General features: G+C 50.4%; 2 protein-coding genes across 3 annotated transcripts; both read left to right on the top strand.

Moving 5' to 3' along the window:
* The first annotated feature begins 5988 nt into the window (after positions 1 to 5988).
* FAM180A (family with sequence similarity 180 member A) lies at positions 5989 to 19464 on the top strand. The gene is made up of 3 exons (XM_043589635.1): positions 5989 to 6355; positions 16842 to 16942; positions 18410 to 19464. Exons 1-3 carry the CDS (start codon positions 6280 to 6282, stop codon positions 18752 to 18754), a joined length of 522 nt encoding a protein of 173 aa, XP_043445570.1. The 5' UTR covers positions 5989 to 6279; the 3' UTR covers positions 18755 to 19464.
* Positions 19465 to 22550: 3086 nt separating this feature from the next.
* SLC13A4 (solute carrier family 13 member 4) lies at positions 22551 to 68215 on the top strand. 2 transcript variants are annotated; one of them, XR_006298603.1, is made up of 16 exons: positions 22551 to 24272; positions 29493 to 29621; positions 42701 to 42837; positions 44813 to 44985; positions 45393 to 45447; positions 48143 to 48182; positions 48955 to 49032; positions 50956 to 51140; positions 55402 to 55521; positions 56749 to 56850; positions 58682 to 58783; positions 59517 to 59614; positions 59818 to 59942; positions 63382 to 63543; positions 64817 to 64887; positions 66589 to 66607. XR_006298603.1 is itself a non-coding variant. In XM_043589634.1 (16 exons), exons 1-16 carry the CDS (start codon positions 24174 to 24176, stop codon positions 66724 to 66726), a joined length of 1881 nt encoding a protein of 626 aa, XP_043445569.1. In that variant the 5' UTR covers positions 23533 to 24173; the 3' UTR covers positions 66727 to 68215. The 2 variants fall into 2 exon arrangements, 1 of the variants encoding a protein (XP_043445569.1); XM_043589634.1 differs by having other exon boundaries at positions 23533 to 24272; positions 64750 to 64887; positions 66589 to 68215.
* Positions 68216 to 70185: the final 1970 nt, after the last annotated feature.

Here is a 70185-nt window from a genome sequence, read left to right as displayed (position 1 = left end):
AAAAAAAAAAGAGGTTAGAATGGGAGAGAGCCAAAGCATAAGAGACTGTTAAAAACTGAGAACAAACTGAGGGTTGATGGGGGGTGGGAGGGAGGAGAGGGTGGGTGATGGGTATTGAGGAGGGCACCTTTTGGGATGAGCACTGGGTGTTGTATGGAAACCAATTTGTCAATAAATTTCATTAAAAAAAAAAAGAGTGCCACCTGTTTTCTGCCAGGACCTTGACAGAGACCCCTACTGCCCAGCTGCCTTGCTGGCAGGGCACCTACTAAGTGTCAGAAGGTACTGGGGATACAATGGTGAGCAAACATTGGCATAGCCCCTGCCTTCATAGGGCTTACAATCTATAGTTTAATAGGCTTCACCAAAATCTCACAAAGTAAAGGGGTGCCTGGGTGGCTCAGTCGGTTGAGCGTCCGACTCTTGATTTTGGCTCAGGTCATGGTCTCACAGTTCATGAGTTCGAGCCCTTGAATCAGGCTCTACGTTCTCAGGGCAGAGCCTGCTTTTGATCCTCTGTCTCCCTCTGTCTCTGCCCCTCCCTTGCTCACACTCTCACACTCTCTCCCTCAAAAATAAATAAAACATTTTTTTTTAATGTCACAAAGTAAAATTACAAATGGATTGAGATACAGAGGATAGGTTGACAGCGCTATAAATATGCTCCCTTGGGAAAATCGCTCTAGGCAGGGAGGCCAGGAGGGGCTTCCCAGGGAGAGGGACACCTGAGCCAGAATGCAAAGGATGAATGGAGTCAACCAGATAAAGAGGGGAGCTTAAGGCCCCCCTCTTGGTTAAGCAGGGAGACCCCAAAAGAGTTATGCCATGGTGTCCATATTTCCTTCCAATGGGGGATCTATTTTCATTCATATCCCAATCCATCTAAAAGAACCCTTCTCTCTGAGAAAAGTTTACACTGTCTCCCATCCTTACTGCTGCAGACCACAGCAGAGAACCCCCGTATGCGGAGGTTAGTGCTCAGAGAGCGAGAAGCCGTCCCCAAGGCTCACAAGTAAACAGTAGCTGCATGGCCCCGAGGGCACAGTAGGGAGCAAGTGCCTAGAAACCAAGCAACGCGGGCCCCGCACACAAACTCCACACCTCCACACTGAAGTCACAACATCCCCGAAACCAACATGTCCTCCTTCCGTGCCCACAGTCTCAGCTGGGGACACCCCAGAAGTTCTGGTCTGCCCCCTCTCTCCTCTCTCAGCTCTTTGTGAGATCACCGCGTGCCCCTGACTTTACCACTTCCAGCTTGCTCAAGTCATGCACTCCTCACATTCACCACTAGCCCTGGCCCTGCTTCAGGTCCTTATCATGTTTCCCTAGGGCTTCGTATCTGGCCTCTACTTGACTGGCCTCTACTCTGTCAAATCTACCCTCAGCAGCACAGCCACCATAAAGCTGGCCACCTCACTCCCCCGACGGTGGCCTCGATGACTCCCTATTCCCGATAGCGCACAGTCCGGGAATGGCACAAAAGGCTCTCCTTGACTGGGCCCTGCCTCCCTCCCAGCCTGCCTCCCACTGCCGCCTGGTTCATCCTTGATCTTCCAACAAGGCCACCACTTTCAGTTCCACATACACATCAACCTGTCTCTCCCCTCTGTGCCATTTTTCGGGTTATCCCACCCCCGCCGCACTGTTCCTTCTTCCACAACCTAATTAAATCCAACTCATCCCTAAAAACTTAATTCCGGTCTCAACTCCTCCAAGAAGCCTTCCCTGATAACTCTCCCCTCTCATTTCCTACCATAGGATCCTCCATCATTAAATCTAACATGGCATGTTCTAAATATCTATGGAGGTGCCAATTTCCCTGATTAGAATACAGATTCTTGATGCTGGGGACGACCCCTCATTCGGTTTGATATGCCTATTGCCTGATCAACTCAAAGAGTTGATGCCCAAAGACTAGATGCATGAATTAGTGAATGACAAACCAATGGGTATTGACTGTCCCGCTTCGGTGCTGAAGCCCTCAAAATGACCAGAAGCTTCCCCCACCTATTACTCTATATGGCAAGGGCCCAGCCCCGCAGTCCCTCTGCTGCATGATGCTTCCGGTGGGTAGAAGCTGTTTCACTGGCGTTTCGTTTTCATCTCAGCCCCTGCTAGGTAGCTTATAAGAGTATTTACCGTTGAAGAGTTGTGTGACCCTAGCTATTTATCCTTTCTAAGCTTCAATTTGCCATACATAAAATGAGCTCTGTTATAGTATCCACCAAACAGACTTGCCATGAAAACTGAATGAAATAAAATCAGGTGTGTGGTCAGAACTCAGTAAATGGTTAGGTATGACTAAGCTGTAAAGCAACCGCTGCTGATCAGAGGTACACGGGTAAGGGCAGCAGGAGTTCAGAGGTGAAAATGGACTCAAAGGCTGTTGCCTTAAGTAGAACATCCTTCCCACCCCCCAAAGTGTTCTTTACACAATCAGTAACTCTGGGAAGCTCCAGTGTTGGGGTTTACTGTGTCATCACAGAAGCCCAGGGTTTGTTGGTCTCAGCCCGTGTGCACAGAATTGCTGCGTAAGAAAAACAAGGAGAGCATGAAAAAGTCAGTGTATTAGGCCAGGCGTTTCCGAGCCTTCAGTGAGGCTCCTGGAGAACCTAGACATTTGCCTCCTGCTGCCATGTTGTAGTGGTGGGGTCCTCTCTCTTCATCCCTTTGTCCCTCTCCTCTGTGTGCACTCTCTCTCTCTCTCTCTCTCTCTCTCTCTCTCTCTGAACTAATAAATTAACTAATTAAACAAAAAGAAGTACACTGAATAGCAAAGGAAACCATCCACAAAATGAAAAGGCAACATACAAAATGGGAAGAAATATTTGTAAATCATATATCTGAAAAGGGACTAATATCCAACATACATAAAGAACTCATACAAATTCAGTAGCCAAAAAAAACAATCCGATTAAAAAACAGACAGAAGAACTGACCATTTGTCCAAAGAAGACATACAAATGACCAACAGGTATGTGAAAGGTGTGCAACATCACTCATCACCAGAGAAATGCAAATCAAAAGCACAATGAGATATCACCTTACACCTGTTAGCTTGGCCATCATCAAAAAGATAAGTGATTACGAATGTTGGTGAGGATGTGGAGGAAAGGGAACACTTGAGCACTGTTGGTGGGAACGCAAAATGGTGCAGCCAATGTGGAAAACAGCATGGGGGGGGACTCAAAAAATTAATAATAGAATTATCATTTGATCCAACCATGTCACCCCCATCCTCACTGGAGCATTATTCACAATAGCCAAGACATGAAATAACCTAGTGTCCACTGACAGATGAATGGATAAAGAAGAGGTGGTGTGTGTGCATACACACACACACACACACACACACACACACACACACTGGAATATCACTCAGCCATAGGAGAGAAGGAAATCATGCCACTTGCAACAACATGAATGGAACTCCCGGGCATTATGCTAAGTGAAATAAGCCAGACAGAGAAAGACAAAAACCATATGATCTCACTTCTATGTAAAACCTAAAAAAAAAAAGAAAAGAAAGAAAAGAAACAGAGAACATATCGGTGGTTGCCAAAGATAGAAGAAATGTGTGAAGGTGGTCAAAGGTACAAACTTCCAGTTATAAGATAAGTATGTCCTGGGGATGCCATGTATATCATGGACACTAGAACTGATAACACTGTTTTGTACATGTGACAGTTGCTAAGAAAGTAGAACTTCTGTGAGGCAATAACTAAACTTACTGTGGTGATCTGGTGACAGAACCTCTCCTAGCCCTGCTCTGCTCAGTGCAGTAGCCACTAGCCACATGTATGTAAGCATTCCCTTCAAATGTGGCTGTCCTGAGGGCACCTGGGTGGCTCAGTCGGTTAAGCTTCTAACTTCAGCTCAGGTCATGATCTCGTGGTCTGTGAGTTCAAGCCCTGCATCAGGCTCTGTGCTGACAGCTCAGAGCCTGATGCCTGTTTCAGATTCTGTGTCTCCCTCTCTCTCTGCCCCTCCCCTGCTCATGCTCTCTCTCTGTCCCTCAAAGAGGAATAAACATTAAAAATAAGGAAATAAATTAAAATGTGGCTGTTCTGAACTGAGATGTGCTGTGCGAAATACACATGAGAATAGGAAAGATTCTGTTGAGATGTATATTGATTACATGTAGAAATTATATTTTAGATATATTTGGTTAAATAAAATATATCACTATGATTGGTGTAATACTGTTTCTTTTCACTTTTTTTAATGGGGCTACCAGAAATTTTTAAATTACATTTGTGACTCACAGTATATGCCTACAAGACAGGAGAGCAGTCCTGTACAGACCTCAGAGCTCAATGCAAGCATTAAATCAGTCAAGACAAGGAGAGGGCCTAGCACAGTGCCTGAAACAAATTAAGCACCCAATAGCTACTGTCAATATTAGTAAGATCGGTGGGGTTTTTTTTAATTTTTTTAATGTTTATTTATTTTTGAGACAGAGAGAGACAGACATGAGCAGGGGAGGGGTAGAAAGAAAGGGAGAGACACTGAGAGAGAGAAACACAGAGAGAGAGGGAGACACAGAATCCGAAGCAGGCTCCAGGCTCTGAGCTGTTAGCATAGAGCCTGACGCAGGGCTCGAACTCACAAGCTGTGACATCATGACCTGAGCTGAAGTTGGACGCTGAACTGACTGAGCCACCCAGGCATCCCAGATCAGTGATTTTCAACTTTTATAGTCAAATTTGTTTTTCAAGCAACTTCTTGTAACGGATAAAAAAAAAATTCAGTTCTGATCAAGGCAGAGAGACCTTGAGGTCTCTCCAGGGGCCGTTGCACCCTGGGCACCACCTCTTTAGGTGGGAAACCGTGCACATAAGTCATCCTAAAATGTCCTTCAAGCTCCAGCATTACACATCTACCATTTCGGAGAAGGTCAAGAAGGTATGAGACAAAAACCAAGGTGTCCATGGCAGTACTTTAAAAATGATCACAGGGGCGCCTGGGTGGCGCAGTCGGTTAAGCGTCCGACTTCAGCCAGGTCACGATCTCGCGGTCCGTGAGTTCGAGCCCCGCGTCGGGCTCTGGGCTGATGGCTCGGAACCTGGAGCCTGTTTCCGATTCTGTGTCTCCCTCTCTCTCTGTCCCTCCCCCGTTCATGCTCTGTCTCTCTCTATCCCAAAAATAAATAAATGTTGAAAAAAAATCAAAAATAAATAAACGTTAAAAAAAATTTTTTTTTAAATGATCACGGACCTTAAATGTTCTCACCACGAAAAAGAAATGATAATTACGTGACACGATAGAGGTGTTAGCTAACGCTACAGTGGTGATCTTATTGCAATACAGAAGGCCATCGAATCGAATCGTCATGTTGTACACACCTTAAACCTACACGATGTTATATGTCAATTAGACCTCAATAAAAATAGTCACCCCCAAAAAGATCATGGAAAAACACTACCATTTTGCTCAGGAGAATCAAAGCGGTTTGGTCCCAGGTCTAGCTAGACATAGCCCAGAAATTGGGGTGTCATGAATGTGACCGGGAGGAGAGGGTCACCTGTGGGTCCCTGGATGGTTACCTGTATATACAATACCCCCGTGCCACAGCACTGCTCTGCTTCTGCCCCTCACAACCCGCTGACCCTGCCACCTGGGGAAGGCTCTCAGAGCCGGCCCCAGGCACCAACGTGGCGAGGTCCAGCTCAGGGGAAGGGCAGCAAGTGACACTCAGCCCGGACACCACAATGACTCTGCTGTCCTGAAGGCAAGGCTGGGCTGCCAGCCCCAGCGTCTGGTCTGCCAGCCAAGCCTCCTGGCTCTTCCTGCAGTCTACACCCCTGGCTCTGCTGTGTGTGTGTGTGTGTGTTGATGCGGACAGCAGCCAGCTCTCTGCCGGGCTCTCTAACAAGTTCCACGAGTCTGTTTGCTAAAGAAAAATTCCAGTGGGTCCATCCAACACATGGAACTCAAGTACAGAAATTATATTTATCCACCCCACTGCCAAGGAGATCACATGCCCCGTGAGTCACTCCAGATGTGCTCAAAAACAGAGTCTCTCTGTGGAAGCCCGGTCCCCCAATCCCAGAGAGAGTCGAATTAGCAGAGGTCCCAATTCCTGTGTCCCCACCCCCCTAAGAGGCAGTCTCTGCCTCCACCCTTCTGGGGCAGGAAAGGACGCCTTTTGCACTTCTGTAAAGGGAAGGGGGGTAAGAACTCTACCTTCACACTGGGAGGACCAGCCCGGGCATACCTGTAGCTCCTGAGGTCCCATTGGGTTCGAGGACAAGTGTCACCTTTTTGGAGCAAAAGATGTGTTGGAACACGCTGCTGCTTCTGCTGTTGTGTTATGATGCTCAGGCGGCGGTGTCCCACAGGTGGAGCAGGGGTAAGTTGCTCTGTATTTATTTGATGCTCATTATTCTTTCTCAAATGCAATTAGAAATCTGGGGGGCCAGGGGGGGGAGAATGAGGCAGTGGAAGGAAATTAGACGCCCGGCACCCACACACACACCCCTCTTTTATCTCGTCTCTGCCAATTACTTTATGCTTCTTGACAAGTCAGAAGGTGCTAGAAGGTGATGGGGGATGGGACGCTGAAACACATCAAAGCCGCTGAGGGATCTGGGTGGAGGTGCAGAATGCAGAAAACAGCCCCTTCTGACACGCCAGAGCCAAGTTATCTTTGCTCCGTGGATGTGGGTAGTCTCCCTCCAGCCCCTCTGCCCGCCCACCCCCTGCTGCAGCCAGACAGGGCACGTGAACAGCAGGTACCAGGACGAACACCAGTATCCCGGGGCTCTGGGTGCTGGCTTGCAAAAGGCCTGCCACCTGGGGGACCCGACTAGGGGCCCTGGCCACGGGCTGGCCACATGGAGGTCTCCACGCGGCTCCTGAGCTAGACTGGGCACATCTTTCCAGCTGGGGAGAGCCGGCCCAGTGGCAGGAGAGCAAGGGTGACCCTTAGCATTCACGTGTGTGCCAGACGGCTACTCCCACTGGCCCCGCAGTCCACGCCGGAGAGGAGGGAACTCGGCAAGGCTTTTCGCTCACAGCCGACTTCCTTCCCCTGGGGACCGCGTGGCACCTCTTCTCTGTGCCCAGGACCGGCTCCGGGTGGCAGATACTGGTCGCCCGTCCAGCCAATTACAGTTGATCACTGCTGGGGACCGAGGGAGCGGCAGGGAGGACCACTCCGTGCAGAGCTCAACCCGACAGTCTCCACTGCTTGAAATTGACTGAGGTCTCTCTCCCCAAGAGAGCTGGAAAGAGAAGTCAGGCTCATAGGTGTTTCTAGAGATCCAAAATAGAATGAGGACGGGCATGGCAGCGGGGGCACGGTGGGGGTGACGATGAGCCTCCGGGTTCTCAGGGAGAGTGTCGGGAAAGGAGCAGCCAGTGTGGAACAGAGAAGCACAGGGCAAACGGATGTGACACGGGCGGGGAGCAAAGCCACCGCACTTATCTGAGGTTCTTATTCCCTCATTTTTAAGCTTGAGACCAGGGACTTGCCAGCTCTCTGAGCCGAGCTGTGAAGCGATTGTTGCCCAGAGACGAATAATTCATGTAGCGTTTTCCTTTTATTTTTTTTTTTTCCGTCTGGTAACATCACCCACACCCCCACACACCTCTGCTCATGATACGCACAAACGTTGGAGGCGACACTTAGAAGGAGAGCAAAGAGATCTTGGCATTACATTCGGCCCCTTGCCCCTGCGCGACACTGGGGGCCTTCCTTAATTTGTCTCTTAGAGAAAGATGACAACATCCACCCTCCTAATGCACAGGCTGTTAGAAAGGCAAATGAGATAATCTGACTTGTAACAAGGCTTGGAAACTTCAGAGGCACATCATGAGCTTTCCCCGCAAGCAACCCAGAGATTTCAGTTCTGCCTCTAATTGGTCGTGTGACGTCTGGCAAGCTTCTTAACCTCTCCGAGCTCTGGTTCACTAACAAGTCGCCTCTTAACAGTAACAAAATTTATCTTCCCCGCTTCGTGGTGAAGGTCACATTCCAAGTGTAAACAAGACGCTTTGTACGCCATGAAGAACCTTCTAAATGTGAGCTGTCACCTCCCACTTAAACCTCTGAAAAAAACTTCATGGAGGAAGTTTGGGGTGCTCAACCGAGGGTTCTGCAGCAGCAGCAGCCTGGGACCAAGTGGCTGCCCCGGGCCTCCCTGGGGAAGGTCTGCCCCCTGCATAATAATAACAAATCCATCTGGAGACGGGAAGTCAGCACTGGTGAAACAGAGGACACGATGAGGCCTCCGTGTTAAGCGCTAGATTAGTGGTTCCCGTCAGGGTTCGGACTCCACAAATGACAGAGTCCCGCAACCATCATCAAAAGTCTTCCACGTAGTTGATTTTTTTTTTCATTTTTAACATTTTTTCCTAATTATAAAAGGAGGACCCAACTGTCCTTTTCTTTTAAAGACCGAATGAGAGTCACGCCCAAGTACACAGCAATTCTTCCAAATGTACTTAACTGTTCCTTTGGCCTTCATCCTTACCCCAACCCCCACCCCCACGCCAGCACCCCGGCCTCCACCCTCCCCCACCCTCTGCCCGCAAGCGGAAATGTAGAAATAAACCCAGAAGGAACACACCCTCTGTCCCAAGGCTCTCCCAGCCTCTCCCAACGAGTGCTCTCTAGGATTCCGCCCTGGGAGGCAGCTTTCCGGGCCAGCCAGGCTCTTCCGGCCCCACCAACTTGACCGACCTGATGACTCACCTGTGGTTCGGGAGGCCAGCCTAGAAGCCGGACACGCCTGGCCCAACTCCCTGTGCCCCCAGGGCCTGCCAGAGCTCCACTTGGGGGGCTGAGGGGAGCTAACCAGTCTTTAAAAACAAAAAAAAAGAGGGAAGTATATATTAGAATGTACACGTTAAATATCTGTTTTTATTAAACACACGTAAATTATTCTTTTTAAAGCAGGCTAATAGAGAAGGATGGCCCTTTAGTTACCTGGTGGGATTTATGTCATCTTTACGTGTCCCTTTTAGCGTGTGTGCTTTCAATCACGAATGTTCCATGAAGGGAAGGGCCGGCGATCAGTGTTTGTTAAGTCCTGACTGACTGACGGGACTAGGATAACTGAGCGCACCTGCGTGGCCGCAGTAACCCCCCCCCCCCCACCGGCAGGTGCTATTCTGACCATCCACGGGTGAGGGAACCAGAGGATGAGGCAGTTGATGAGCCCCAGGTCCCTCCGCCGGAAGGACACAGCTGGATTTTGTCCCCCAGCCCAGCATCAGCATCTATGGCATCAGAGTCTGCCCGGCGCTCCCACGTCCCCTCCGGGTGCTCCCGGCAGCCCTAAGCTCCCCCAAGGGGGTGGGGCAGTCTGGCCCTTTCAGAAACACTCCCACAGAGGACCCCAACACGCGGGGCCAAGGTCCTGGCTCCCTCAGCACGCCACTGGGTTTCCAAAGGGTTGGCCCGGGAGCAGAAAAGTGACATCGATAAGATCTCCCAAAAGATCTTTTGTAAATGAGAGGTTTTTTTTCCCCTCCACACCCACGATCATTTGCACTGAGTTGCTTTCACGGATTCATTAAAAATGTGGTTGTACTTTGGCTTGATATGGTGTGCAGTTGGAATCCTTCCCAACAAGCTCTCTGCGACAAGTGCTGTGTGGTTATGTGGAAACCGTGGTTGGCCTTAATGCCATCCGGTTCTACTGAGCACATTTGGAAGACGGGGAGGGGGGTGGGGTGGGTTGGAGATTTTGCCCCAGATCACAAGAAGTCAGAGAGAAGGTCAGGTCACAAAGCAAAGACAGGCTCTTCCATGTAAGGGGGCTTCTGTCCCCGGGTCTGGGTGAGAAAGCTTGGACAGCTCAAGGTAGGTGGGGGCAGGGGGGAGGAGGGGGAGGGACAGGTGCCAGCCTTGACCGAGATCATTCAAAGTAGCTTCTCCCAGGGGTGCCTGGATGGCTCAGTCGGTTAAGTGTCTGGCTCTTGGTTTTGGCTCAGGTCATGATCTCACGGTTCCTGGGTTCGAGCCCAGCATCAGGCTCAGTGCTCAGAGCTTGCGTGGGATTCTCTCTCTCCCTCTCTCTCTGCCCCTCCCCCCTCTTGCACGCACACTATCTCCATCTCTCTCTCTCTCCCCCTCAAAAGAAATAAACTTAAAAAAAAAAAAAAAGGAACTTCTCCCAAGCAGGGATAAGGACTCCTCAGAGATAAAGGGAGGGTGTGGTAGAGACAGGAGACCACACCAGCCTTTTGATATTCAGCCGGCACCTGGAATTGCAAATAAGTTCTAGAACCATCCTGTTAGAAAAGAAGGCTTTAGTAAAGCGCTCTGTTTGAAAAGAATGGAGGGGCGTGACAAGGGTAGTTCATGTGTTTCTGTGGACCATCGGTTCATTCAACAGGTGTGGGCAGGATGCTTCCCACTGGGAACACAGCAGCAAACAAAACAGACATGATCCCATGCTCTCAGGGAGCTGACATTCTAGTGAGGGAAACAGACAATAGACACCTATACAAATAAGACATCTGGTTCGTTTGAGGACAATAAATTAGGGACGGAGTAGAGAGGATTATATTCTTAAATAGAGACGTGAGGGAGGGTCTCCCTAAAGAGGTGCCTAAAGGCCTGAAGGAAGCAAGGGCATGAGCCACTCAGTTGCCGGAGAAAGAGTATTCGAGGCAGAGGAAATGGAAGTGCAAAGGCCCTGTGGTAGAAGCAGGTGCGGCATGCTCAAGGAACGGTGAGGCCCACAGCTGGGGTGGTGTGAGCCCAGGGAGAATGACGAGCGAGTTCAGAGAGGTAGGAAGAGGTCAAGTCTTGTAGCGCCTGCTCGCCCTCTGGAGATCTTGGGTTTTTACTCTGAGCGAGATTGAAGCCACCGAGGGTTCTGGCCAGAGGAGTGACAGCATCTGACCTACGTTTTCCCTTTAGTGGTTGTATTAAGAATAGAATGACGGGGGGAGCCAAGGATGGAAGCGGAGACACCACACTAGGAGAGGTGCTCACGGCCGGAGCCAGGGGTCGAGCAGAGATGTTGCAAGAAGCAGCCAGACTCCGGGTATATTTTGAAGGTAGAGCCCACAAGATTTGCTGATTGGTTGGCTGTAAGATGTGAAATAGAAAAGTCCAGGTGTCTGGCCTGAACAACTGAGAGAGATGGGGACTAGACAAAGAAGGAAGGGTATGGGGGGGAGATGGGTTTGTATGTGTGTGATGTGTGTGCATTTGTGTGTGTGTGTGTGTGTGTGTGTGTGTGTGTGTTGGGGTTGGGCCTGGGTGTGGGGTCAGGAGAGACGAATGGGCAAGGCGATGCCTGCAGGTGGTCGGGGGCATGGATGTCTGGTCTGGAATATGAAGTTGAAAGTCAGCACGGAAGTGAGTGTGGCCGGAAGACAGCAGAGAGCCGAAGACGAGGCCAGGACTCCACAATGTGAAGAGGTGGGTGAGAACGAAGGGCAGCCAGTGAAGAGGGGTTTCTTTTTCTAAGATAGAAAGAGACCGGTTGTCGTGCTGATGCCAATGATCCAGTAAGGAGGGGAACGTCAATTAACGATGCAGGCGAGAAAAGGTGGAAAGGCTGAAGGCCATCTTCCGTGGAGACTTCCGCACACCCACGTGGAGACGGGAGCATGGACACAATAACAGAGAAGTCAGTGTGTGCGGACAAGAGACAGGCAACTGGTTTAAGGAAAGGGCGGAAGGTGTGAAACCAAGTGAGAGGAACCGGGAAGTATGGGTAATGGTCGGGCAGCATTTAAAGGCCCAGATGAGGGGGCCCCTGGGTGGCTCAGTTGGTGAAGCGTCCGACTTCAGCTCCGGTCATGATCTCACGGTCCGTGGGTTCGAGCCCCGCATCAGGCTCTGGGCTGACGGCTCGGAGCCTGGAGCCTGCTTCGGATCCTGTGTCTCCCTCTCTCTCTGCCCCTCCCCCGCTCACACTCTCCGTCTCAAAACTAAATAAACTTAAAAAAAAAATTTCACATAAAGGCCCATGTGAGGATAACGATCATGAACTCAAAAAGAGACCGTCTAACATGAGTGTGTTTTCCTCTGGCCGCATTTCAGGTGAACAGGTGCAGCAGTTGAATAGGCGAAGAGATGGGGTGTCATTTTGCCAAGTGGTCACAAAGGAACAAAGAGAGAGCAAAGGAGTGGGCGGTCTATGTAAGAGAGCAATCACAGGCCTGTAGTAATTTGACCTTGCGTCTCACATTATTTTAAGTCGGAGATTTTTAAAGATTGTGCGTGATTCATTTCAGAATCTGTTTTATACCAAATGCATTCATCATTAACTACATTATCCTTCCCCGAGCCCAGTCTTTGGGCCGATACGCCTACAAAAAAGGCAGCACTCTTCTCCCTACTGGCAAGATTGGGTTTTGGAGCCCGCAAAGCCTGGCTTTCATCTCAGTCCCATGGCAAACAAATTGGGTGGCCCGGGGCAAGTTTCTTAACCTCCCCGTTTCTTCATCTATGACATGGCAAGTTAGTGCTTACCTCACAAGTTACGTGTGGAAAGCCCAAAGCACACCGATGAGCACACAGTGGGCTCGTGCACAGTTAGGATATCTGAGCTCCACATTTTAACAACTTTGGTCCACAGCCCAGATGTGTCCCTCAGCAGAAGATGTGGACAGAACATGCCCCGACACATGACGCTCGAGTCTCTGGACTCTGTTCCCGGGCTTCTTGGTGCACGGGCATAACCTTTAGCAAGTGAGTCATTTGCTCTGTGCTGGTCTGTCCAATGTATCACAGAGCCTCAATTTCCCCCCAAAGGCTCGTTTGTCCAGGGAGTCAGGGAACTGGGGAGAAGCCCATGGTCTTCCTGCCCTGCGACCAGCCATACAGGCGACCTTTGCGTGAGGAGACGTGGAAGTCTCCGACGTCCCCTGGTGGCGCGGAGTGGTCCTCGCGGGCACATTCGCATCCTGGAAGAGTGGGCTGGGTGTGTCGGGTGGAGAAGAAAGCATAGTGGCCCAGTTTTACATCAAGCAAAAGGCACGTAAAGTCAGTGATTTTGACACGCCTGTCCCTGTAGCCTTCCCGCCTGAGGCTCAACATTCAGGTGGTGCCTAGGAGGGAGTGGGACCCTTCTGCCAGTCTCTAGCTTCCCCGCTGTCCCCTCTTTCAGAGAAGGTGCTGTTGCTCACGGCCATCCAGTGGGGGCACTCTGGTCTCCCTCCCCTCCGCCTTGGGAAGACTGTGCTGCCCCCAACCGTTGACTAATCACTCCCCGTGAGGACACAGCCTTACAACGACCCCCATAAATGTAGGGGTGAGGTGGAGGAAGAGAGGAAAAACCCCAGCAAAGCCTGAGGAGTCTCCATGGCGGTTCTGTTTTTGTTGGATTTTGATTTTTCTTTTTTAATGTTTATTTATTCTTGAGAGAGAGAGAGAGAGAGAGAGAGAGAGAAGGAGAGCGTGAATGGGGGAGGGGCAGAGTGAGAGAGAGACGGAATCCAAAGCAGGCTCCAGGCTCCGAGCTGTCAGCACAGAGCCCGACGCGGGGCTAGAACTCACGAACCGCAAGATAACGCCCTGAGTGGAAGCCGGACGCTTAACCGACGGAGCCACCCAGAGGCCCCTTGTTGGGCTTTAAAAAAAAAAAAAAAAATACGTGGTTTGTTTTTAAAATCATCCCCAAATATACATTGAGGCTTCCCTTAAAGCCCAATGTTATGCAGACATCAAGGTCAAACAGGGGAAGCAGAAACTTCTCCCCTCCCTCGCTCCCAGGAGCTGGCAACCAGAACGAACACTTTCAGGGTGACGGACGGCAAGATGTGAAATGTGTAGAAAGGATGCCGAGGGCCTACGGAGATGAAGAAGACGGTGGACAGCGGGGTCGCGGGGAAGGGCTTCCTGGGGGAATGAGGCTGTCGGTCTACCCACGAGGGAGCAAGTCTGGTTCAAAGCCTCACCCACAGACACCTCTGAGAGCGGGTCTGCTCTTGCTTTGGCCATTTTCACTTCCGGCAGAGTCCGGCCTTCACTGTCGGAGACGAGAACATCTGGAGTGACTGGATATTTCACTTCACGCCCAAATGTTTTGACACGGGCCAGACATAGCTTATTTCTCATGCGCTGCCTCCAGCATCTCCGCGAAGGCACATTCCTCCTCTCCAGGCCTCGCCTGGCTTACGGGAAGTCAGACCTGGGCAACCGCCGAGCCTCTGAGATGTCTGGCCGGGGGCCGGCTACACTTCCACACCCATGGCGGTAGAAAACACCTGCCCAACACACCGCCAGTGGGAGGAGAACCAGCAGAATGTAGTGGAAGTGGGTAGAACAGGACAGCAAGGAGGGAGGGGGCCACCTTTCAGAATTCCATGTTCCTCCCACACTGTCTGGGGCAATCATCAGTCCCTGGGTCTAGAGGCTGAAGCTATTTCTAACAACCTTCGCTCTTTTAAGAAGACTACGCGTAAGAGCTATTGGAAACAACAGTGTTTTCATTATTAAGCTGAGCTCTGGGTCTAGAAGTGTTTTCTTCCCCATTCTTTGAGAGCTCAGGGTCCACCTGGGGCGTGTGAGTCAAAGAAGGGTCGGTATTCACGGGGAGACGATTTCGCTGCGAAGAACTTCCCAGAAGGCAGCCGTCCCAAGTCTGAGATGACAGGACACAGAAAGGACTCCACGCCCAGGACATTTATTTCCTCTCATCCCCTTTACCTGCTGGGGTGTGAATTTGGGGTGGGGTGGGGGACAGTGTGAATTATTTTAAGGGAACAATACTTGTAATTTTACTATAAGAGAGGAATCCCGCTAGGGAGAAGAATGAAAGTAAAGTTGTTCTCAGATCCCGAGAACGGAATTTCATCCACCCCTTCAGGGTAAGAAGAAAAGAAGGGCACACAGAAGCAAGAACCCCTGGGCTAACCTGAGAGCGGTCATATAGCCTGGGCAGCTCCTTCTATACATCAGGTCAAACAGCCTCTGATTCTCAACCTTGGCTACCATTAGACGCTGCCATTCGAAGCCTAGGAAGCTTTGAAAAAAAATCTTCCTGTCCCCTTTGTACCTTAGTTCAATTGAACCAGGACCCAGGCACCAGTATTTTTTAAAGCCCCTTGGGTGATTCTCCCATCCAAGTACTAACCAGGCCTGACCCTGCTTAGCTTCCGAGATCAGACGAGATCGGGCGCGTTCAGGGTGGTATGGCCGTAGACCGCCCCCCACCTCCCCTGGGTGATTCTAAGGTGCAGTCAAGGTTGCAAACCGGTAGAGCTGGAGATGCCTCACTCTCCCGAGCCCCACCTGAAACAATAGTTAACAGGGACAAAGGCCTTCTCAAGCCCCCAAATCCATGATTCCGTGGGAAGCTGGCACTTCACTGGCAAAGAAAACAAATTTTGCTAAAATGCCGGGCCAGGAAATATTGCTCTGCAACTCCCAGGCTCCTCTTCCCCAAATCCTCTGGGGAGGCAGAGCTGGCCAGTCAGCCCCTCAAGGCCTCATTCCACGCAGGGACTTGGTCAGCCAACAGCTGCACCTTGCACACACCCTGGAAGCCTGCCAGGCCCTGCTGGAGGTGCAGAAACACAAAACCATATGGGTCGTAGCCTGTGAGAAACACGTGGTCAAGATAAGAAATGAGTTACGGAGGAAATGATATCATAGCAATACTACAACCAGCCAGTTTTTTCCAGGAAGTGGGCGATTCCTACCAATGCGCTTTTCAGGAAATGTCCCCTATGCCGAAGATGTTTCATTTTTATCCCTTCCAAAAGAAAGTCTTCTAAAATGCTTACGCAGTGCCCTACTTCTTTAGCCACAGTACCCTGGGCGTCCCTGGACCCTTTCTTGATGGCCCCGGGGGCCCCGTGATCAAGAAGGAGAGCGGTCACGTATGGTCATGCAATTCGCGCACTGCGCAACTTCAGGGGGCGCCACTTACCTGGACACGGCTTGGATGTTTACAGTTGGTTCCCCAGTTTTCTGGCAGGGCACAAGCAAGTGTCTTGAAGAAGAGGGTCCCTTCTTTTATTGGCAGGCAGCAGGGTTACCAATCATTTCTGCGTGGCGCCCTGGTACAAGGTGGGGCTGTGGGGTGAACGGGGCTGTCTGCTCCTACCCAAGACCATCCTGGAGAACTGGGATTCATAACGATTACACCCATACCCTTCCTGAGTCTGTCTTCTTCACCTGCCCTCGGTCAGTTCCTAATTCTGCCACCCCCTCCACCCTTCAGCTCATCCGTCTTCCTCCAGGTACCACCTCCAAATGCAGTATCTCCAAAAACATTGGCGAACCGATGACTGCACGCCACGTGCCCCTCTCAGCCCGCCCCCAGGGGAAGCCCTGAGCTCTGCTTCACACACCCCTAGGGCCAAGTGTCAGGGGCTTGTGGCGGCTCTCTGCCTTTCCTTTGTCACCTGTGTCCAGCGTCTTGGCAGCTCGATTTCAGATGGCTGGGGAACAGCCAGAAGTCTGATCCTCTGATTAAAAGGGTTGCCAATAAATATAAACCAGCATTTCGTATTAACAAAGGGAACGGTGTCATTAGAGAACTCATTTGTTGAACAGGGGGCGGGGCGGGGGGCAGCAGGGAGGGCTGTCTGCTCATTTCTGTTTGGTTTTATTTTGCTTTACATAAATTCCCTAAGGTATCCAGATCCCTAGACATCTAGTTTCTCATAACTTTCTGGGATGATTCTGATGAGCAGCGGGTTTGAAATCACTGGTCTGAAATAGTAACATGGGACATGCCTGGGAGCCCCCTGGGGCGCACCAGAGTCGTCTGTCACCTCTTCCTGCTTCACGTCCACCAGTCCACCACCACGTGGAGTCAGCCACTTGCAAGATGGGCCGGCCCCCCTCCAGGTCAGTGGGGGTGGGGAGAAGGCCATGTGCACAAGCAGCCTCTCGAACTAACTCCCGTCTCTTGCAGCCACGCTCTTCCCTGCTGCGCATCGGCCAAAGAGATCCTCATCCATGCCCCTGAATCCCGTCCTGCAGAGCTCCCTGGAGGAAGTAGAACTGCTCTACGAGGTAGGAGGACGAGAAGGTGGTCAATTCAAGTCACGCAAAAGGCGTCACACCTTCGCTGTGATTTTTGGCAAAGGGACCTAAGTCCCTGAAAATGAGTGGCCTCTGCTGTCATAGGGCCTGGTCTAGACCAGTTTGTGGATTCATCGAATCCTTCCCCATCCCACAGTAAGGTATCCCTCATATCTCCTCCCTTTCCCACACGCCGTGACAGGGAACGATGGCATTGCAGGGGTTCAGTCCAGGCAAAATTCGAGATTTCCGAGTACCAGCAGCCGAGCTGCAGAGCAGAGCCACGTTCCCCAGCAAAGGCTCAGGGGTGCTCGGGCAACGCCACCCCGATTGTCTCAGTAGAGCCGTGTCTCCAGTAACTATATGCTTCTGACAGTCTGGGGCCACCCCGAAGGCTCTCTTCCTCTGCCTCGCTCACCTTTGCCGCCAATACCCCCACTCCTTCTCCAAACCACAGGCAAATCCCCCAAGGCTGCCTGGATTGGCTCAGTGGGGAAAGTCCAGGATGACCATCGGCTGTGCGACCTTGCATATGCCCCCATTGCTCTCTGGGGCTGAATCTCCTCAACTGTTAAACGAGGAACCACAATGATCTCCCAAATCCCCCTCCTGCCTTGACATCCTCCCACATCCTCCACGTACCAGAACTTTCGGGTTAAGAAAGAGATGGCCTGCTGCAGCCAAGCAGTTGAGCTGGGGGGAGGAGGGAGAAATTTCAGATCCTGCCACGGGGAACAAACCTGGCCACATCTGGAACTTGGGAGTCACGTGAACAGATCTGTTCTAGAAAGATAGCAGAGAACAGCATGCAAGATGGATTAGAGCCAGGGGGAGTCAGAGACAAAGAAGAGAGTTAGAACTCTGAGTCCAAGAGGTATTTACTACGTTCCTCATATGAGCCTGGTCCTGAGCAGGGGTTGCGTGTGGCTTACCCCACCCTACACTTAAAGAACAGGTGAGAAATGAGAACAAATCCCTGTGTCCCACTTAATTCCTCGTACAATTCTCTGCATCCTTCAGATTCAGCTTCTGATTTTAAATTACCCCAAGCCGTCAGCGCATGCTTTAGAAGATCTTCGGTGGGTGGGGGGGAGAAAGGGAATCGGGGGTTGGTCCGGGGCACTCATAACAGTAAGTCAGTCGCTTAAATAGGGGCATTGTACCAGCCACAGTGTTAGACGTTGTCCGTATTTGCCTTACTTATTTCTCCCAACCTCCCAGTGAAGTACTGTTACTAACCATTTCACACAGGAGGAAAATGAGGCTCAGAGAAGTTAAGTAGCTCGTCCAGGGTTACACAGCTAGTGGGAAGGTCGGAACTGGAACCCAGGTCTCTTGGATTCCAAAGCTCTTTCCTCGTCTGTCTCCCTCAATGAACACACGTGGTAACGAATACACTGGTGTCCTCGGTGAAGCCTGAATGCTTCATGTCTTTCCACGCCCCGTGTCTCTCTCCAGTTCCTGCTAGCTGAACTTGACATCAGCCCTGACCTGAAGATCTCCATCAAGGACGAGGAGCTCTCCTCGTTGAGGAAAGCCTCCGACTTCCGCACCATCTGCAATGACGTGATCCCCAAGCGCATCCCGGACATCCGCCGGCTGAGCGCCAGCCTCTCCAGCCACCCTGGCATCCTCAAGAAAGAGGACTTTGAAAGGACAGCGCTGACCCTGGCCTACACGGCCTACCGCGCCGCCCTGTCCCAAGGGCATCAGAAGGACATCTGGGCCCAATCCCTCCTTAGCCTCTTCCAGGCCCTGAGGCATGATTTGATGCGGTCCTCAGGCCCCAGAGTGTCTCCCTGAGAGCCCGGCCCACGGCCACGGAGCAGGGACCAGCACACGCGGTAATCCAAACACTCTTCATTCTCTACTCCATTTACAGAGCCCTGCAACAAAGCACATGCCACCAACTCAGAGTAGCAGAGATAAAATAAGTAACCCCATGTCCTCTGCCCCTCATAGTTCCCTGACAAGCACATCTAATTCGTGTCACGGTGTGACCGGGGCTGCAAGAAAGGGCTAGCGTGGTCATTCAAGATGCCTCCAAAGGCCACCTGATTTGCCTGGTGACGCGCTGTATCACCGAGTGACCGCCATAAACACCCGAGGGCGAAGACAGAGCTAGAGGAGACGGCGCAGAGGTTTGGGCATTGCGGGAAGATGGGGGGACAGAGATCAGGGCGTGAGGCCGAATGAACATCATTCCAAAGGTTCCACATAGTTAAGATACTTAAAACGAAAAGCTGGAGCTATAGCAAATAAACACTTTGTTAGCCAAAGATCCACGTGTCAACTTTTCCAAAAGTCACCAAGAAGCATCAGCCAGAAAATCAGTAATGTTATGGCCTCTCTGTCTTGTCTCTGCTTCTCCGAAAGCGGATCTAATACAGAGGAGAAACACGACGGGGGCCCACAGAGAGGCTGCAAACTGTCTGACCTCGTCTTCTGAACAGAGAAAGCACGCTGATGCAGAGAGGATCATCCTAGGAAGAGCTCCAAAACTGAGAGCTCCAAATACAAATGATTTTTTTTTTAATTTTTTTTTCAATGTTTATTTATTTTTGGGACAGAGAGAGACAGAGCATGAATGGGGGAGGGGCAGAGAGAGAGGGAGACACAGAATCGGAAGCAGGCTCCAGGCTCCGAGCCATCAGCCCAGAGCCTGACGCGGGGCTCGAACTCACGCACCGCGAGATCGTGACCTGGCTGAAGTCGGACGCCCAACCGACTGCGCCACCCAGGCGCTCCACAAATGATTTTTTAGACAACAGAACTTACCCTTTCAAATGCCAGAACCTTCATTTTAGCAATACTGACTTGCTGTCTTTGTTAACTGTATGTACGTGACATCTTGAGCTTCTACTTAGGATCTTTGAAACGTTCTGATGAAGGAATTGGATAAAATAACCTCTAAGATTGCTCGACTTCGAAAGTTCCACCATCACTGAACCAGCCGTGAGATAATCACAGGGGGGACACCGGGACCTAAGGGGTCTGCTGGACTGTTTGCGCCAAGCCCAGAAGGCCCCGGGGCTTTGCTGATTCTGTCGGGTGTGTGTCCTGCCTTCTGCACCGTGAGGCTGTAAGAGGGCGCTCCTCTCTCTTTCCAACACAACTTGCCCGTGGCAATTTGTTCTATTTTGGCTGCTCCCACCTAAGGGACAAAGCAGGGAGGCTTGTCATAATTCCGTGTTAAATCGGAGCTAGTAGGCGAAGGTCTCTGCTAGAGGGAGGCACCAGGCTCTAATACGGATTCCTCACTGGCTCTCCTGGCTTGACAGCTGGGTTTTGGAGGCTTACATTGCAAGAGGTCTAATCTTTGAATGAGTGACATCTTATCCAGCAAAATTTGATTCTGAACTGGGTATTTAACAATTGTCATTGGATGATGGCCTAAAGTGGATCTGGACTTCTTAAAAACTTTGAATAACTCATTGCTTCGCAGCTGCATGATCCTTTTGGAGAAACAGTAGGATGTAGGACGAAGGTATTCATCATCAGAGAAAAATACAACATGGAAAAATCCTGATGTTCTTGGGCTCGGAAGATTAATGACTGCTGGTTTCTCTGGTCCTCATTCCCTGATTACACCACCCTTTTACGGCCCTCAAATGCAGTCTCTGATATACGCTTTTGGTTCCATTTTTCCCTTTCTAATATTCCATGTTCTCTTCGACCTGGTTTGTGTCTCTTCTGCTTTATGTTTGGGCCCAATTCTGATTATCTTTGTATCCACTTCTCCCAGTCTCTTTTGGTGCACGTATGCTCACTCTAGCTCTGTCTGCTTGCACTCTGACGCTGTCTTTCAGCCCCCTGTGGGTATCACTGTCTGACCAAAACAAAGGTCAACATACAGGGCCAGGAGTTCCCAAAAGGCCGATTAGCCTCATGGCTGCCTTCACTGTTTGTACTTTCTCTGGATGTGGGGTAGAGGAGGTTAGCAGAGGGCTCAATCCTTTGACATTGTGCAATACCCTGACATCAGTCTTGCATGCCACCCCGGGCCTCCACCCCCATCAGGATGGATCTGAGAGCCTTTGTTCAGTCACTGGTTAGACAGACCACCCTTGTAGTCCCTCCCTGTCATGTTCTGATATTCAAGGTCACTCCCAGTGGTAGGAGATTTGTGAATGGGAGGATGGTTCCCAGGACCAGTGATAACCTGGAAGTTCATTCACCCTGCAGCAAAAATTAAAGGCACTTTTGTACTCATGAATTGGGGTACATGTCTATGTGGCAATCAAGGACCGAGGGAAAAAGAAAAAAAAAAGAAAAGAAACAAGAAGGGCATGACTTTTTTAAATACAAATGAAAATTTCATTTTCAGTAATTCTATGACACTATTAAATACTCTTTGGGGCTGAATACAAATTAATTGTTTCCCACAAGGAGCTTTATCACAATAACTTCATTTATGCGGAAGATCAAATATGACACTCACCAATGCCACCAAAGACCTGACTCTTTGCTCAACGAACAGTGAAATAGGAGACTGGACAGAAAAAGACCGTCCCACTTTGCCTCACTGATCCCACACGGTAGCACCACATCACAACTGGATCACCTTTTGTCATAATTACGCATAGACAGAATAATTTGGGGCATGGTATCTGTAGAGGAAATGTGCCTGTAACTTCTGGGACTAATTCTGCCATTTCTATACTGCTGGGAACTTGTAGGATCTAAAAATTCCGGAAGCTTCTTCTATCGTTGCTATCCTGGTGGCTACCTCTGGCGTCACTCAAGAGACGCTGAAAAACATCTGTACGGCTGAAACTTCCACTGCCCTCTCATCTCGCCTTGAATCTAAAAGAGAATCGCCTCAGTGGTAAATCAGTCAGAAGGTATTTCCCCCGGTGGACCGGTCTAAAATTAAACACTTGTTAAATGTCTTTATATGGCACCCCTTAGTTTCCTAACCCATTTTAACGTCTCCTAATTTTTTGTGCGGTTCAAAAAAAAAAAAAAAAAAAAGTAACGTGAAATTTACCATCTGAGTTGCCTATAGGTGCCGCACAGTGTTAGCTATAGGCACAGGGTAGTGTGACAGATCTCTAGGAATTTTCATTTTGCAAAGACGACCCCTCTGGAACAGTAACTCCCCTCTCTCCTCTCCCCCTCAGTGCCTGGCAACTGCCTTTCTACTTTCTAAGAGATTGACTACTTTAGATACCTCAGAGAAGTGAAACCTAACTTATATTTCTTAAGCATAGTATCCTGGAAAATGTTTTCTTCATCTGAGAAATGGATAGAGCCCTGAAGGAGAACTACTGGTCTTACCGTGTTGCTCACCTTCCCTAATTTTATTTAACAGTTATTCCTTTATGGTATAATAAAAATGTCATGATCGAGTTTACCAGGCTCAATGGAATCTTTGTTATGTCAGATTATCTCGCCAAGGAATGTGATGTGGTCGGTCCAGGGGTTTAACAGCGGATATTGATCTCCACAGAGGTTAATTATTACCCAGCCTCTTTAATATTTGCCACCCAAACATCACGCACGTGATATTGTCATTCTGAGTTACAAAATCGTCACAAGAGTGAGGCCCAAATGCAGTATATACGGTAGCCAGTCTCTAACGTGCATTGAAAGAGATGGGTCATCATAGCCCATCCTACGATGGCAAGATAACCTCAGAGGGAGCCTGGACTGTCCACAATTACACCTGCCTTGGAAGTCAAGAAGAACTGGTTTTCTGGGGCCACTTCTCCAATCACTTTACATTTAGCCTGGGGATCATTTCCAACAGGTACAGCTGTTGACCATAGAATGCCATTCTTGAATTCTGTGAATTCAGGAAAACATGGGTGACCTGAGCCACGTGTCCATTCTGAGAAAAGAGGCTGACAGCTTCTCCTGATCTCTAAGCAGCAGAAATTCCAGAGGGCAACAGCTGCTAGGGCCCTGACCCTGAACTTGTCAACTTCTTCCCTGCCCTCCCACCTCCTTCCTCCTTGCATACCAGCCAAAGGTAGCTTTCTGCTTCAGTTTTTTTGGTAAAGAGCCTCAAAGAGGAGCATTTGAGCACCTACTCCGGCCAGAAAGACCACTGACATCTGGGCACCGAGGGCCTCGGAAATGAGACCGTCATCTAGACTTATCCAGAGAGGTTGCTACCCTTCCCATTCTCCCTAAAAAGATCTGCGGTCTTTCTTAGAGGCTAACACCCTCTGCTGGTCCAGATGATTCGTACTCACTCAGATGCTGAAGCAAATGATCTTTGTCACCAGGGATATCTGAAAGGCGTAATATTGTACACTCTGGGGGCCAACTTCCCCCTGAAAGATTATATTTCATTTTCTCCCTGCCACCGAACACATCTTCCTAAGGACCAGGTTAGTAAGTGGCTCTCCCAGGGACAGCTCTGCATAAGTGGGATGGTGTTTACCACGATGATGATGATCGTCACTCCAGCCCCTAGGACGTTTGAGAAACAAAAATAAGCTTTGCAAGTTGCCTATAGCTTCTGCGGACTCAGCAGGCCCCTGCTGGGACCAATCAAGAGCTGCCTTTGGAAGAGATCCGGCCTCATTCTTTCCAAAGTACCGATTGGCTTTGAGGAATGGGCGGGGCTGCTGCCTCCTGTCCGGCTTCCCATAGGTGAAGGAAAGTTAAGGTGGGCCCCCAGCGAGATTTTTGTCCCGGGACGACGAGGACAGTCCTGGGGATTTTTTTTTTCCCCCTGCTTTGGAGGCCCCGGGCTCAAGGCAAATTATAAGTGGGAAACCAATTGGAAGGAAAGAAATTTGAACCGAGTTAAGGTGCCAGAAAGAGAAGCAGCCCTATCTGAAGTCTGCATCTGCCGCTGACAAACTTGGGGGGGGGGGGGGTGCTGTGTTAAGGGAAGGGGGTTCGGCAAGCACAGGTAGAGGAGAGGCCGGTACTGCCCCAACAGGCCATCAGAGAGCGGCAAAATGATGGAGGGCCCTAGAAAGAAGTCACTCTAGAGGTAACCGCACGAAGGGGGACCCGCTATGCCTCGGCTCACGATCCTTTCCCGCTCCCTTTCTGCTGGGCGCAAAACCATGCTCACCAATCCCACCTAAACAAGGAGGCAAGGAGCCCAGCCTTTTGTGCAAACGGGAGCTGTAACTGCCCTCCTTTTCTGCCCCCAAGACAAGAGAGGACTCTTGGAAGCCGAGAAGGCTTTGAGAAGTCCTTTCCGGACTGAGCCGTCGCCGGAGGCCCCTGGCGGCCCGCCCGCGCACAGAGGTCCACGATGGGCCTGCTCCAGGGCCTTCTCCGGGCGAGAAAGCTGCTGCTCGTTATCTTCGTGCCGCTGCTGCTGCTGCCTCTGCCCATGCTCCACCCCAGCAGCGTGAGTACCGCCTGTCCCCGCCTGTCCCCTCCGGTCCCTGCCGGGCCGGGCGTCGGGTGCCAGGGCGGGGACGGCGAGGGATGGGGTGCGACGCGTCTCTCGACAGGGTTTTCTCCGGGGCTCAAGGCCTGCACGTGCCTTTCTGGGGTAGGCTCAAACGCTTTCTTCCCCCAAACTGCCACTTCTGTCCCTCTACCCCGTTCCCAGGGCCCCAGCCGCGTGGCCCCCTGCCAGGGGGGGAGTCTGGAAGGGCGGCTGGACCGGCTGGTGGGTGCTACACCATCCCTGGGTCGCCCGAACTGGCCACGGGACGCGCGCGGTGTCCATACGGAGAAGGACACGCTGCTGGGCCAGCGTTTGTCCGGGGTCACATGGGACCATCTTCCTGTGAGGGAGCTGGAGAGAGGGAGACCTCCCAGGAAGGACCCTGAGGGGGTGGGGGTGGGGGCAATGGGCAGGCAGGGGACTGCCCTTCGGGACTGGGACTGGGGTGTCTCTGTGGAGACCCTCTGCCCCACCCACCATCTGTGGACCGGCCATGCCAGCTTCTGATAACCATGCTTTGAAATGCAATCGCTCAAGTTCCCTCTGAACTTCACATTCAAAGCAGAGCTTGGCATATTGCCCCAGTCCCCAGCGCATGGCCCTTTGATTATCTGTATCCGCTGTGTTTTCTCTGTGCCCTTGAAGGGGGGGGCATTCAATGACGCCATAAAAAAGAAATAAGGAAGCTCCCAACTCTAGCCCATGACCTGATTTTTGACAGGGTCTGCACGAACAGAGATACCGAAAGCTCGGGCTCTGCCTTTGGCTTGCTTTTCAGACCACTGTTGGCCTCCCTTTCCCTTTCTGTCTCCCTCCTCCTCCTCCCCCTCCTCTCAGGGTCTCTACCCCGCCTCCGGCTGCCACTACCCTTAAAACTTCAGGAAAAATAAGCTAAGAGAGGTTAATCATGTTTGTGGGAGGGGGAGAGATTTTCCAGGCAGCTCCCTGAGTAACTTGGTAACCGACATTGAGTTATAAAGTTAAATAGAGGGGATTAGAGTGGCTCGTCTTAAAAACAAACTGGCTTAAATCTTTACTAGAATAAATACCCCAGAGTGCCAAGGAGACGCTGATTAACAGCAGGCTGGGATTAGCAGACAGTGATTGCTGCTGACAGTTTTCCTGGGCTTACACCAGTCAATTCTCTGATCTGTCCAAATGGGTTGGTTTTTTCTTCCTTCCTTCCTTCCTTCCTTCCTTCCCTCCCTTTCTTTCTTTCCTTCTTTGTTTTTCTTCTTGGTTTGTTGTTGTTGTTTTTTTACTCAATGTCAGATTGCATTTAAGGGAGTGTTAACCAAAGACATGTCGCCCTCTTCTCCATGGAAGTATCAGGCACCTCTGTGGCCCCGAGTCAGCCCTGTGTTTGGAGACCACGAGTCTAGGGTGTGGTGTTGCCTCCATTTCATTCTGAGGCCCTGGCTTTGAGCTTCTGAGTCACCAATGACAGTAAGAAGCATCCACAAGAAGAAAAAAGAAACCCGTTATTGAAGCAAGCAAAATAATCAATAAACTCGAAGGAAGACAGGTGTTATCTTAAAGAGGAAAGAAAAGGAAGGGCAGCTGGGCCTCTGCTCTGTTTGGATCTGTAAAGATTCTTCGAAGAGATTTTTAAAGCTGGACTTACTGAGACCAAGAGACGTTGCCCTTTCTTGACCTAGCCCCTTCTGTCACCTTAGAACAGGGTTTCTTGACAGCCACACTAGTGACATTTGGGGGCCAGATAATTCTCTGTTGTGGGGAGGGCTGTCCTGCGACTGTAGGGAGTTCAGCAGCACCCCTGGTCTTTACCCATTAGAGGCTAGCAGCACACACTGCCAACCCCATGATGGCCAAAAATGCTTCCAGATATTACCAATACCCCTGGGGCGGGATACAGAATCACCCCCTGCTGAGAACAAGTGCCTTTTAAGAAAGTTGACATAACACTACCTCAGGCACCTGGGTTAGCGGAGGGTGGATATTTTGACTCCCTCCCTCGGGACAGCCAGATGGAGCCTGGGGTGGTCCATGTCTTTCAGGCGTAGCTTTCTTGCCATCTACCCAGTTTGCCCTGCAGAGACGATTTCTCCGTGTGTCACAGTGTCAACAAGGGCTCTGCTCCTCTTCTACGATGACATAAAAGCACCTTGAGGTCACCGGGACAAGCCAACACATAGAACGTCTCTGACCCATTCTTACTCCTGTGCATTAAACTTTTAGACTCTGATATTTAATCCTCAGGATTCCTAAATGGACCTGTTTGCCCTGGGCGGGAGCTGAGAGGAGGGACCTGGCCAGGAGCTCCTGGCCTGCTGTTCTGATGATTCTTCAAAGTGCCAAGCCACAGCTATGTTTTAGGAAGGATTAGAAGGACCTTCCCCTTTTCCTGACCAGCTCTCTAAAACCAGGGGCCCAGACTCAGTTTACCATATTACAGAAGAGGAGGGGACAAGGCGGGGGTGGGGGTCGTCCATAAATTAGCCCCGCTTCAGTGTCCCTGGTGGGATAAAAGTTACACCCAAGCCCCAGCTTAATTGCAGAAAGGCGTCACAGCCATCTATGACAGCAAAGAAGACCTCAAGCCCCTTCCAGTGAGGTCTGAATGGCACATCACTGAGGTGACCAGGCAGCATGGAAAAGGAACAAATGCACACATCAGTTGGTAGCAGAGTCAGGAAACTTCCAATGTGGGTAAAGCCACTTTTGAGCTTTTGAGCTTCCTCCTTTATTTATAAAAGGCAGCAAAACAGAGCTGGCAACACTCTCCTTTAAAGGCACCGCCTGCATACTCATCCACCCCTACATACCTGCTGACTAGTGGCAGTGATAAGGGACCTAGGGTTTCCAGAATATTCTCTCCGATAGATAAGAGAAACCTGATAGCCAACAGAGGAACCCAGTTCAGTTCAACCAATATTAATTGAGCCACCTGCCAGACCTTGGCCAGATGTGGGATCCCAGGAGTCCTGTAATCAAACCTCACAAGATTTTGGGGGTTATCTAAATATAAGCTTACCCACTGAACTTTGAGAAGGTTCAGAAGGAGCAAAAGGAAGTTTATGTAAATTCCATGGGTGAGGTGGGCAAGAAATATGGAAAGGCCAATCGGAGGCCCTCTCTTGGCCATTCTTCTGCTCTAAGGAAAGTTCAGGGGAAAAAAGGATGATGGTAGGTTATCCTGTTCTTTATAATGCTGGATGAAGGGGCTCCTGGATGGCTCAGTCGGTTAAGCATCTGACTCTTGATTTCAGCTCAGGTCTTGATCTCAGGGCGGTGGGTTTGGGCTCTGTGCTGGGCGTGGAGCCTACTTAAAAAAAAAATCCTGGATGAAAGTGGTTTGCTGACTTCCTCCAAGCCAACCCATCCTAATTCCTAAATTTACCTTGGCTTACCCAAATCTTCCTAATTCAAACTAAAATGATGCCTGGTAGAGAGTTTTTTCTCTATCATTCTTTCTCTTGGTCTGTCACCCCTTCCCACTGCAGCCCCTTCCCTCCCTAACTTAATTTGTGGCTCTGTTATGGCAAGAAAAACCAAAAGTTCTCAGTGAGGGACAGATATTCTGTCCCATCGTTAGGGCCCCCTTTATCTTCAGCTGAGTTACGGCAGACCTGCCATTCTGTTTCTCAGAAAAGAGATGGAAATAAGTGGGCCCAAGTAGGGTAAAGGGCTTCTTTGGGTAGTTTTGTTTCTGCAACAAAGTTGGTATTTCTCTAAATTGCATTATTTTCCAATGGCGCCTTCCCCCCACCCCCACCCCCCTTACTGGTTCTGTTGTCTTATCAGTGACTTCCAAAAGTTTTAACTTCTCTCTGATCTTTTGGCCCCAGAGGAAATCTCAGTGGGAGCTACAGTCAACAATTATTGGGCCCAGTTCCCATTTCTCAAACCCCAAGGCAGTAATCCATGCATATCAGGAGGGAACAAGGTCCCATTCTTCCAAGCTGGGTTAATCACTCCTGACGCCCCTCACTGATCATGGCGACCTTTTGTAACTTTTGTGCAAGAGTTTGAGGAGGCTTGTTCTGAACCCAAGGGAGAGATAAACAGAACAAGATTTGTCAGGTTTCTTGATCACCAGCCAGCCTCAGGGTAGGTCAGACCTGAGCCCAGATGGTTTAGAACTACGTATAAATTGAGGAACCCACAGCCAGCTTGCACCTTCTATACAGTGGCCCTCCAGGTCTGTTGTTAGGGCCCTTGGATAGTGACGTCTCCCAAGAGTAAGCCAGCGGCCTTTCTCAGCACCATTAATCAGAATCATCCCGAGCAACTAGAATTACTAAAGGCTGAGGTTAAGGAGGGATGATTGTTGATAACAATGTTGTGCCTTTTTATTCCGTGCACACCAGTGTGGTATAGCCAGCAAAGAGAGGAGGCTGGGGAAAACTCTCGTAAATTTCCAGCCCTTCCCTTCCAGGTAGACAGCACTTTTTATCCCCTATGTCCCATGGATGTCTCCCTGGGCATCAGGCAGGTGGAATGAAGTCCCAGGGCAATGAGAACCAGATAATGGTAAGGGTGATGGTTCTCACCCCGGGACAAATTTCCCCACTCCCACCCGGAGGGATATTTAGTAATGTCTAAAGACATTGGTTGTCACGACGGGGAGGTGCTACTGACATCTAGTGGGTATAGGCTAGGGATGCTAAACATCTTAATGCACAGGACAGCCCCCCACAGCAAGGAATTATCCAGCCCAAAGAGGGCCAGTCTCAGAGCTCACATCTGAATTGGTTACACAAATTGATCCCTACTTTCAACTATCCCGAGAACATCTGTGCCCCGTCAACTCGACACCAAAATATCATGCTCCGTGTTAAAGCTATGAACTCCAACTTGAGAGCGGATGATGTCGGGTCTGAGCACTGCAGTTAATTGGGGTCCCCACCCTGCACAGTTTCAAGAACGAGCAGAGCTGGGACATGGTCAGTCTGGTGGCCATCCTGCTGCAAACCACATGCCAGGCACTGGTCCCCCCCAAGGAGCAGCCATTACTTCACATGCCAAAGCGTGGACCCCGCCACGTGTCCACCAGAGGCCAGCTTTGCACACACACACACCCCCACCCAGGGCTGTGTCCTCGTGCCCATCTTTGACTCTGGGTACCGGCTGCCTCTGCCCCCAGGTCTCGTTTGGATTCTCAGGGGCCATGGCTGTCCCTGTGGCTAACCGCCCACTCCCCTTCCCTTCCAGGAGGCCGCGTGTGCTTATGTGTTGATCGTGACTGCTGTGTACTGGGTGTCTGAGGCGGTGCCCCTCGGAGCTGCAGCCCTGGTGCCTGCCTTCCTTTACCCGTTCTTCGGAGTCCTCCGATCCAGTGAGGTGAGACCGCTTGTGGCCCAGCCCCCTGCTCGGGTCCCCGCCGGGCCAGTGAAAGTGGGCTCAGGGTGAAAGGAGAGCCACAAAGGACTTGAGGAGGGGGCTTTTTTTCACCCTCTGGCACACTCTCTTAGCACTAAGCCTTTGCACCTGCTACTCCAGGTTCCTCGCCCATGACCTTCGTCTCCTTCAAACTGTCTCTTTCAGGAAGCCTTACTTGATCAGTCACATCCAATTGCTCCTACAGTCTGAAACCCTCTAGGAACTGTGGGATTGGTACATGCAAGTAACCTGGGGTTGACCTTTGTCAGTCTTTGGTATGCCCACTTAAAGCATAAGCACTCAAAGGCAGGAATCAGTGTCCCAGGTCTTTGGAACCTTATTATAAACCTGAGCCCATATACAGTAGGTGCTCAATAAATGTTTGTTGACAGAGAAACTTACCATGTTTTCCTGAGTCCTGACAATGTTTTCATCTACTTCCCTTCGAAAGAAAGAAAGAAAGAAAGAAAGAAAGAAAGAAAGAAAGAAAATTCGATTCCTTCTTCCCCAACTCAAGATTACTGCGTATTCTTTCCTTGACTGCTGTCTACCTAGAACCTGCCTTCTCTGTCCACTCTCTCTCTCTATGGCCTCCTTAAAAGCTCAAACAGAAATTGTCAATATCAAGCCCAGGTTGTGGTCAGCTTTCAGGGCAAACACTCACACCTACCACAAGTGGGAAAGAAGAAACACACAACCAGAAGCCAGAAGCAACAGGAAAGATGGTCCTCATTCAGTAACACCTGGTCTATCTAGACTCTTGTCATAGCACCTGGTCTCTGATTCGAGTTCCCAGTAAAGGTTGAAAGGCAGAGACTAAGGACAGAGGCACAGAAGAAAGATGAAAAGGCATTCATGTCTGCTGGTCTACTAGGAACCAGGAACTATACTGGAAGGAATATATCGGTTATGCAGTACCCCTGAGATCTCTCTCTACAAGTGGGTGTTAATATTCCCACTCTACCGATGAGGAAAGAGGCTCGGTGAGTTAAGACACTCACTCAAGATCACAAAGTAGGAAGCAGCAGAACTGGATTTCCACTCTTATCTATTAGGTTAAAAGTCTATATTCTTGCTCGCTATGCCAGAAGGAAGACGTTCCATAAAGTAGCTTCGTGGTGAGTTATTACTAAGAACGCTGCATCTCCTTTCCTGTGTGATGTGAGGAAGAAATAATGAAGCTGGGCCTATGGGATGCCTTAACCATGAAAAACAGAACTTTTTTGAAAGTCCCAGGCTAGAATTAGGCGACCCTCTAACTGTGGTACTTGACTTCATCCGAATAGGTTGTCTTTCTACCAGATGGACTCAACTGGCCAGTTGTTTGTTTGTTTGTTTGTTCGTTTGTGTTTGGGGTGTTTTGGGTTTTGGTTTTGGTTGTTTCTTTGTTTTATTCTGTATCGTTTCAGTTTTGAGGTGAGAGGGTTAGTGGCAATGAGTAGCCGTAGTAGCTTTACGTGTTCCAAAGAGGATAGGATCCCCTAATCATCAGCAGTGCTTTTATCCCTGGAGATGGGAAGAACAGCAACATCCTGGGACCCATATAAAAGCTAGCCTGTGACCCAAATCATCAGGGGATTGCTCCAATGTGTCCCCTTCCTTTGTGGAAAAGAGAATAGGTAGTTTGGTCTGTGTGCACGCCTAAAAGAACAACCAACCTTAATGTTTATGTATTTTTGAGAGAGAGACACAGAGTGTGAGTAGGGGAGGGGCAGACACACACACACACACACACACACACACATTCTGAATCAGGCTCCAGGTTCCGAGCTGTCAGCACAGGGCCCAACCCGGGGCTCGAACTCGCAAACTGCAAGATGGTGACCTGAGCTAAAGTCGGACGCTCAACCGACTGAGCCACCCGGGTTCCCCAAGAACAACCAACCTTAAATACGACTTTTCTGAAGAAAAGAGCCTAAGCTTATTCTGCACGTTTCTCTTTAAAAGGGAGAAGCCAAAAGCCAATGAGTCAGGGAATGAAAACAGAAGGCAGAGAAAAGAGTGACGTTGTAGAAAAAATTGAACTTTAACATTCAGAGTGAGCTAACTATTAATTAAAAGATTTCTATCTTTGTATTTCAGGGCGAGCAGCCTCAAAGCCAACAGCTTGCTTTAGCCTTGAAGTAGATGGTGTCCCTATTTCTCCAAGGGCTGCCCGAAGCAGGAAGCCTCAAAGATGTTGCTAGGCAACCGGTCATCCAAGGGCCCGCCCCTTGGCACAGCCAGGCAGGCCAGACTTATGAGGCTGTTGAGTCAGTGGTTTGAAGGATAACTCGACTTTGTGAGGAGAAAAGCAAGACTGTCTGGTGAAGGATTAGGCATTGTCATTGCTGGGGCTGGAGATGGAAAACCCTGGGGGAGCCACAGGGCAAGTCTTAGCATTTGAGGTGAAAGACCCTACCCCATCTGTCTGATAAAGTGGCAATGGCTGGCGATGATATTTAACAGTTGGGTTACAGGAAGCGGCTTAAGCCAGACAGAGTCTGTTGGGCTGGCTTTTTCAACTCAGATCAGAGGAAAATGCCGCTAAGCGGGGGACATGGCTTATGACCCTTTGTGAGTCACCTAACTTTGCAGATAGAGACCTATTCCAAACACCTAATCCACAACCAGCAGCCACACCCCTCCGCCAGCATGCGCCCTGGCTCCCCGGGAAGAGGCAGGCTGGGGATCTTCAGGAGTCCCCTCTGCAGACAAATCACCTACTTGTCCCTCCCCAAGCCCACTTGCGCTTGCCTAGCCCCTTGCCTTGACTCAGTCCTCTCCAATTCCCTCCACCTTTAAAATCCTGCCCAATCACCCTCTATAGTGAAGCCTTTCCAAAGACCTCAGCTGCAAGTGTTGCTTTTGCCCTTGGAGCCTGTGGGATGTCTTTATCCTTTAAATGGTACATCAGATACACCTGATATGAACTTACCATTGACATGTCCTCTCTCCACGAAGATTCGCAGCCCCTAGGATTGGTGGTGTCTGTGGCCTGGATGCAGTGTGGTCTATACTTGCTCTGACCCTCAGTTAATGGTTCTTAGTTGCAAGGTCTCTTGCTGGTGTGGCAACAGTGTCCCCTTCACCTGAAGGAAGGCATGTGGATAGGATCAGTATGACTCTGGGACCATGGCTTTTGTCCCTCATGTCATTCACTCAACATTCAGAAAAATAATTTCTGAGTTCTCGGTCTACCATGTGCGATGTGGGATGTTACGGGTACCCTGAAGGTGACAAAAATGAAACACATAATTTCTGCCCTCTTGAATGTCGCGCCTGATGCTTCTGAGTTTCCTACTGTCCTCTTGGATGTAGGCATACAAATGGTTAATTTGCATGATGATGATTTATTGGTCAGCAGGTGTTAAGAGTTTGTGGGGTGCAAAACTCAGACTTCCGTCTCTCAGTCTTGCTGAAAAGAGATAGAAAATGATAGAAATGGCTCCTGACCTTGAGAAGTTTCTATTCGAACAGAGAGAAGGCACAAACCAGATTGGAAAACACTGAAGACCCGTGCGATAATGCCTCGTTTGCTGGCCTTGCAGAGGCTTCACACAATCCCCCGAGAGGGAATGTTCTAGATAAATGAAATTTACTCCACCAAGTGCCCAACCTTTCTATTGACCACTTTTTGACTGAGGCTTTTTCTAGAAGGCTTTATCATTTCCGTAGCCTTTTAAACAGAAGCTGTTGAATACAAATTAACTTTTTCTTTGGAACCTTCAAATTTTCTAAGGGAAAAAAAATTTTCTCAATCAAAGGAGCCAGTGTGGGCTGGATGATAACACAGTTGGGTAACTTGAGTGCTGGCTGAACAGCTGAACCTAAAGAATCTTGAGTAACATAATGGCAGCGGACCGGAGAGAGAGCTCAAATGGAAATATAAAAGGCGCGTTATCAGATCTGCCAATGACTCCAAGCTGTATGGGCCAACTCATGTACGATGACAAAATCAATGTTGACAGGATGAGACAATGGCCTGGAACTGACAGAATGAAGTTTAATAGGGATGAACGTTAACAGTTTGTGTGAAAAGGACCCTTGGCTTTTAGTTGAGTACAGATTCAGTACGAATCATCTGTCCACTGGGGTTGCCAACATTTTGAGCGCTATGGGAGGTCCTCTACATGCACCGCATCACTTAATCCTCTGTAAAGTGGCTATTATTTTTATCTTCACAGAGGAGTTCAGAAATTGAAGTTCAGAGAGGTTGAATAACTTGCTAAGGAGCAGAGCCAGGACTCGAACCCAGGAGTGTTTATGATCCCAGAACTTGCTCTCTTAACCACTGGCCAACACATACTGAAACCTGCTGAATGAATACACATATGGGTCCAGAGCATCAGATTCTAGATAAGGAGCTCATGCGGTGGTGGGTAGCCCAGATGTCAAAAATCTAGAATGTGAGTCACATGAGGAAAGACAAGGCTCCAGAGAGATGTGATTTCTGGCTTCTGCAGCTCAACGCACTAGGCTCAAAGGGTCAAACCAGTCCAAAGAGTCCGAGCACCATAAGAAAGACCCACCCTGTCTGAGGGAAGGTGCTGAAATGGGCTGCCACGTGGTATCTGGGCGTTCCCGTCCCTGGGAATGCAAGCCAGGTGACCACGTCGGCGACATTAGAGGTAGACTGGGAGAGGGGTTGGGCTCACAGCGCCCTTTGACTCTGAGACTCTATGATCTTCTTGTTAGCATCCTGCCACTACTTTAGAGCTCAGTCCTGGATTTGAGGTTTGTTCTTTATTTTACCTCCATCGTGACTCTCACTTCTATCATTATATCTGCCATGGAAATCCTCTAAGCCCTTCTAATGTGTTGCCACAGCCCAGGAAAGTACCGGGGTCGATCAACCTAGCTAGGATTTACTGTTTCTAGGAGGATGGGAGCGAGAGGGCCCTCTGGGGCACTAAAAGGCAGGGTTTGAATGATCAGGCTTGGTACAGCCTCCGGGGTGCCCAGGGCCAGGAACTACTTCCAGTAGAGATGACACCTGCTTTCTATCTCTCCCCTTCCCAACACACACACTCACAGTCACCCTCTGCTGTCTCCATGGCCCTGCACCGCGGGGCCACATTTCACATTCTGGCTCCTGCCAGGGCGGGAGAGACAGCAAGGCAGCTCCAGCTGGGAAAACAAAAGGGCCTCTGCAGCCACCTGACACTTGAGTTCAATGTCATGAATCTGCTTCCCTGTTTGTTCCTGATCTTTCTGACCTGCCAGATTCCTGACCGTCACCTAGACCCTGGCTCTCTTTGTTTGTTTAAACCGGGGGTGGGGGTGCATTTCATATACCATTCTCCTCTCTGCCTTTCTGGCCTCTGCTCGCGAGGGAAGCTGACCCCGCCTCCACGCAGGCCTGTGGGGATGTAAGCTGAGCATCGGGGCCCGGCCACCTGCCTGAACCCAAGCTACCCATCACCCACAGCCATCCAGACACAGGCCAGTGCTGAGTCTCTACACCCACACCTTTGGTGGAGCCTGGAACCATGAACCTACAGATGCTGCAGCCTTTCGAGGCCAAGTTAATGTTTCTGTGGGAAGAGCTACTCCCTACATGTGAGCCAGCCCCTTTGCCTCTGGAGTCAGAACCCAGTCCCCTGCCTTGGTTTCCTCCACTGGGGGCAGTTCAGAAGGTCCCAGAGAAGAAACTGGGGGTGCTTTATGAGTTGGCATTGCCAGGAGCTAAGCCAACCTCTGGGCCAGGTCAATACTGCTCGGAATCTCTCCGCTTTAGACTTCTCTAGGGTAGGGTTTGCAAAGAATGTTTTTCTAGCAACAAGACCTTTTCTTTAAACCACATCTTAGGAGACTCAGTACATAAAACAGATGGAAGAGGAAATCCTACTCAAATTGGGCACGGAGGCCCAGAGCCCTGGTTGCTTGGGTCCTTCTTCCCACAAGCCTCCTGAAATTTCAGAGGCAGTGAGTGTGGTTTGAAAACCTCCGTCCTTGGGGAGTGCAATTAGGTGATTAGGAGGGTGTTGGAGCCCACACAGACTTACCCAGCAGAAACAGCATTCCTTTCCCCAGGGAAAGGCCGGGAGTCGGCCACGCTGGATTTGGCTGCATCGCTGGGGCAGTGGCTGGAATAAAGAAGCGAGGGCTCCGGCTCTGGCTGGGGGCTCAGTTCAGTGCGGAGGGGGCGCAGACCCAAACGTGCCCTCCGGGGAGGCTAAAAGATTTCACTGCAAAATCGTTCAGATGTCCAAAAGAGCCTCAAAAGAAGTCCATTGCCAGAGAGGCCACCACTAGTCTCCCGAAAGGTGGCCACCTTCCTGGACCACTTGTAGAGCTACCCCCAGCTGACCCCCAGAGCGCTGATTGTCCGCATTTCTGGGGCACCCTGCCTGTGCCACGGGGGGGTGGGGGGGGCTCATCAGACGCAGTCACACCCACCACACCTCCTGCCGTCTCTGCTGCCCCCGTGAGCAAGGAGAGGAAAGGGTCAGGATCCAAGCTGGGAGTAGGGGAGAACGGAGTTTGTGAATCCAGTTTTGTCACTAACCAGTCTCGAGCAACTCTCCTAACCTCCGCAAACTGCCATTTACTCACCTGAAAACGAGGGGAATAGAAATAGCGACCTCACAGGGAGCTCTGAGGATTTTCGACGCTCTCGGGCGGGCAAGTGCCCCCACAGCGCCCCCCGGCGGCAAGGCAGGAAGGATGGGCCGCTCTGGGGCCTCCCCTCCAGGGGATGGCCCCAGGGAGGCAGGCTCACCTTCCTCGGGAGAAGGGCACCCAGCTGAGGCTGCTGAACCGAGTTCCCTCCTTCAAAGTCTAGGAATAGAGCCACGCACACCCTTCCCCTTTATAAAAACTGTTTGAAACATTTTTTAAAGCTTATTTATTTATTTTGGGAAAGAGAGAGAGAGAGAGCACATGAGTGGGGGGAGGGGCAGAGAGCGAGGATCCCCAAGCACACACTCAGCGTGGAGCCCACAGCAGGGCTCGATCTCACGAACCGTGAGGTCATGACCTGAGCCGAAATCCAGAGCCGGACGCTTAACCGACTGAGCCACCCAGGCGCCCCTACGAAAACTATTTCAACCATTTAAAACCTAACATATCTAGAGATCAGTAAGGAATTCCGTGCTCCAAGAAAGCGATATTTCAAGAGCTCATCCCTAAGGGATCTCACCTGCAACTCGCTAACAATTAACTAGTTAGTTAAAGACCAACACCCGGCAGATCCCCGAGCCTCTCCATCCAGCCCGGGTCAGGACACTCTTTCCATGTGCTTCCACTTCACTTAGAAAATTTGGAGGAACCTTTGGTTTCGTATTCAGGCACGCCCTTGCTCCTTATTTCATTTCTTTCTCTTATTCCCTCATTTGGACGTGCTGATACATCTGGCATAACCCTCAATCTTATTTGAAGCTTTTTATCTTTTTTTACCTCTTTAATAATAATAATAATAATAATAATAATAGACATTTATTGAGCACTTCCTATATGCCAGGCACCCAGGCACTGTTCTAAGACCCCGCCTGCATGAGCTTCCTTAAGGCCACGTCATGACGGCTTCAGTGAGCTGGGTGTCGTTACTGTCGCCACTGAAAATGCTGGGGTGCCAGGGTCACAGGGGTTCGGTAGCTTGCCCAGGAGTCTACAGCTCATCTGCAGGGAAAGCAACCATTTAAACCCACCTAGTCTGACCTCCGTTTCCAAGCAGCCTCCTTGAGCTCCCCTCTTCTGAAACACAGGCCAGGAGCACCTCTGCCCTCTGAGCTCAGGGATCCGGCTGCGGAAAAACCGCAGAGCAGAAAAGGCAATAAAACCCCCACCGCAAACATCGCAGAAAGCGCGAGCACTCGACCCAGGGGAGTTGTGCTCGGTTTAGGATCCTGTTTCTCTTTGCAAATAATCCCGACAAGCTTCACAAGCTTCGTTATCTAGTTTCCCAACTCGGAGAATATTAGTCCCAGAGATTAGGTGGTGGGGAGAGGAATGCCCACAGCAAGCATAAGTAAGCAACGCAGCAGCTTAGCAAACAATGAAAATAACCCTCAGGAATCTTGGAACCCTGGTGTTCCTTGAGGGTTCTGAATAGCTAAGATTTTATTATTGAAAAAAAAAATCAGTGGGCTAGACAGCTAACAAACACCGCCATCGGATGGAATTTTAATTTGTAAAAGTGGGAAGGCAGCCTTGTGCCTGGGCCCGTTCCTGTGCTCATGGCCTCAGAGCAGGTCAGTCTTTGTGTGGATTACTTAGTGACAGGAAGAGCTGCTAAAAATCCTGGTTGTCAATGTGGGGGGCCCTCCTGGCTGATTTGCATCTGTCATTTACTCTACAACAGCTTTACAAAAGCTAGGGAATCCCGTAATCTTTTTGTTTGGTTTTGGGTTTTTTTTAGATGAGTAAATGAAGCCCAGAGAGGTTGAATAACTTGCCTGGGGTCACACAGCTGAGTCCTGGCTGACCCTGGAGCCCTCAGATCCCTCGAACGCTGGGCCCGGGGCTTACATTGGCCCAGGCCCTACATTGGCCCAGGCCCGGCTATTCAGGGCCAGCGTCAGGACCGTGACTATGAATGGAGATGGAAATGTGTGCCTGCCCACGCCGTCAGGGAGACCAAGAAAACTCCCCTAGAGTTGAATTAGATGCCCGGTGTCCAACGGGCCCACCCCGAGTGTAGTAGCTTTGGATTCAGACGGATATGGACTGATATCCAGACGCTGCCCCTCATGCTGTGACCTGGGAAGACTTCCCGAACCTCTCTGCATCCGCCTCCTCACCTGCAAAGGGAGGTCGGAAGGGTACCTGCCTACTAGGACCCCTGTAGAGCTAACCAGGGAAAGTGAGTGCAAAGTGCCAAACTCCCTGCTCGTAGAGGGCACTCTGTGTGTTGGTTCCTTTCGTCTTCCCTTCGAGAGGAACCCAGAGAAAGGGGCCCCGCCTGTCCTGTAGGCTCTGTGCTCCTAAAAGGCCATCGCACACTGAGATGCTATTATGACACATGGCAAAGAGGCAGAAAATGAAAATGTTGCCAGCCAGTCCCCTGCGAGAGTAAACCTGGTGGCCCTGACTTTGTATTTATTTTTTAATGTTTATTTATTTACTTTGAGCGAGAGTGCGAGTGGGGAGGGGCAGAGAGAGAATCCCAAGCAGGCTTCGTACTGTCTGCACAGAGCCCAACTCAGGGCTTGATCTCAGGAACCATGAGATCATGACCTGGGCCGAAACCCAGGGTATGACACTTAACTGACACAGCCACCCAGGCGCCCCAGCGCTGAATTTTTAAAGGCTTTTCAGGGGGGCCTCGAGTGAGGACCATGGAGGGGGCCAGTGGAGGGACCGTGACCCAGGACTACTATGTCTCCTGTCTTCTGTGGGTTTCCCTCCTCGGCAGACAGAGTTAAAGAAAAGACGGGTTCTGCCCCAGAACTGCCTCCTAGACTCCTGGGAAGGTTAGGGTGCCATGAGAAATGTCCTAGGTAACATTCCCCCCCCCAACTCGCCCCCACTTCCAGCCATGCCCTCAGGCATCCTCACAGTTCCTCCACCTCCCGCTAGGGGGCAGCATCTTGGACTATGCTCACACAGCCCAGAGGCCGACCTGCCAGTCCCAGAGGGGACTGTGCCCTAGAGCCACCAGCCAAGCAGAGCAGGGAGCCTTCTCTGCCCTCAGGAAGCTTTACTAACAGTGCCAGCTGAGGATTGGGTTTGGGAACAAGAACCAGATTAAGCAGGGGCGCCTGGGTGGCTCAGTCGGTTAAGCATCCAACTTCGGCTCAGGCCATGATCTCACGGTTTGTGGGTTCGAGACCCACATCGGGGTCTGTGCTGACAGCTCAGAGCCTGGAGCCTGCCTCAGACTGTGTCTTCCTCTCTCTCTGCTCCTCCCCCATTCACGTTCTGCCTCTCTCTCTCTCAAAAATAAATAAAAATTAAAAAAAAAAAAGAACTCGATTAAGCAGAAGTGGAGGGCTCCTCCAGGAAACGGTCACGTAGAGGGCCAATGGCCCCCCTCCTCCCACACAAACCTCATCAGTGACACACAGGGACATCTCCGTGGGGGAAAAGGTGGGGGGTGGGGACAGAAATGGAACCTACTGCTTTATTTTGGCTTTTATGTTGTCAAAGTGTTAACAGAGTTTAAAATCAAATAATAATGGGGTGCCTGAGTGGCTGAGTCGGTTGAGCATGGGACTTTGGCTCAGGTCACGATCTCCCGGTTTGTGAGTTCGAGCCCTGCCTCTGTGCCGACAGCTCAGAGCCTGGAGACTGCTTTGGATTCTGTGTCTCCCTCTCTCTCTGCCACTCCCCCCCACACACTCTGTCTCTCTCTCTCTCTCAAAATTAAATAAATGTTAAAAAAGAAAAGGAAAAGAAAAATAATACTGAAAAACTCTTAATGCAAAACCAGCAGCTGCCTTCCCCACCCCTCCCTCACTCTACCCTCCCCCCCAAGTCCCACCTCCCCCTCATCCAGGGTTTCATCTTTGATAACTGCTTCTTCTGGGGCACTGTATTCTTTTTTTTTTTTTTTTTTTGTAATGTTTATTTATTTTTGAGACAGAGAGCATGAGCAGGGGAGGGGCCGAGAGAGAGGGAGACACAGAACCTGAAGCAGGCTCCAGGCTCTGAGCTGTCAGAGCCCAACGCGGGGCTCGAACTCGTCAACCGCGAGATCATGACCTGAGCCGAAGTCGGACGATCAACCGACTGCACCACCCAGACACCCCGAACTGAATACTATTCTTACTCGATAATCTTATATTAACTCTTGAGTTATCGCTTATAGACGTTATTAGATGCCTTCTGATTACAGCAGATGAGGATTGTGTCCTCTTACAACCCCCTTTCTCCTCCCTCCAGCCTCCCAGTATAAATACATCACGGGTTTTGTTAACTCAATAAGCAAAGTTTAAATATTCCTTATTTCCAACACCATGTATTTTAACTATATTTGCGTTTCCTGCAGTCTTTATTTTTCCTGCAATTAGAAATGTTCTCGTTTTCCCGCTTTAAAGAGGGTTCCTAAATTAGAAGTTAAACTTTTCTGTATGTTTTCCTCTGTTTTTGCCATGGCTCCCTGTTGGGAACGATTCTCCTGCACGTGATAAATATTTCCCGAGCATTTGCTTTTCTACCTTGGCCTGCTAGGTGTTAAAAGATACGGAAAGAAACATGGTCCTTGACCATTCTGCAGCCCAAAATTTAGTTGAGAGACAAGAGAGGTACACAGGGCAAAAAACAAAACAAAACAGTGCAAGCATGTTGCCCTGCATGCTGTGTGGTAGGTGAAATTAACGGTGCCCGCAGGGAATGTTCTGGAGTCAGAGGCTAGAGTCCCAAGGAAAGTTTTCTTTCACAAGGAAGGCCCGAACCGGGCTTTGAAGTCAGGTTGCAAAGCAGAGTCGAGAAGTACCAAGTAAGGAAATCCATGAAGGGTTGGTCTGTGGACCCTAAACACAGGAAGCATCTTAACAGGGCCCGGTCTCCACTTCCTCATCACGAAGGGGCAGGAAGAAGTTCATTACTGGTACTCGGCTGTGGAAGAGAAAATCCCTATTCTTAGGAAATATACGCTGAGGTATTTAGGGGAAAAGGCTAAAATATATGCAACTTGCCCTCAAATGGTTCAGGAAGAAAAAAACACATACATAGACGGTGTGTTGGTATTCCTTATGTTTTGGGGTTTTTTTTTACTGTTTATTTATTTTTGAGAAAGAGAGACAGAGTGCGAGCAGGGGAAGGGCAGAGAGAGAGGGAGACACAGAATCTGAAGTAGGCTCCAGGCTCTGAGCCCATCATGGGACTCAAACTCACGAACTATGAGACCATGACCTGAGCCGAAGTCGGACGCTTAACCCACTGAGCCACACGGGTGCCCCAGGTATTCCTTGTACCGTATCATTTCGGAGCTTTGCAACTTTGGAATTATTTAGAGTTATTTAAAGTTTTCAAAATTTTAAAAAAAATTTTAAAGATTTAAGGCAAGCTATAAAGATACCCTCAAGAACTCTAACCTAAGGAAATTATCATATTCATGTAAGGTTAATGATGTAAGCAGAAAATTTTTCTTTGCTCCATTTGTAGTTGAAAGAAAAGGAATTAACCGAAATATTTAATAAAGGGAAATTGGCCAAATTGTGTGGTGCATTATGCTTCTATTAAGATTAATTTTTCCAACAAATTGAGGTTAAATAAGATAATGATCCGGGTCTGATGTAAATGGGGAGAAAAGCAGAATATAAAGCTATACATACTGTGCAAATCCAATTATGCATCTTTATAGACCCAAACTGAAGGAAATATACCAAAGTAATAACAGTAGTAGGATCAAGGGTAATTTCACCTTTAAATTTTTCTGTATTTTGGAGTTTTCCAGAATGAGCATGTATTAATTTTCTAATTAAAACAAATGAGCATAGGGGGGCCTGGGTGGCTCAGCTGGTTAAGCGTCGGACTCTTGATTTTGACTCGGGTCATGATCTCACAGGTGAGGCTGAGCCCCACGTGGGAGCCTGCTTGGGCTTCTCTGACTCCTCTCTCTCTACCCCTCCTCCGCTGGCATGCATGTGCGCTCTCTCTCTCTCTCTCTCTAAATGAATAAATGAACTTTTAAAAAAAGAAAAATGAACACAATTTTCTAAAAAGCTACAGAAAAAAAAAGAGATCGGGGACAAGCCCAGAGTTATTTTAACAATTTTTTAAGGCTTAAGATAAAATTATACGTGTGTGTTTATTCTTTGAAATGATATCATAATTAAAGACAGAGTGTTTTAATATTTTTTAAGCATGCAGAAGAATATCTACCTTATTGGGTGACTGGCCAGATTAACTGAAACAATCTTTGTAAACTACTTAGAACAGTGCCTGCCCGAGGTAGTATGTTATGCATGTATATAGAATATATGTATGTGGGTATATATGAGATATATATGTATCTATTTTTTATATATATAGTCTCAAACAGTCAGCTGTTTTAACAATCGTCACCTCCCTCCTTGCGTGCCAGCCTCTGGTTGAGAATGGGTTGTGATGGGTACGGCCCGGTCCTCTGGGCCCTGGCGGGGGAGGGGCTGACCTGTGCCGCCTTCCCCCAGGTGGCCGCCGAATACTTCAAGAACACCACGCTGCTGCTGGTGGGTGTCATCTGCGTGGCAGCTGCCGTGGAGAAGTGGAACCTGCACAAACGCATTGCTCTGCGCATGGTCATGATGGCTGGAGCCAAGCCGGGCATGTAAGCGGTCCTTGGGGTGCCAGACCATAGCGCTTCCCCCAGCAGCCAGGGGCCACCTGGACAGTGGTCCTGGGCCACAGGGGGACGTCCGGCTCGGGTTGGTTTTCTACTAATGGGGAGGGGATGATGGCAGGGCTGCTGGGCTCCTACCTCACTCTCCAGTGAGAGGGCCCTTGATCACAGACTAGAGATTTGAGTGTGTGACTTTGGTGTCATTTATTATCACAGTCTAAAGAATTTATCTGAGTAATCTAGACCGTAAGGGCAGCAGGTTACAAAACACAAGGGGCCCATTAGGTAAAACATGATGGACCAACGTACATTGTTTCTCAACCTTTCTCTGGTATAACAAGGAACAGGCTGGATGACGAAATGGGTGTCTTCTCCTTGGTCATTGAAGGAGAGACACGGAGGTTTCCTCCCATCCACCCTGAGACTTTGTTATCACTGGTTCAGCCCACAGCTTAGATATGTTGCATCTGACCTGGCGTCTGTGATCACAACACGTGCCCTCGACTGTGCCCTCTTCTCTGCGGTCAGGAACGCCCATAGAGAGATTCCCAACCTTGGGGGATGTGTAAGAAAGTCAGGATTGACAGTTTTGTGTTAACCTCACCTCTGCTCCGTTGAATAGCCTGACCCTTCTCCCTTTGGAATGTGGGTCTCACTTCCTTCTATTTACAACTTTCTCGTGACGTGTTTTTGTAAGCTGCCCTGACTCCTTTGGGAGTCCAATGGAGCATAAATAAATAACATGGTATCAGTTTTCAACATTGGTCATTTAGACGAATACAGGTTATGCCTAGAAGGATGTTCCTGTATCCCACTTAACTACAGCTTAATTTAAGTTAATTTGCCACTTGGCTCAGCGATAACCTCGTACCCCACACTCAACCTCCTAGGCACACAATGGCACCTACACGTCACGTGGGGACTCCGGAGCTCTTTAAAACCTCCGTGTACTCAAACTCAAGGTCAAACTCAAGAATGCCTATCCCATCGCATTTCCACTCTTCTTTATTTAACTCATCCCCCCACATGTTTCCACCCCCGGTAGTGCTCTTTGCTTGCTGGTGGGGGTCCCGGGCAGGCAAACTCACACCATCAGCCTAAACAAAAAAACACCACCAGGACTTTGGCCCACCTGACGTAATCCACTCGATAAATGTGCTGTCCCCAGATCGTGCAGAGTCAGTGATCCCACCTAAAGCAATAAACACGGATAGTCTTTGTGTTGCCTTGTCTTACGGAAGTGAGAACCCTGTCTGTTCCAACACACACTGTTAGGTTTCCAACGTCCAAGAGAAATCACTTGAGAGTTCTTTTGGTTAGTGTTTTCCTCCAAGGGTTGACTCTTCATGACACCAGCTGAAAAAGTGAACGCAGTGATACGGGACACTTGGGTGACTCGGGGGGCTGTGCTTTCAGCAGGTTGACAGTGGGGCAAGCGGTGAGCGGAACTGTGAGCTCCACACGCCAATCTCTACGTGGTCACTAATAAGTATGGTGACTTGGCTGCAGAGCATAGACTGTAATGGTACCCGTAGAAGTGCTGGCTGCAAGGGCAAAAAAAGAATTCCTTTAGGCACCAGAAAAGCCCATAGGTCATCACCAAGCTAATGGCTGCAGAGTTGGCCAATCAGTAAGTCCATGCCCTGTGACCCTACTACCAAAGCTAGTCTCTGCTTACGGAGGGGCTTTTCTCTAGCTGAGGCCATTGGCCCGTGGCGTGTGGTTTATTCCTTCAACAAATACTCATTTAATGCTTGCTCTGTGCCAAGCCCTGGGAGTACAGAGTTGAAGGCATGACATAAAAACCGGACCTTCTGGACACACGCTACCCCCACCCCACCCCGTTTTCTAGCCAGCACCATCGGGTTCGTAGGAGGCCCCAAAGGAGCCCCGCGAGTGAGCGGGGGGCCCTTGGGAGATGGCCGTGCTGTAGACGCTGTGCCCCGGCCGCCCTGCCTTCCAGGTTGCTGCTCTGCTTCATGTGCTGCACCACACTGCTCTCCATGTGGCTCTCCAACACGTCCACCACCGCCATGGTGATGCCCATCGTGGAGGCCGTGCTGCAGGAGCTGGTCAGTGCCGAGGAGGAGCAGCTCGTGGCGGGCAACTCCAGCGCCGAAGAGGCCGAGCCCATCAGTACAGTTTGCTGGAGTTCACCTCCCCTTCGCCCTCGTACCCTCCTCTTGTGACACGGCCCGGCTCAGCGCGGCTCCCCAGGCTCCCTCATCTATGCCCCTCCCCTGCCCTCTATCCCAGACCAGCCCTTGTAACCCGTGACCCCGCTTCCCTGGCTCTTCCTCCCCCTGCTACATCAGCCACCACCTGCCCCTTTCCCCCGAACACTCCACGGTTATGACCACCCCTCTCCCCCCACCCCCCGGGCCTGTGTGTCTGCAAACCCCACCATGCTTTCAGGCGGAGGGAGGGCAGTCCTCATGCAGGATACGCCCTGGTTTCCCCATTCAGCCCCAGTCCGGAAGCCCTGCCCTACACGCTCAGCTCTAGCGTCCACAGCTCACGTCTGCTTTCCTTTGATACCGTAGGTCTCGATGTAAACAACAGTCAACCCTCCCTGGAACTCATCTTTGTCAATGAAGAGTGAGTATGGCTGCCCTCCTCCCAGACGGAGCCTTGCCGGGTCTATTCCAGGGGTCAGGAAAGCTGGGCCCTGAGCCCATGAACAGCTCTTTTAGATGCCAGGCTCACATCTCGACACTTCCCTCTGTCCTGATTTCCTCTCCATCCTCGGAACCACTTGCCAAGATCCTGAGGGCAACTCCCTCAACCACAAGGAGTTGCAGTGATGAGGGAAGAGACAGAAGGACTGACTAGTCTGATTGTCCACACAGCTACCAAGTAGAACTTCTTTTTTTTTCTTTTAATGTTTATTTTTGAGAGAGAGAGACAGAGCACGAATGGGGGAGGGGGAGGGGGAGAGGGAGAGGGAGAGCGAGAAGCCGAAGCAGGCTCCAGGCTCCGAGCTGTCAGCACAGAGCCTGACACGGGGCTCGAACCCACAAACCGCGAGATCATGACCTGAGCCGAAGTCGGACGCTTAACCCACGGAGCCACCCAGGCGCCCCTACCAAGTAGAATTTCATCCGAATTGGTGTCCTTAGGAGAGTAATACATTTAATTAATGGGAAAACATCCGCATAATGAATGTCACTGAAGATTCTCAGAGGATCATCAAGTATCTTATAGATACTAGAGGTGGTCTTACTAGACTTGGCCTTGTCAGGTATGACACGGAAAGATGAGGTGACAGGTAGTGGGCTTGGCAGTGGGCAGAGAGCCATGTGAGGGTGGAGAGAAGCTAAAAACGGAGAACTACACCCCCCAAACATTCACGTGAGGCAGATCCATCAATGGCTCATTTCATTTGGAGATTTTATATCAGACCGTTGTCCTCGAGGGTCGCTGAGGAGTATCGCCTCTAAAAGTTGGACGTGTAGCGAAACTGAGGTTTGTAGTTTGGTGACTTCATGGGCCGTGAGAACTGGCACTGACTGAAACCAGCACATGTGAGGGGAGGGCGCAGAAGGGTGGGGACTAGCTCTGCTCCCACCCCCCACCAGGCCTGCAGGGTCAGAGGTCAGAGTGCGTGGGGAGAGACTCCTCTTTGGCCCTTCCTCCTCCCACCGTCTGGGCCCCCACCCCTCCCTCTGCTGCTTCCGACTTCTCCAGGGGTCCATACCATCTCTGAGACTTGGACCCTGGCTCCCTCACTTGGCCTGGCCGGGCGCCCACCTTCAGCATCCCTACAGTGTCCCCTTGAGGTGACCTCTGCCGAGCCCCAGGCCTGATGGTGGTGGTGAGGTGCTCCCGGATGACCCCCCCACCCCCCACCCCCTGGTTCTGTGCTCTGCCGCTTTACTCCCCCCCAGAGCCCCTTTGTTCTGGGGTTGCCTCTGCCTCTTGGGTGGGGCCTCTTCAAGAAGGCTCCTGCCCTGCCACCTTCCGAGTGCGTGACCCATGACAAGAGAGACTCGGCATCATGGCCCTGCCTTTGTTCTTCTCCAGACCTGAATACATGTCCCCAGACTCTGAAGCAAAGAGCTCAAGTTGTCCCTAGATCTCCCTCAGCAGACTGCTGGTGGGGGCCAGGCCATTTGTGGGGTAAGGATGGCCATCTTCCACGGTGGCCGGCACCTCCCAGGCTGTCTGAGGGGCTCCAGGCCTGCCCTCCTCACCCGATTTGAGAAGGAGGGAGGGGAAACATCATAACACGCTACTCCTCCCAGGCCAACAACCCTCTCCAAAGAATGCTTCCCTCCAAACCCTGCTCAACTCCTCACCCTCCCTTGAGGTAGCCTGGTCAGGGGTGATGGCCACAGGGCTCCAGTCCTGCACGCGTGTCCAACACCTGTCTTCACAGAGCGCTCACGGCACCCGTTGCCTTCAGAACTAAAACAAACCCAGGTGCCTGGCCGGCTCAGTTGGTTCAGCGTCCAACTTCGGCTCAGGTCGCGATCTCTCGGCCCGCGAGTTCGAGCCCGGCATCGGGCTCTGTGCTGACAGCGCGGAGCCCGGAGCCTGCTTCGGATTCTGTGTCTCCCTCTCTCTCTGCTCCTCCCCCACTCATGCTCTATCTCTCTCTGTCTCTCAAAAATAAATAAATGTTAAAAAAAAAAAAAAAAGAACTAAAACCGAAGCATGCATTTAGCACTGAGCGTAAGCCAGGAGTGCTGTTAAGTTCCCACCCCGCTCTGTACTCAAGGCCAAGGCTGGGTGGGGGACCCCCGGGCATGGAAGAGACTCAGCACACACAGGAGCAGCAGCTGTGTCAGAAATTCCCCGCCCCCCCCCCCCCAAGCTCTTGCTCACCTCGGCTTCTCACCGCGTGCAGGCCCTCCCTGCTCCTGCAGCCTCAGGGAAGCACGTGGCAAATGTCTCCTTCTAGCCGGTGACCTTCACCGAGTCAGCCAGTGAGAATGTGGTTGGGGGGCGGGGGGCCCAGGCGCTCCAGGCAGACAGACACCGGCCCACCTGTCTGCTCTATAAATGCAGGGACCAGCGATCCGTGGCGACAACGTCAGGAGGACTGACGTCCGTATTTAAGGGTCAGCCCCCCAAATGCACTCCGCGCTAGTGAGTAGTGTTAGTACTGCTGTGTCCCCATGAATCCCGGCAGCGTCTCCGGGAGGCTAGGAAGACCCGCGTGAGGTTAGTCTCTCTGCAGCCTAGGAAACCGGGCCCCAGAGCAGTCACCACGCGGAACACCAAGGTGGGGCGGGGAAGGGCATGAGGTCTGGTCCACTGTTGTGTTCCCGTTTCCTTTGCTTTGTTCCAGCACGTCGACTGCAGACTTCACTTCTCTGATGCAGGACAAGGTAAGGCTTTGGGTGTTTTCCGTGCTCCAAGATCACTTGGAGGTCCCTCGAGCGGACTCAGGGACAGAGACGGCCTGGAGCCCAGCAGCACCGCTGGTGTGAGAACAGAGAGGTGCTCGCGCCAGCCCAGACGTGAGAGGGGCCGGACGGGCTCCTGGCAAGGGCCTGGGTACCTCTGAACCCCGGTCGCGAGAGGGCTTAGCCTTTCATCAAGTGCACGGTGGCCTTTTTCGCGGGAACCCGACCGTCGGCCCTCCAGGAACCACAGATTCACCCTCGGGATTCCTTGCACTGGGGAGTCCGCGCAAAAACTATCAAAAGGGTCACATTCACGGAGGAGAGCCGAGTTTACGGCCTCGCTCCTCCCCCAGAGCTGGTTGTACGTCTTCGTACGGCAGCCCAAATTTTGATGCCCACACTGTGGACTTTGCTGTGGTGGGATTTTTGTTTTTCATCCCCTTTGCGTTAAAGAAAAATGAAGAATTCATCGTTAGCTAATGAAGTTCCAGAAAGCCGGGCTCTCCTGCAAGGACGCAGCCGTGCTCTGCCCAGTTTCAAAAGCCTGTGCACATGGGCGGCTCGATACCAGGCTGGATGGGGAGGTGCGGGCTGGAGGCACAGTGGGGCGGCCCCCTGCTGCGCATTCTGCCCGGTTTCCGGTTTCCCATTTCCACTGCGCGGAGGCGTGGGGTGCCCATGGGGGCAACTACGTGGTCCCTCTGAGGGCCACCACGTCGTCTTCCTGACAGTGTGATGGTCTTTGTCCCTGCAGAACCTGAATGGGGTGCCCCCAATCACCAACCCTGTCAAAATGGCAACACCCCAGAGCAAGAAGCAGCACCGATCCCAGGTAATAGAACTCACCCCCCACCCCCACCCCGGACCCTGTTTCCTACAGGAAAGGCCTTGAGCTTCCGAAGGGGCGCTGGCCTTCAAAGTATGAGGGCGTCAGGGCCTGAGCTGCCACCAAGGCCTCCAGCCACATGCATGTCTGGCCTGCACGTGCCACGGGGATAAAACATGTAACTCACTGTTGATTTTGGCAAGCCATTCTACCATCTGAGCCCCTGTTTTTTCTTCAACCATAATATCTGGAAGTTGGGGCGCCTGGGTGGTTCAGTTGGTCTGACTTTGGTTCAGGTCATGATCTCACGGTCCGTGAGTTCGAGCCCAGCGTGGGGCTGTGTGCTGACAGCTCAGAGCCTGGAGCCTGTTTCGGATTCTGTGTCTCCCTCTCTCTCTGCCCCTCCCCCGCTTGTGCTCGCACACTCTCTCTCTCTCTCTCTCTCGCTCTCAAAAAGTAAACATTAAAAAAAATTTTTTTAACTGGGGGTTTGACCAGATCAGAGGTGTTCAAGCTGTTTCTCATAAGTGCTTCAGGAAAAACGCAAATATTTTACTGATTCTGAGATTGTAAGAAAATTTTTCTGTGCAAACGAGGATCCTCCTGCTACTTACTATTCCACTGAAAGAAAATGCAGAAACAAGATAGATACTGAAGCTGGTATAAAATTGCAGCTACCACTTAAAACCCTTGATTTCAAATCTTTGTGTCCATGCAGATAATCTCAATTCCTTAACGTCCATCATGGTCATAAATAACCATCACCATTTATGAAACGCTTTTTATGTACCAAGCACATGCGAAGCATTTTCTCCCCAGTCTTGGCTCGGTGAAGTAGCAGTCTGGAACTCCATTTCTGCAGATGAGGCAAGGACATCACATCATGTGCCCCAGGCCTTAGAACCAGTAGTGAGAGGAGCATCTCAGTTCAAATCCAAGCCCCGCCCCCCACCCCGCCCCGACCACACGTGTGTACTTTTAGTTACAAAATAGATGTACGCTGATGAAATGCTACATCATATTTTATGTATTGGAGGCCCGTGAAAATGTTCATTAGTAGAAAGGATCATGGAAAACCACCGGACCAGAGAATCTATGAGGTCTCTTCCAGCTTTGATAATGAATCTTTCAGGAAGGTTAGGGAGGGTCCAGACTGGCCTGGGCTCTCCTATGAGGTAGGGCTTTGAGAAAGATGGCCTCTTCGCCATGGTTTTCCCAGGATCTGGCCTGCTGGCCTTGGTCTCATGAAGACTCAGTGAGGGGAGACCAGGCCTGGGGGAGCAGAGGGCACTTGCTTCTTTATCTACACTTGAGACCAGAGGTCAGCAACCTCTGACCCTGAAAGGCCTCCATCTGGGCCAAACAGGACCTGAGAGAAGACAGAAGGCCGGCCTTATATGCAAGCAGAGGAGGGGCGTGGGGAGGCAAAACCAAGAGGCGAAAAGGAGAAAAGCGTGAGGAAGGGAGGAGAGAATCACACACTGGATTCCCCCTGCAACGTAAGCATTACTTCTCAGTCCTCTCGGGGTCAGGACTGTCACTCCAGCTCTGGATAGAACAACCACCTTCCATGTGTTATTCACACAGAGAGCGGAGAGCAGCCAGTTTTGCTGGAGTTCAAGTGAGAAACAGAACACGCTGTTACGAACAACGAAAGTAATAATAGCTTAGCATTCGTTAAATGCCAGGAAATGCTCTAAGTGCTTTACGTACGTTACTTCACTTACTCTTTATAACAATCTCGTGGAGAAAATAAGATCTTCGTTCTACAGGAGAATATGCAGCCCAGCGGGGCTGCCCAAGTTGGTAAACGGTAAAACTAGGATTGGGATTTGTCTTTCCACTGCGCCATGATGCCCCTATTTTCATGCCTTGTGTGGGGGACAGCCCGCGCTGGGTTGGAGGCACTGACTAATTTTCCTCCGATAGGAAAAGCCACTAGTCCTGATTCCTGGGCCCAGGAACCAGGAGCTCAACAGAAAGTACAAGTCCCAGCGTGACCAGATGATCTGCAAGTGCCTGTCTCTGAGCATATCTTACGCTGCTACCATTGGGGGCCTGACCACCATTATTGGTACCTCCACCAGCCTCATTTTCTTAGAACACTTCAACAAGTAAGTAACTCACCTGGTCAACAAATATCTACTCGACACCCACTACGTGTCAGGAATGGAACGGGGTGCTAAGGATAGGGCAGAAAATGGGCCTAGAGTAGCTTCCATACCAAGAGGGAAAAGAGACGTTGAGCATGACAGTTCAGTGGGACTGGAGAGGGGCAGGGTTCTGCTGGGAGAGCCCACGGGGGCCACCCAGTCTACAGGGAGAACAGGCCTCCCCAAAGACACAGCCTTGGAAGCGAGACCCGAGGCTCAGTGGGAGTGCAATGGATGAAGAGAGGTTTTCCAAAGAAAGCGGTGAGTGGCAGGACTGAGGCGAGAGAAAAGAGCCCATAAAAGAAAATGGCAGAGGGCAAAAAGTGGAAATGCAGATTGCAAAGGGCCTCTTGAGGCCCACGAAGGAGTTTGGACTTCATCTGAAAGGCCATGAGACGTCTTTGAAGCATTTTAGGCAGGGAGTGAGGTGATCGGATTTACAGTTTGGGAAACTGATGGTGGACTGAAAAAGTGGAAAAAGTAGGAAGGAAGCAGGAAGGAAGCAGGAAGGAAAAGTAGGCGGCAGGAAGATAATTTTGGACAGCACTGCAGATGCCCAGGAGAGAGCTGGTGATGGCCGGCAAACACAGACGGCAGTGGAGAAATGGTCAGATTTGAGAGATGGGCCCGAGAGAAGGAAAGGCCAAGTCTGATTGTCAGACTCATGGCTTCCGCAGCTGGGGGAAGAGAGTCGCCCTTTACCTAAATGAGCGGAAAAATGAAGAAATGTTGACGTGGAGGCTGAGACGTCCAGATGGATACACAGCTCTGAATCTTATTTTTAGGCTAAAGGCACAGATTTAGTGGCCTGAAGAGCTGTCTTCATGAACATGTAACCCATGTTGTCACATCAACTACCATGCTCAGAAGGGCCCCATACTTAGCTCAATGCTCTGCTGTCACCATCTGAAAATTCTTAATTTTTGAACGAGTGGCCCCACATTTGCATGTTGTTCTGGGCCCCCAGATTAGATGGCATTGGGTCCTGGTGGGATGCATGTGGAAACTGAAGTCAGGAGAGTGAAGGAGATCAATCACTCAGGGAAAACAGGGAGAGTTAAGTAGAGCAGGGACCGTAAATATTAAGCTTGAATATTTTAAAGTAGACTATAAATGAGACAACAAAAGGGATCACCCAGGGAAGAGGAAAATCTGGTGTCATTCCATCAAAGGGAAGAAAGTGTTCAAGGAGGAAGGGGTGGGCTATACTGTTTCAAGTGGCTGAATGGATAAGGAAAAGAAGGACAAAAATGTGTCCATTTGATTTGGTGACACAGAGGTAACCTAGGCAAGAGCAACTTGGTCAAGAGATTGAAAAGTGAAGCCAAGTGTCAGTGAGGTGAGGAGTATGCTGGAAGTGAGTAGACGGAGAGTTGTCTGTGATGGGAAGGAGAGGTATGGGATGATGACAAAGGAAGAGTCCAGTGGGGTCAAAAGGGGGTTTTAAGATGGAAGGTGTTTAAATGCTGATAGGCATGTCCAGGTGAGAGGAAAATTAAAGTTTTGGGAAAGAGGTGATGATTGATAGAGTGATATCACTGAGAAAACAAGAAAGGATGGGCTCCAGAGCAGAGGGCAGAGAAATTGATCATAGCCAAGAGGATAAACACACCCTTCCATTTAGCAGGAAAGGGAAGGAAGGAAGGAAGGAAGGAAGGAAGGAAGGAAGGAAGGAAGGATTGAAGGGGGGAATGGGGGAAGGAAAGAAGGAAGGAGGGAAGGAGGAAAGGAGGGAGGGAGGTGGGGAGGGAGAGATGGAGGGAGGGAGGGACAGAAGGAAGGGAGGGAGGGAGGAAGGAAGGGAGGAAGGAAGGGGGGAAGGATGGAAGGGGGAATGGGGGAAGGAAAGAAGGAAGGAGGGAAGGAGGAAGGGAGAGAAAGGAGGGAGGGAGGTGGGGAGGGAGAGATGGAGGGAGGGAGGAAGGGAAGGAAGAAAGGAAGGAAGGAAGGAAGAAAGGAAGGAGAGAGGGAAGGAAGGAGGGAAGGAAGGTAGGAAGGGAGGGAGGAAGGAAAGGGGGAAGGATTGAAGGGGGAATGGGGGAAGGAAAGAAGGAAGGAGGAAGGGAGGGAAAGGAGCGAGGGAGGTGGGGAGAGAGAGATGGAGGGAAGGAGGGAAGGGAGGGAGGGAGGGAGGAAGGAAGGAAGGAAGGAAGGAAGGAAGCAGAGAGGGAAGGAGGGAAGGAAGGAAAGGAAGGGAGGAAGTAAGGAAGGAAGAGGGGAAGGATTGAAGGGGGAATGGGGGAAGGAAAGAAGGGAGGAAAGGAGAAAGGGGGGAAAGGAGTGAGGGAGGTGGGGAGGGAGAGATGGAGGGAGAGAGGGAGGGAAGGAAGGAAGGAAGGAAGGAAATAAGCAATGAAGGAAGGAAGGAACAAGGAAGGAAAGAACAAGGAAGGAAGGAAGGTGGGGGGGGGAGATGGACCAATGAACGTTAAGACCGAAGTCTCTGGGACGTGAACTTCACGGAGTCGTCACACCATATTGTTCTGTCCAAGCTCTGAGTTTCTGCTCTTCAATTTTTGGTTCACTCTGTGGTCGGGCCGATTCATATTCCCTCAGTCTACTTCCTGGCTTGTGTCATGGTACATTTAGTCATCACATTGGCTGACTTGGACAACAGGAATTCTGTGAAAGGAAGGTGGACTCCCTGGATCCCCGCTGGTCTGAAAATGCCACCGTGCTATTTTTCTTGGCACTGGTGAACAGACCACCCCCAGAGTGCATCCTGGCTGTGTTTAAAAAATCTACAAATTGGTTGTTACATTCAGTACATACAGTCACACTTTCTAAAGTGCTAAGATGGATAAATGGATAACATTTATCCACAAAAGTCTATTTAATCTATCCGAAAAATCCATTCCTTTTCCTGGGTCCAGGAGCAGGGCCTAGGCTTCTATGTACAGAGAACAGATGATGCAAGACTTCATGCCCGTTGGCCCAGCGCAGCCCAGAGTGATCACTCAGTGATTTACATGCCCTCTGGTGTCCTTCTAGCTCCCAAAGCCCTTCTCTCCACTGACAGTGACTGACAGTGACTCTGGCCCTTAGGGAGGGCATGAGCTGTCACAACTTCCCAAGAGGCACACCGATGGTAAAGGTAAGTCCACGACCAGGCCACAGTGCAAAACAACAGTGTTGTTTCTCTGTGATGGCAGAGAAGATTAAACACTCTTGCATCCTGTGCTTCCATTGTATTTTCTCTCTGGGGGATTCTTCTCTCGGCCGTTCTCTTTTTCTGTGCAGTGTCTAGTGTGAAGAGAGGGGCACAGTCTCCTCCCACCTTAGAGGAGTTCTGTGCCCAGTCCCAACTAGAAGAGCCCAAGGGGAAAGGAATGCAGGTGTTGTCTAGGCTATAGACGTGGCTCACATGTGGCTCCCCAGGAAATGACACCTGGGCTGGGGCCACCGCCCTGCCTGGTGATGAATGGAGAGTCCTCCGGGTAACCTCCCTGAGACGCTAAGACACCAGTGCATGTTGATCAAAGATTTAGAGATTCTAAGTCATGGTTCTCCTATGGGCACAGTCAACACCGGGAACCCTCCTGATGCTCTAGAGTCCAAACTTCTCCAGAATGGCATCCCCCAGTCAAAGCTCATATTGCTTCAGTGACTTTATTACACAAAGTATACCAGACTGTCCTTTCCATTCTCTGTTGTCCTGAAAAACAGATGAGTAAACATATAAGAAGAATCTTTATATAAATTAAGAGCAAAGAGCTCCCGAGTGGTTCTCCTGAGCACAAAGTATATACGCTTCAGTGAAATCAATTTTGGGTGTTTAGGTGCCTTTTTTTTTTTTTTCAACGTTTATTTATTTTTGGGACAGAGAGAGACAGAGCATGAACGGGGGAGGGGCAGAGAGAGAGGGAGACACAGAATCAGAAACAGGCTCCAGGCTCTGAGCCATCATCAGCCCAGAGCCCGACGCGGGGCTCGAACTCCCGGACCGCGAGATCGTGACCTGGCTGAAGTCGGACGCTCAACCGACTGCGCCACCCAGGCGCCCCTAGGTGCCTTTTTTAAGTTTCCTTCATAATTCTTGGGACCAGTAGAGTTGCGACTGTCAAAGACGTGAGTTCTAGGTAACGTTTTACCTTATTGTTACCATCATCTCTGCCGTTAGCTCTGATGTATGTCTTCTTAAGGAGCATTTAGCTTATTACCCCCAGACACCACATGGGAACCCACCCTTTTCTAATCACTGACCTGGTTTCTTCCCCTCCAGCCAGTACCCAGCTGCAGAGGTGGTCAACTTCGGCACCTGGTTCCTCTTCAGCTTCCCCATCTCCCTCATCATGCTGGTGGTCAGCTGGTTCTGGATGCACTGGCTGTTCCTGGGCTGCAAGTAAGTCCCAGGGCCCTGCCAGCAAGGCACCGAGGCTCTCCCGTCCATCCAAAGTCATGGTGCGCACCGTGGAGAGCACTCCTCGGGGAGCCACCAATAACCATGGAGGACGCATGAGGAGAACGCACCGTACGAGATGGGGAGTCAGGCGTCACCTGTTCTAGACCCTCTAAACATACATGGACTCTGCATTTCACTATGAGCTCCACAGTGGAATGTTCTTAATTCCAACTAGCTGGTTAAAGGAACTGCCTGATTTAGAACAAGTGTGAATGGCGGGTGGTTAATGTAGTTTCATTTCCTTCAAAGCATACGGAGTAATTTGAACTAATTTCTAAAGAAACGTGACTCCAAGTAGAAGTTTCTTTAGGCTTTGTTTTATACACATGACTGATTTATACTTAGTCGTTGTGTGAAATATGCTCATATTTCTCAGAACCATAAGTTAGCTATTCCTCCGGCAATATAATTTCTAACATTAATCTGCTTAGGAAGCCTTTTCTTCATAACCATAAGTTGACCAGCCTCAAACACATAAAGGGAAGATACACATGATGCTTTGATATTGGTCCATGGGACCCAAGACTCCCATTGCTCAGGGAATGTTCTCTGAGCAGACTTTAAAAAAAAAATTTTTTTTTTTAACGTTTATTTTTGAAAGAGAGAGAGAGAGCGCACGCAAGCAGGGGAGGGGCAGAGGGAGACACAGAATCTGAAGCAGGCTCCAGGCTCTGAGCTGTCAGCACAGAGCCCTACGTGGGGCTTGAACTCACAAATTGTGAGATCATGACCTGAGCTGAAGTCGGATGCTCAACCGACTGAGCCACCCAGCCACCCCCAGACTTTTTTTTTTTTTAACAACACAGAGGCTACTATGACATCAATGACAGCCGCATACTTCTATACCTCCAGCGCGTAGAAAACAACCCCATGTAAATACACTTGCCCAAGTCTGTAAGACATGACTTCACACCGACATACCAGATATATACCCAGATAAATATGCCCAAAAGCCTATGGGAGAGGCTGATGAGAGGCTGTGAAACCTGGCAGAAAAAAAAGTTGTAGGGTATCGGGTGCCTGGCTCAATCGGTTAAGCATCTGACTTGGTACCAGGTCACGATCTCATGGTTCATGAGTTTGAGCCCCACATCGGGCTCTGCGCTGACAGCGCTGAGCCTGCTTTGGATTCTCTGTCTCGTTCTTTTGCTCATTCTTCCTCCTCAGTTTTAGAGAGACCTGCTCTCTGAGCAAGAAGAAGAAGACCAAAAGGGAAGCGTTGTCAGAGAAGAGGATCCAAGAGGAATATGAAAAGCTGGGAGCCATTAGGTAAAAATCAGCTATTCACCTTCTCTTCCCCAGGAAAGCATGGCAGGTAAATGAGCACATAAGCAGCCTTGTTCTCGACAGTCCCTTGAGCTGGGGGAGTTTTCCGCAACTATGAATCCAGGCATTTAGAACTGCTACTTAATGCCCAAGTCCGGCTGGCCCAGACTCCAGGTGGCCACCCTTCCCGTTTACCATATTCGAAGTCCAAGGTATAGCCGTGGTGTGGGTGTGGATGTCATACGTGGGGTGGCCGGGGAAAGATGTGCGAGTCAGTACAGCCACACTCTTGCGGACAGGCCCAATTCCCTGTAAAGTCAGCCCCCTCACACTGCTCTGAATGGGCCACCGCTGGTCCACGGACACTCCTAGGGAGCTGGGGCGGGGTGGGGGTGGGGGGGAGGAATCGGGCATCATCAGATACAGACTTGAAGACACCCCCGTCCTCAGCAATTTCCATCGGCTTTCCCCAGTGACCTCGTGTCCCATCTGGGGCCGTTTCTCCGTTGATGGCAATTGGCAGCTACAGTTTGGGCAAAAGGATCCCGGCATAAGCAGTATTTTTATTTTTATTTTTTTTTTTAAATTTTTTTTTTTTCAACGTTTATTTATTTTTGGGACAGAGAGAGACAGAGCATGAACGGGGGAGGGGCAGAGAGAGAGGGAGACACAGAATCGGAAACAGGCTCCAGGCTCTGAGCCATCAGCCCAGAGCCTGACGCGGGGCTCGAACTCATGGACCGCGAGATCGTGACCTGGCTGAAGTCGGACGCTTAACCGACTGCGCCACCCAGGCGCCCCAAGCAGTATTTTTAAATGTTTTAATTTATAAAAGGAATACATGTTCATTGTAGAACATTTAGGACATAAGGAAAATATAAAGAAAAAACTAAAGCCGACTTTTAGTTATTCAGTGTTAACTGTCAACAACTGTTAACATAATGCACTCTTCCTTATATGCTTGTTTTGTGCAAAATTATATGTATTTTTGCTAAAATTCAATCCAAACTAAACACAGTATTATATCTTGCCTCCCGCCCCTCCACTTAGGATTAGGCTGTCGTTATATTCCCAGGCCATTAACTCTGCTATGCAAACATGATCATTAAATGTATCTCATTTGAGCCTACAGTTATACCAAAATGTACCTGATGTCATGGAATATTGCTGAATATGTAGGTTGTTTCCATTTTCAATGTTGAATTCTTAAATAGGTAACATAGCACTGGCATTTCTGGTTATTTCCTTGCATGAAAGGAAGGACCGAGTTGAAGGCTCCAGATATACATCAGCACATTCCCTCAAAAAGGTTGTCGCAGCCCCTGCCCTCACCAGCAGCGTTCGGGGGCCTCTTCCACCGCATTCTCCTCGGAGGCTGTACTGGGTTTTGTCTTATTTTCTTTTTAATGTGTGTTTATTTATTTTGAGAGAGAGGAAGAGCGACAGCAGGGTTGGGGCAGAGAGAGAGAGGAAGAGAGAGAATCCCAAGCAGGCTCCGCGCTGTCTCGCGAACCGTGAGATCATGACCTGAGCCGAAACCAAGAGTCAGATGCTTAACCTTAACCGCGTGAGCCACCGGGCGCCCCGTGGACCTCGTGTTGTTGTACAACCGCATCCCGCTGTGCCACCCTATATCTCCCCCCGCCTCACCTCGAGGAGCCGCGGTTAACGCCATGTGTTCTGGCACCTTCTCAGCCCGCTTCCCACTTCCTGGCAGCCGCTCAGCACCGTGGGCTGGTGGCTCTGAGCCCCGAACGCAGGAGCGCCTGCAGCGAAGTGAAAAACATGCAGACTTCCCGGTTCCTGGAGCAACTCTTTCTGTTGTATTTCGTAGCTACCCTGAAATGGTAACCGGATTTTTCTTCATCCTGATGACCGTGCTGTGGTTTACCCGGGAGCCTGGCTTTGTTCCTGGCTGGGATTCTTTCTTTGAAAAGTAAGTGATGTTGTCTCCTCCTTAAGGAGACACCCCCCCCCCCCCCCCCCGCCGCCCACATACACACATAGAGTCTTCAGTCCCACCTGTGTCCCTCCTCCATTCTTAAGGGCAGCGCTCTTCTGTTCCCTGGAAAGTCCCCTCTTTTAAGGGAAGCCAGAGTGTGGGGTCAGGAAGAAAATGGCCACGTGGCCTCTGTGTGTCGCGTTGGGATGTGGTGCTGCCCCTTACCAGTCGTGTGACCTTGGTCTTGTTACTGGAGCTGCCTCACAGGCGGCTCTGAGGGTTCAGGATCAGCTGTGAGAGTGGTGGCTGAGGCCTTGGCAGGGAGAGGCAGGCAGAGGCCCCCGTGCCACCCCGGCAGGACCTCGGAGGGCCGGGGCCGCCGCTCGCTCTCAGCACGGCTTCTCCTTGGAGCAAAGACACACGTGGAGGTGTGGCCCTTGCAGGAGAGAGAACTCATCCTTTTCCCTTCCCCTTCACCGAAATCACTCCCGATGTCTCCTTCTCTAGGGCCCGTAGATCCACACTAGACATCCACCTTAGCCAGGCCCAGACTCCAGACATCGACCGCTGCCCATTAAACCCACCGCTGGCTAGTGGGGCAACAGGTGCAGGAGGGAAGGCTGACCGCCCTCCAGCCTGGGTCCCAAAGAGAGGCCCCGCGTCCAGAGGGACTGTTCTGAGACATCGTGCTACCCTCCTCCTCCAGCCCTGCCTGTCTCTTTGCTAGGAAGGGCTACCGCACGGATGCCACAGTCTCCGTTTTCCTCGGCTTCCTCCTTTTCCTGATCCCGGCAAAGAAGCCTTGCTTTGGGAAGAAGAGTGACGGTGAGAGAAGAAGTTGGGGCTGGCCCTAGTCAATAATACCCAAGTCAGAAGTGGGGGAAGGAGATTTACCGAGTGCCTCCCCCGTACCCCACGATAGAGGCAGAGCCCTCTCCCAAGTCATCGGTTCAGCAATTAGGCCCTTACTCCACGAATCCCACCTATTAGGGTTCATCTGGCTCTACCTCTGTCTACCTGTGATCCAGGGCAGAACCAGGAGCCTTCCCGGGGGACGGAGCCCATCATCACCTGGAAGGACTTCCAGAAGACCATGCCCTGGGAGATTGTCATTCTGGTGGGAGGAGGCTATGCTCTGGCTTCAGGCAGCAAGGTAACTCTTGAATTCTGTTGTCACTGGGCCGAAGAATTTTCAAGCTGCTTTACCTAATGGCCGTTTCGCTTCTGGGAGGAAGATTCAAAGGCATGGAGGGAGAGGTGAATGGTCACCCAAGGGAACAGTCCAGATGGGAGTGGCCATCCCGTGTCCTGTTCCTGCCCTGAGCTCCTAAGCTAATGCTGCTGGGAACAGAGCTACAGACCAGCTGAGCTATGGGCTCTTGGCACACGGGCGCTCACACCTCACTCACCGGCCCACACTGCCACAAGCAAAAGATTGGATTTTATAGCCATCTCCCTGTGGGCGTGTGACAGTGGTGTTAGGAGACGTGTCTGTAAGGGCCCGGAGACACCCTGCACTGACACACGGAGAACTACCCCTCAGTCAGTCCTTACGCATATATTGAGCCCCTTGGGAGAATGCACGCTAACGCTCAGGCATATGCTGTAAACGCGCCCTGATTTCCTGACTGGGCAGAACTGGGATGAGATCTCATAAAGGGGGCCAGTGGGAAAGCGTTAGCCCTTCCTGAAGTAGAGAATGATCCTCACAATGAGTCAGGTTCACACCGTTTGTCCTTTGACCTTTGCTATATTCATTAACTTGGCTCACTTCTGACTGCCCATTCATTGAGAGCCAGTGCTATCTGCATCACTAAAAATAAGGTCAAAGAATCCTACACTTGGAAGGAACCTTGGAGGACACTGGGTCCCATCTACCCAATGAGAGAATTCCCTGCACGACACCCCTGGGCTTGAACACCACCAGTGACCGGATATTCTTGAGCAGGGAACAGAGAATTGTTCTTTACATTCAGCTCAGGTCCTCTGTCTGTCTTCCACTATTGGCTCTGACTCTGTCCTCTGGAGCCCCATCCTAGGTAATAATTATTAAAATAATAAAAAGTTATTAGATCCCCTTAGATCTTTTTTTTTTTTTTTTCCTCTCTCAACTAAAAGTCCCTAGTTCCTTCAACCATTCATCAAGAAATAGTGACCCCTTACCACGCTGGTCTCTCTCCTCACCACTCACTACACTTTGACCCTGACCTTATTCAAACGTGGTCCAGAGGCGGTCAGTCTACTGCAGAGTCAAGTAGTCCTATTACTCCAGCCCCAACTCTCACCTCTGATCCAAGCACCATTCTGTATTTTTATGGACGCTTTGACAAGGCCTCAACGGCACTCATGTCAACACTTATGTTGAAATTGCAGCCAGTTAAAACCCCCATTCTGGAGGTGCCTGGGTGGCTCAGTGGGTTAAGCATCCGACTCTGGCTCAGGTCATATCTCACGGTTTGTGAGTTGGAGCCCTGCATCGGGCTGGCAGTGCAGAGCCCGCTTCAGATCCTCTGTCTTTCTCTCTCTCTGCCCCTCTCCCACTCGTGCTTTTTCTCTCCCTCTCTCTCTCTCAAAAATAAACAACACAATTTTAAACCCTCATTCTTTTAACCGTTAGCCACTATTAAACTTCAAGTCTTTCAACCAATTCTGTATACATGCTGTTGGTATTTCTGATTCCAAGTTCAGAATATCATACTTATCTTTTTTGAATTTCAGTTGTTAGTTTTGGCCCCTGAGTCTAGCCTGGAAAGTTTTTTTTTTTTAAACCTAACTTGTGTATGTACTACAGATAGCATAGTTGATATTTCTGTACAATCTAATGACTCTACTAATTTTAGTAATATAATTCAAGTATGACATAGTGATTCCTACCGAGTTTGAAATCATTTCAGTCTTGACATGAGGAAAATCCAATGTAAAATGCATACCAAGGTTTAAAAAAAAGTAAGACTTCCTTTTGGTGATTTTTTCTAACTTCACAATCCAATTTATCAATTTATTTTTAAATTTATCAATTTATCCTGTCTTTGTCCAGTGGGCCAGGTTTAATGTGCTAGACGAGATAACAATTACAGAGTTCCTACAGGCCTCAAAGCTCTGTACCATCCATGAATTGCTGTAGTCCCCGCATGTTGGATTTGCAGCTCTCGGTCAAGGCTCCCAGGTAAAAGGGCCAGAGCAGAGAGAATTCTGAAAGCCTTCGGTCACCAGCTGCCTATGAGCTCGCCTTGGGGTGCTATAGAGATCAAGTAGCCTTTGACGAATTCAGCAAAAGGGAGAAAAAGCCTGCTGACGATGCGGTGAGGCTGTCTTTAACAGCAAAATATGAGTAGGACTTGACCTTGAGGAGTTATAAGATGTCTCACCTTGCTTTCAGCCCTACTCTCCAGTCCTTTAGTGCGTCTGCAGTCTCCAGGGTACTCAGGGGACAGCAGAGCACATCAACCACAGGACGGAGAGGAAAAGGGAGGGAGGAGAATGCATATGGCGACCTGGGTTTTTTAGTACAAGGATTCAATTGGTGTCCTTCATTTTTTAGGGGAGGGAGGGAATCTTCACCATTGGCAAATGAACAGTTCCCAACCAAATAAGTTATTCCAAGAGGGAATATTCATTTATTGGAGCAGATCGATGTAAATTTTGCTAATGGAAAAGGTTCAAGAGTGGCAGCATGCCTTTATATCTTGTGTCATGAAAAAGCACTGACAATTGTAGATCCTGATGTCAGCCATGATGAGATTGAACCTGAAACAGGTTGGGACTGTATGACTCGGCTTCTGGGTCAGCTTCCCAGGAGGAGGCACCTTCCCACTCAGTGGAGATAGACCCGTAATCCTCTCCTTCGTCACTCATGTAAAGCTTCTAGTGTTCAGCCCTGCCCACTGACTCCCCCAAAACCACAGGACAGGTCATTATCCAAAGATGTTGATAATTTTCACCCTTTCACAGGTGATAAGCGAGCTAGGTTTCAAAAGCAGAAGTGAGGATTACACTGGGGAGTCTGTGTAAAAAGCGCTGTTGACTGAATACCCAGAGTGAGAATGTCAGAAGCTGGAGAGAGTAATGAGATTGACATTGAGGGCCTAGTCGCCCCCAAAATCTCTAGCCCCTACCAAGCCATTATACAATCATAAAGAATTTTCTGGGCTATGGGGCGCCTGGGTGGCTCAGTCGGTTGAGCGTCCGACTTCGGCTCAGGTCACGATCTCGCGGTCCGTGAGTTCGAGCCCTGCGTCAGGCTCTGGGCTGATGGCTCAGAGCCTGGAGCCCACTTCCGATTCTGTGTCTCCCTCTCTCTCTGCTCCTCCCCCGTTCATGCTCTTTCTCTGTCTCAAAAATAAACATTAAAAAAAAAAATTAAAAAAAAAAAAAGAATTTTCTGGGCTATAAAAACTGTCTCTAATTAATCATCAAATCAGTAATGCCTCTGGGTCCAGTCTGCCTGAAAATAGGGAGGCAAATTAGATGACTCCTGGTGGTTCCTTTACCCCCCCCCCCCCACCACATCCCTGACCTTCTGGAGTCTAAGAATTCCATTGGGAATGGGTGTTTCCTCCTTTCTTCTTATTGTATCACCTGTGTTCCTGCAGAGCTCTGGCCTCTCCACATGGATTGGGCACCAGATGTTGTCTCTGAGTAGCCTCCCACCGTGGGCCATCACCCTGTTGGCATGCATCCTGGTGTCCATTGTCACAGAGTTTGTGAGCAACCCAGCCACCATCACCATCTTCCTGCCTATCCTATGCAGCCTGGTGAGTGGGGCAGGGCTCCCAGGTGTCCAGATGGGCTCCCCCGGGCCCAGGGAGCAGTTCCATGGCTGCCCCTCTCCTCTGGTCATTGCCATGGCCTTCACTGATTGGTGCTCAAGCCATAGTTTGGAGATGACGTCTTTCAAAGAGCCACGGAGAAGTATATCAATAAATTAACAGATTGTAGCAAGGCTTCTAGAAAATCCTTTCCGAAAGACAGGATTAGTTTTGAGGCAGTTGTGAATGGGCAAAATAACTTTAAAACCCTAGGATTCCAATTCCTCACCACCATCAAATTTCTTTCTGTCCTAAGACGTAACAGGAGGGCAGGAGGAATAACTACAGAAAATGGAGGCAAAATGCCCCCAGGAGCACATTCAGCTGTAAAGACCGAGACTGTAGCATCACCACCTGCCCCCAATCTCTCTGTCCAGGAGAGTCTGAGAATTGAGGGCAATGCCAGCCTTACCCCACGGTCTCAGAACAGTCTGTTACTGACAGACCAGGGGAGGAGAGCAACTGCCAGGTCTTAGCCTGGCTGAGCAGCGCCCAAAGTAACGCCCCAGACACGATGCTGCGTCTGTCCCATCCACGGGCTGCAACCTAGAAAACAAAGGCTCCTCCCCATCCCCCACAAAATGATAACTTTCAGCTCTTTTTAACCCCAAACTACCCCCGGTCACTCTCTCTGCTCATTGCTCAGACGTCGCCCTCCGTCACCTGTGTGAGCACGGGAGGGCACTTAGTCAAAACCCCTCAACGACGAGGGCAAGGCCATGGGTTCAAATCCCATGCAAAGCAAACATCTTACTTAGAAAAAAAAACCAAACAAACAACCTTGGTTCTGCGCCCCAAGGATGAAGGACCCCCACTCCAATCAAAGCAGCTTATTCATGAGATTTGGGCTCGAAGGATGAATCTCTCAGCTAAGGAGTAAAATTAGACCAGCCCCAAGAAATGAAACATCCCTTCCAGGAGGGAACTTAAGGCCCATGTTTCCATGGGGAGAGAGGGAGCAGCATGAGCCCATTTGGGTTGCCCAGCACTGTATGCCCTTGAGGGTAGTGATTTAACTACCCCCAGCGCGTGGTCTCCAGCCAAGGTTAGCGAACACCAAACCATCATTGAAAGCGTGCCTGCGATGCTGAGCCCAAGAAACGCCAGCATAATCTCGACGCTAACGTGTCTGTGAATTCTCTCCTCTCCTAGTCCGAAACGCTGCACATTAATCCACTCTACACCCTGATCCCAGTCACCATGTGCATCTCCTTTGCAGTGATGCTGCCCGTGGGCAATCCCCCCAACGCCATCGTCTTCAGCTATGGGCACTGCCAGATCAAAGATATGGTGAGTCGCGGCCGCCCTCTTCCCGCCAGCCCCGGCAGCCGGGAGGACTTCTCCTGAACTTTATCATTTTGTGGCAGCGCCTGTGGTCTGCCAACACCCAGTGCGGTGTGGTAGAAAGAACGGTGCTGGTAAGAAGGCTTTCGGTTTGGCCCACAGGCACCAAGGATAGCAACCACGTCCTCTGCCCCCCTACTCTGGGAGACAGTGGGTACACGGACAGACAAAGCTGGGACAGACACGAGACGCAGCCCAGTGGGATGAGGCACGAGTCTTTGCCTCCGTTTCTTCACTGGCCCAGCAGGCATGTTCATTCAAAAAGCTGCTGGCTTACTCATGGGAGCCGAGTGGGAGACACCACAGGGGCCCAGGGGAAAGGGAAAGGGGGGACGGCGCAGGGAGGGCCTCACCAATTCTGTTTCACTCGAGTCCAAACTCGTTCTCCGCGGCCCTGTAAATATCAAATGGAGGAAAGGAAGCAAGAGCTCCAGGCCAGGAGCAGATATTCAGATCCTTTTCAGCTTTCAACCCGCTCACCTAAGCGCTCTGTAATACTCCGGGGAAGGGAGGTCACCGCCATCCCCCCCCCCCCATCTCTTACTGCGCGACCCTGTCTGCTCAAGAGAGTTGAGCTCGGCCCCAGCTCTCTTGTCCCCCCAGCCGACTCTCCCGGGTGCCCCCACCACTCACCCCATCCCCCCCGCACCTTCTACCCTGGAATCGAGTGATCAGAGACAGCGCCTTTCAAGGGCACCAGGTGACAAGAAGTGAGCGAGTCCTGGGCGCTGACTCGAGACTTCAATTTCCTCATCTTCTAAAGGTGGGGGTGCCAACCAAATGTTCTACATGGTTCCTTCTAAAAGATCAGCCCCTTTAGAACCTGCCCCCTCTGCTAGGAGACAGGGGCGGCCCTCCACGCCCAAAGCCCAGGGGGCAAGGCCAATTAATACGTCTAGGGCCCTGCCCACAAAGCAGGGAGCCAACACATCTAGTCACTTGCCTGGAACCATCTCCTCACAGCTTTCCCAACTTAATGCCAGCCCTTCTTACTGTGCGTTTTTCCATCTGGCCCTGGCTCGGCCACCCATCTTGCCCCACACCCCCCGTCAGCCTGTGAGGCTCAGTTCCGTGGCAGAAACGGGAGGGCTGAGTCGTGGAGGCGACATCCCCTCAGCGGAAAGAAGCAAAACTAGCTCGCCCGCGTCACTCTCCCGCCGAAGGGCTGAGCAGAGGCAGCCGACCTGGTTCTCCACGTGAACCCCACGTACACAACCTTCCGGAGGCCGTTCCTTTGGGAGGGAAAACACGGTTAACAGTGGCAAAGGCTTTGTAGAACCTGGCCTCTCCTACAGGTCCCCCTACGTATCAGCACGTTAAAGGTTCCGAGAAGTTCCTGCCTTCATGCACTTCCCTATCACGCGGGCCCCCTGCTTGGCGTGAGTCTTAACAAACGGAGACCTGGTGTTCCAAGCACACACGTGCCAGGCCTCCATTTGGGAGTGGCGGCACTGCAGGTGGAGACGGTTCTAGTGGCCTCGCCCATCCTGCCACGCTCCCAAGACACCCTTCGTGCAACACTACGGACCCCAGGCAGCGACTGCGACAGACCAGCGCCAACCCTTGGGCGGGGGGCACAGAGGAGCACCCGGGGTCTGTGCTGCTGCCCGCTCAGTGACTTGGGTGGGCTTGGTTTGTGTCCTACAGGTGAAAGCTGGCCTGGGGGTCAATGTCATTGGCCTGGTGATCGTGATGGTGGCCATCAACACATGGGGAGTTAGCCTCTTCCACTTGGACACTTTTCCAGCCTGGGCTAAGGTCAGTAACCTCACTGATCAGGCCTGACACAAGCGGGCACACAGCCCAGCCAGAGGAGCCACCAGCGCCGAACAGAATCTGACCAAGAAAGCCGCCAGGAGCACACAACCCCCACCGGAAGATTCCACAGCCTGGCACCCCAGGTGACGAGCAGGAAGCCTCCGATGCTGGGACGTTAGTGCCTTCTTCTCCGCCCTCCTTCCTCAGCACTGTAGTTCAGGAAAACCTAGCACCGTTCTCACGTCCTGTATCTTGGGCTCTCCAGGTCTGAGGACAGGAAGAGCAGAAAGGCTGACTCGGTCGCCCCTCAGAGGCTAACTAAGCCTCACAAACTAGCCTCACTGGCTTCCATGTTATTCTTAATACCTTAACCCCTTTTTGGAGTTGGAGGAGAAATCAAATCATCCCACCTGTGTAGTCACATCTCCTCTTTCGGAGGAAAATCTTCCCCCGGAACTTTCTCCTCAGCGTTTCTATCCTAAGTTCTCACCACAAAAAGGCGATCTTGGCAAGTCCTCTTTGTGGCGATCAGTACTCTTTTCTCAATTCTCTGATTCCCTTCTAAGCAGCTCCCTTCAATGGCTTCTCTTTACCCTTGGCACCAAATTCCCACAAAGAAATAGCGTCCCCCTTTAGAAAGAGGCTTGTACTGTTCTCTTTGTCCAAGGAAAAAGAAGTAGAGACAGAAGACACACTGAAATCAGTACAGGTATCCCCGGCTTTTCAAAAGTTCTGGTTACGCCACTTTGCTTTTACAAAAGACCCACGTGAGTACCCGTTTTCGCTAACCGGAGGAGATCTGAAGAGGATTTTTGGATTTCTGAGAAGAGTCCAAGTAGTGTTCAGTGGTTTTGCGGCGAGCGCAAAGGGCGAGGGGCAGTGCGCAACCTGAGCAACTGGAGTGGTGCCACTGGGCCGCCTCCCGGGGAACTGCACCCAGCGTCTCTGCGCGGAGCTGCCAGAGCTGCGAGCTGCATCTGCGAGCGTCTGTGCTGTATGCCCATTTACTTCGCACACCCGTCAGCAAGAAGTTCCTAAGGTATCAGGGAAGCCTAAGAGAGGTTATTGCGGAAGTCTGGAAACGCTCAAACGTCTTTCCACATAAATTAACGGCAATTGCCTCTTCGCTTTGTCATTTTGGCTTACGGAAGGTTTCATAGGAATTCTCTACTTTTGGAGAGTGGCGGGGGCACCTGTCTCTCTCTTCGCTTTCCACTAATCACCAACACCACTGCATTGGTTGAGTTGGGAGGGAGAAAAACTTCCATACCTGTCTTATTAAAAAGGCCAAAACTATCATTAAGACCACAGTGCTATTAGCGATATCTGACTGGCTTTCTTTTGGATGTAATGAGTGGTTTGTTCCTGAGAAAGCAAGTACAGAAGGCCTCACACACCAGCCACTTCCTACAGGGAGCCCCTCGAGGGGAGAGACGTCTTACGTCTCTTCAAGTCCCCCGCAACTCATACAATATAGTAAACTAACTACTTAATAAATGTTTCCTGTGAGAAAAAAATCACTTTGGAAATCAAGGCCTCCTTCTTCCTCTTGAAAAACCAGGCCGTTTTCTCCACGACAGATGTTCCTGCTCCATGACTGGATATAGCTCCCAATCCCCCTGGCTTGGAGACATTACATAGTTCTGATTTCTACCACCACTTACTTGCTAAGTAGGTCTTACTGGAAAAGGTACACCCTAGAGCTGCTACGTTGTTTTACTTGATTTTAAGTTATTACTGACAGCATGGGCGGGCGGTTTCCCCACAACAGTAACTTATCAGTGAAGTCGCTCTCTTAGTTTATGAAGGGTCTGTGAATTATAACATTTCTTTTGTGCCGGTCAGCACTCGGGTGCTCTGACCACAACGAAACTGACAGGGTTTAACCGCGGATATTACTGCTTCTTCTGCATCAATGAGCTTAGGCCACATTATGTGACTAGTGATGAAAATAAAGACCTCCTGAGCCCAAATAAAATCCCAGTGCAATATACGCTATGGCTGCTTTGATGGAATCTGCATAGTTCTCTTGCTATGAAATGTTCAGAAGAGGCAGGGTGTTAGCGTATCGTCATGGCTGCCAAAGAGTCAAATGTCATTTACAGAACTTGGACCCCAAGCCTCTAGGTCAGACAGTGAGAAAAAGGTGCAAATAATAAGATTCCAGGAGTATAAACAAGTAAAAAGAGAAGGAAGCGTTGACTTAGAATTAAGCTGACCTGAATCACTGGCCACCATTGAGCGTTTGAGAACCGCACTCACTCCTAAAGGGGAAGCAGTGCCGCTCCCCACCGCAGATGCTGCCGAAGCTTCCAGGAGCCAGTGCACTCGACTGGCCAGTTGAGAAAGAGCATTTATTTCAGTCCGGTCTACTGACCGTTCTGAAAAGCAGCACTGTTCTCTCCCAACACCAGAGATCAGGTCAACCAAGACTTCTCATTCCAGGGACAGGAAAGGTCAGAAACGACTCACGACCCCTTGTCATCACTGATGGACACTAACTAAAGGCTCTCCTGAGTAGTCTCTTGCAAATGTTACAATTTGACTTTTATCTTCTAACATCACAATGTTAAAAAGAAAGCAGTAAGTGACCACCTTATACCTGCTCCTTTGGTAGATGACTGAGAAACAAAGACACTTCACTGCACCTTATTTTCAAGTCAATTATGTATCAAACTTGCCTAATTGCCTTTGGAAATTGCCTTTGAAATTCCTTTTAGTCACCCACGAAGGACATGGTACACAATCTTTTATGTTAGCATTTACATGGCAAAGACTCATGAACCACCTTTTAGTAAAGAAAACACAGCTAGTTTTCCCTCCAACGTGAGAACAGATCTCTGTTTCTTCAGCTGCATACTAAATCACGTAGTTGGCTTCACACTTAGGGGCCACGTTTGAAAAAGTACATCTAAACACTAGAATCACTCTCAGTATATAGCAAGATGTTCAAACCGTTAGAACACAAAGGCGAGAGAGACCAAGTACACGTGTAACCCATCCCGTGGCTGCCCTCACTAAATGAATTCTTAGCACAACTGCCCAGCAATTTACATGGTGACTCTTTCTTGTCCTGATCTTTTACAATTGCACACGCAAAAATGATGCAACCACACGGCACCTTCCATAAGGCCTTACCACAGAGGCAACGATCCACATGGGCCCGCGACTCAGGTTTTGCAATGCCCCACCCTGTGCACCTTCCATAAAACCTCACTGTTCCGGTGTTTCCCAGCACCTTGTAAAAAAAATGTATTTGACGAAATATGGCACATGGAGATTCAGAAAAGGCATAAGTAAGAAAATCTGAGTGTCACGAGCTCCCCTATTACACCAGGCAAGATCTCCGAATATTTTCCCTTTGCCACCCTGTGGCCTTCCACAAGGCCCTAACGGCCAGTAGGGGAAAAAGCACTCATTCACGAGTAAGGAATGGAAATGCTACGTGCAAAGCCCAAGACGGGCAGTTTAAGAAAAAGCCTCATT

The sequence above is a fragment of the Prionailurus bengalensis genome, chromosome A2 (assembly GCF_016509475.1).
Source record: "Prionailurus bengalensis isolate Pbe53 chromosome A2, Fcat_Pben_1.1_paternal_pri, whole genome shotgun sequence".
NCBI lineage: Eukaryota > Metazoa > Chordata > Mammalia > Carnivora > Felidae > Prionailurus > Prionailurus bengalensis.
Note: the sequence above shows the minus strand (reverse complement) of the source record. Positions and strands in the feature narration are given on the sequence as shown.

Bases quoted from the DNA above. Each gene is read 5' to 3' on its own strand.
- FAM180A (XM_043589635.1), top strand. From the start codon at position 6,280: ATGTGTTGGAACACGCTGCTGCTTCTGCTGTTGTGTTATGATGCTCAG. The intron at 6,356-16,841 runs GTAAGTTGCTCT...CGTCTCTTGCAG, and splicing joins GTCCCACAGGTGGAGCAGGG to CCACGCTCTTCCCTGCTGCG. The intron at 16,943-18,409 runs GTAGGAGGACGA...GTCTCTCTCCAG, and splicing joins AAGTAGAACTGCTCTACGAG to TTCCTGCTAGCTGAACTTGA.
- SLC13A4 (XM_043589634.1), top strand. From the start codon at position 24,174: ATGGGCCTGCTCCAGGGCCTTCTCCGGGCGAGAAAGCTGCTGCTCGTT. The intron at 45,448-48,142 runs GTGAGTATGGCT...GCTTTGTTCCAG, and splicing joins CTCATCTTTGTCAATGAAGA to CACGTCGACTGCAGACTTCA. The intron at 56,851-58,681 runs GTAAAAATCAGC...TGTATTTCGTAG, and splicing joins GAAAAGCTGGGAGCCATTAG to CTACCCTGAAATGGTAACCG.